Source organism: Microcebus murinus, chromosome 9 (genome assembly GCF_040939455.1).
Source record: "Microcebus murinus isolate Inina chromosome 9, M.murinus_Inina_mat1.0, whole genome shotgun sequence".
NCBI lineage: Eukaryota > Metazoa > Chordata > Mammalia > Primates > Cheirogaleidae > Microcebus > Microcebus murinus.
In genome coordinates this window covers 93,143,172-93,215,260 of record NC_134112.1, presented here as the reverse complement: position 1 = coordinate 93,215,260, position 72,089 = coordinate 93,143,172, and the positions used below count along the sequence as shown (strand labels likewise).

The 72,089-nt window shown below is 37.4% G+C and overlaps 6 protein-coding genes across 6 annotated transcripts; all 6 read right to left on the bottom strand.

Moving 5' to 3' along the window:
- Positions 1-3,514: 3,514 nt before the first annotated feature.
- Positions 3,515-4,649, bottom strand: OR2A7 (olfactory receptor family 2 subfamily A member 7). The gene has a single exon (XM_012768140.2). The coding sequence runs from the start codon at positions 4,634-4,636 to the stop codon at positions 3,704-3,706; it is 933 nt and encodes a 310-aa protein (XP_012623594.2). The 5' UTR covers positions 4,637-4,649; the 3' UTR covers positions 3,515-3,703.
- Positions 4,650-21,261: 16,612 nt separating this feature from the next.
- On the bottom strand, positions 21,262-22,234 carry LOC105873360 (olfactory receptor 2A2-like). Its single transcript, XM_012768209.3, has one exon. It carries the CDS (start codon positions 22,232-22,234, stop codon positions 21,308-21,310), a length of 927 nt encoding a protein of 308 aa, XP_012623663.2. The 3' UTR covers positions 21,262-21,307.
- Positions 22,235-30,480: 8,246 nt separating this feature from the next.
- LOC105873359 (olfactory receptor 2A2-like) lies at positions 30,481-31,407 on the bottom strand. The gene has a single exon (XM_020289683.2). The coding sequence runs from the start codon at positions 31,405-31,407 to the stop codon at positions 30,481-30,483; it is 927 nt and encodes a 308-aa protein (XP_020145272.2).
- Positions 31,408-41,439: 10,032 nt separating this feature from the next.
- LOC105873372 (olfactory receptor 2A2-like) lies at positions 41,440-42,372 on the bottom strand. The gene has a single exon (XM_012768219.3). The coding sequence runs from the start codon at positions 42,370-42,372 to the stop codon at positions 41,440-41,442; it is 933 nt and encodes a 310-aa protein (XP_012623673.3).
- A 9,027-nt stretch (positions 42,373-51,399) lies between these two features.
- LOC105873314 (olfactory receptor 2A14-like) lies at positions 51,400-52,416 on the bottom strand. Its single transcript, XM_076006202.1, has one exon. It carries the CDS (start codon positions 52,369-52,371, stop codon positions 51,439-51,441), a length of 933 nt encoding a protein of 310 aa, XP_075862317.1. The 5' UTR covers positions 52,372-52,416; the 3' UTR covers positions 51,400-51,438.
- Positions 52,417-64,725: 12,309 nt separating this feature from the next.
- LOC105873313 (olfactory receptor 2A14-like) lies at positions 64,726-65,658 on the bottom strand. Its single transcript, XM_012768133.2, has one exon. It carries the CDS (start codon positions 65,656-65,658, stop codon positions 64,726-64,728), a length of 933 nt encoding a protein of 310 aa, XP_012623587.2.
- Between the last annotated feature and the right edge of the window lie 6,431 nt (positions 65,659-72,089).

The following is a 72,089-nucleotide window of genomic DNA, read 5'->3' as shown; positions in this document are numbered from 1 at the left end:
CTGGTACATCTCTCCTTCTCTGGACCTCTTTCTGATACCCTCTCTCCGTCCCCAGTTTTCTTTCTCTATTTCAATTTCCCATTCTCAGAATCTCTCTTTCCTGCCCCATCAACATACATCTTCACAGTATTCCTAGAGATTTGTCAACAGTTCCAACATTTGAGTGGTTTCTTAGAGGGTTTTGATTACACAGGAGGTCTGCATTCAGGCTAACGTCTTATAAGCTACCTTGGAAAATGTGATCTTATAATTTATCATAGGAGTAATATCTGCCAACTCACTTACCTGTGGTATTGAAACATTCTTTCTTGATTCCATAATAGACAATAAGGGCTATCTCATTATACTTCAAAATTAATTTCCTTAGGGATTGTGTTTCAACTATACCCTTAGATTGAAGAAATCGTTTTGATCTAGTAAGTAAGAAAAATGTTATCCTTAGAATCTCATGCCTTAAGTAAAAAAGAAAAATGATATATTTGACCATATATTGTTCTGGGAACGTGGTAGGTACTCAATAAATATTTATTGCCAGAGTGGATATCAACCTGATTAAATAGGAGAAAAAAAAAACATTAATGAGCTCTCCACATTATGTTGTGAGCCCATTTCTCTGGGAAAGAAAAAGTGAAAGGCTCTATGAGGTAGCAATTAGTGAGTCTGGGCTTACAGGTTGGACCCATATTTATTAGTTGTATGACCTTGAGTTATTTCTTAAAATCTTTGAGGCTAAGTTTCCTCTTTTTTAAAACTAAAAGAAATGAGAATATCTATTTTATGAAGTGGTTGTGCGATTGAGATAATAAATCCCTGAAAACCATTCACTTCATTTGCCGTTATCCTCTGAAAGCCAATTTTGTAGTCTTGATTATAATAGTGTAAACCAACAGGGTGATTTCCTGGATAACCTATTCTTTATTCTTTCATCTAGCATCAACATTCATAGGTTTGTTGCTTTCATGCAACTACTTCTCCACTATATATACACAATTAACAATAATTCTATACATACTTACATTATTTGTGAGCAATATGTTCAAAAGCATTGACTTTTGTTCAAACTATTCCCATAGCAGAATAACAATCAGCACATATTCAGAGAGGAGTGAATTTCCTTACCAATGCTTGCAGGATGTGAGTGACTGTTGACCAAAGACTAGGTGCTACAACACGCCTATGAGGAATTTATAGTAACATGAAATAAGGCGACCTTGATAGCACCCACATTTGGACTCAAGGATCTCCAAAGGGGAAGCACCTGAAGGTTGCTGGAAGGTGCAGGAAGCACCTGATTTCTGGAAGTTTCCATGGGAGCTGCAAAACACTCGCCTCTGTTCCTGATTGAATTGTAGCAGAGTCCTCAGAAAAGGAGATGCTTTTCTCTGATGGGCTCCACCCAGTTGGCAGCTCCTAAGGGCTCCCTGGAGGGCTGGGTTGTGACCTCTCACGCATGCCCACCTCCACTGGGAAGGAGAGACAAAGCAATTGTCTTTTTCTATTTCTGTTCTCATCCCAGCAGGACGCGCAATTAGGCAACACAGACAGCCACAGGGCACACCCCTGGGACAACATCTCTCATTACAGCCCCTGAATACTTGGCATTATTTGAATTTCATGAATCCCAGCACTGGCCTTGTTCCCCAGTCTCCAGATGGTTCAGGTGATCCTGTCAGGAAGCAGGACCTGTGTGACAATGAAGAAGCTCCTGGAATTACCCTCTGTGGCTCAGCTTCTCCCCAGTGTAATGTGGGTCCCTTGTGTGGCAGCAGAAGTGGGAAGAAAGGACCTTGGACAGTCAGCTGATTGCAGGTGACACTCCAAGGTGTGGAGATGCTGTGGGGAGCTGGTTAGGGAGGTGTGGCGTGGATTGGAGAGTCTAAAAAGGTGACATGCTGCCCAGTGGGGCTCATTAGAACCTTCTCGAAGGGAGAGTCTTCTAGGGCACAAGCCACCACTGCAGATCACCTGTTGGAAGTGTTCTCTAATGTCTATTTTGAATGGGGGAGAGTCTGAGTTCAGTCTCTCTTGGGAGGGGAGAAAAGGACCCTCTTCCTGAAGTTTCCTGCCTTTTGTGGGATGAGAAGATTTGCTACTTAATATATTGTCATAGTAATTTGCATTTTGCTGCATTCTTTTACTGGGCATAAGGTAGTCAAAATGTTATTTGGAAATCTGTTATCAATCAATCATGTCATTTCCAAAATAATTAGCTCCTCACAGTGTGCTCCCTGTCTTGCTGTAGTCATGGCATGAACTTGGGGGGAAATCTGGAAGTTATCAGATTTTGAGAACATGCTCATCTGTGCTCTGACTCTACACATCTACTGTGAGAAGAAACACATTTAAGGACACCAAAAAATGGCTTCTGATCACGTGAAAATCTTATTACATAGCAGGCCATCCATAAATATGGAAACCTTTCCATTTCTTTTTATATTCTAGGAGAGCTTCAGAAAATGTAGAAATCAAGAAACTGATGTACAATAAAACATTTAATACCAAACTAAAACAATGATCATGGAAACAGTTATTTTAGGATATAATTCTGTATTCAACACCATATCACCATCATTTATAAAAAGTTATTTTAAGGTATAAAAGTAAATTCTTTGAACTAAGACAGTAAGAAATTAAATATAAATGTTTATGAAAAAAACCTAGGAAAACGCATCACCTCAAAATTACTTGTTTTCTACGGTGTATCAAACTGGCATAACTTTTAACTGTGTAGGTAGTGGGATTTGAAATCATTCTAGATTTCTGTGAGAAATTTGCCTTTATCTTTAAAATTCTGAGACATAAAAATTAGATTTATTTTATGCAGTGGCAAACAGAGGAAAATGTATACAGAATCATACATATTTTGTCTCCAGTTTAGAAGATTGTGAAGTTGGATGAGGCTGTCTCATGAGACTTATCTAGGAATGCTTATCTTTGATGAGAGAGAGAGAGTTGGACTTATTATATCCAGATGATGCACCATTGAAAAAATTAGAGACCCTCACTGTCTGTACCCAAACACAGCACAGATTCTCACAGGCCAATCTAGGTAGTATTCTTAGATTTACATCCTCTTTAGAGGCTCACTTTGTAGGGAGAAAAGAAAATCATTTTACTTTAGAAGGTGGTTGCAAGAAGTATTTACAATAAGTCAAAAAAGATCAAGATATCCTGTTCCAGGAAACTGTTAATATGTGTCATGAAATTTTGTGTGATCAATTAAGTTTGGCAAACACAGGCTAGAATCTGAAATAGAATTCTTCTTTACCAAAGGAATTTTTGTAGCACTCGCTATGCTCATATGAATCGAGAGCCCTAAAGTGAAGAATCTAATATGCAGGAATTCTCAAACTCACTTGATCACAGAACTTATTTCTAGAGTCCCCTGAAGGGATTAGCATTTTGAGGAAAAGATTTTGGGAAATATGGGGTTGGATCACAGCTTGATGAGGATGCTATAAAGGGTGTTGTCCTGGTGTGGACTGGCTGCACCACAATTTGCTATTGATAATATTTGAAGACATAAATTTCTATAATTTATCTCATATCTACTGAATCAGTCATTTAATGGTAGGACAGGAGAAAATTCTATTTTAAATAAGTGTCTCAGATAATTTTCATGCTGGGGTTGGTTAGGTAAGGAACCTCTTGAAATTATATCGTATCTTCCTAGGTCACTGTGAACCATGATGCCATAATCTTCTCATAAAGCTCTTTCTATTCCCAGCACCTTCTTCAGAGAATTCTTCACTTCTGAGTTTCTCAGACTATAGATCAGTGGATTGAGCATGGGATTGAATAGGCTGTGAAACAGCAGGAGATATTTCTTCTGTTCTTCGGGGTTCCCATCTTGGGGTCCAACATACATGATAATGGCTGTGCCATAAAAGAGTCCAACCACACAGAGGTGGGAGGAGCAGGTGGAGAAGGCTTTTCTTTGACCTTCCCCTGACTGGATCCTGAGGATGGCACAAAGGATACACACATATGAAACTACAATTGAGGACAAGGGTCCCACCAGCACAGAAATTGCTCCAGCCAAGACCATGTTTTCATTGATATGGGTGTCTGCACAGGCAAGTTTGAGTACAGCTATGATTTCACAGAAAAAGTGCTTGATTTTCTGGGGCCTACAGAAGGGTAAAGGTAGAAGTAACACTAAGTGAATCAAGGCTAGAAAGACTCCAGTGGTCCAAGAAGTCACTGCTAGGATGGTGCAGACTCTCCAGGTCATGATGGCAGAATATCGGAGGGGGTGGCAGATGGCCACATAGCGGTCATAGGACATCATCACCAGGAGAAGACATTCTGTGATAGCAAATGTCAAAAAGAGAAAGGTCTGCATCATGCAGCCGGCAAAGGAGATAGGCTTGGCTGGGTCCAGGAGGTTCACCAGCATCTGGGGCACTGTGCTGCAGGCATAGGCCATGTCAACAATGGCCAGGTGTGAGAGGAAGAAGTACATGGGGCTGTGCAGTCTGGAGTCCAGGGAGATGAGGCCCAGGATGACCCCGTTCCCCAGCAAAGTGAGGACATAGAACAGCGAGAAGAGCCCAAAGAGAAGCATCTGAATCTTTGGGCCAAGGGGAAATCCCAGGAGCAGGAACTCTGTGATGGTTGTTATATTGTCTCCCATATCCCTATGACAGAGCAAATTGAGTTAATGTTCACAGTTTAAGAGAAGTGCTTAAAAACTGATTTATTTAAACTGGTTTGATACACTTTTGTTGGGCAGAGAAGTGTTCAGAGACAGCTGCAATGAATTTTTCTGTTCTTAAATGAATATTTAAAGACTATTTGGTAACCCTAAAATAAAATTTAAGAACATATACATATATATACACATCTGCACACATATATTTTTCCTTTTTGGATGTTAATATTTTTAACAGAAGCTAAAATTTCAAAATAAATATATCATCACATGTTAATCTAATACACAGTTTTTCTTTGACTATCCTGTATTCTTCAAATAAATTCTGCTTTTCTTTGCTTATATTATGCAGTTATTACTGTTATTTTTCAGAAACAAGACATGCTAACTGAAACACATGCCAAAGTCTTAAAAATGCATTAAGTATAACCTTAGATTGGAAGGTTTTATTAAGGGCAGGGTACAGTAAAGTTAGATATATCATTAGCCAAATTCCCCACTACCCATTCATTTCTTACCTGCCTGTCTAAACACACTTTTCACATCCTCACCAATTGTTACCTCCACAATAAATATCTTACAAAATCTCTTCTTATTCAAATGTAAAGACTTATTTTCAGCCTAAGATCTTACTTTTTGTTATTTAGTTTTTTATGATTAATATTGAGATGAGCATTTATGTGAATGACTGAATAGATTTGCACTGCCATTATCTAAACATGAAAACAGGACCTATAACTTTTGTTGGAACTTGGCTTAATATTGATAATCACTCTAGAATACCCAGTTTTAAGCACCGTCTCTGCAGGTGATTGGCAATAGTTAGATGACTTCTATGAGAAATGCTGAAGAAGGTGTCTCCAAATCCTTTTAGGGATTTATCTAAATCATCTTTGATTCCACAAATATTAATAAAACATAAGTACAAACATAACATTGCCCTTTTTGTTTAAATGTTATTCTCATCCTTTTTATGTAGAATCATCTTGTCTTGGAAACAAAAGGGATGAGAAAGAATTCTCAATTTAAATTGCCATAAGATTATAAATTTAATACGACAAAACACATTAAGTCATTCCCTGTGCTTTGACACTCTCCCACCACCATTCCAAGGATGAGTGTCATGCTCATGTAAGTATTTATTGATTTCCTGTCATTTACCTAACATTCTGAGGGTGGGATTATCAGTGATCAAAACTCAGCTCCTGCTCATTGCGCAGACTCTGTGTGGCCTCGTAGGAGGCATGTAATTAGTACATAATCATTTGTATACTTATTTATTTGACTTGCCTCTGTATATGACACTTCAAGCCTATTTATTTTTTTTAAAGTAAAGTGTGGGCCTTTTTTGTTAATATTAAATATTTGCCAAAGAGTCATTTTCACACGCATCTCTCTTTATCTTAAAAAATAGCTGTCAGCCAAAAATTACCATTAACATATTAATTATATTACTATATGAATTAATACCACATTCATAACCATTACTATATTTTACTATGATTATGCTATTTATCTAAAACTTTCAATGAGCAGAATTTGAGCATCAAAAGAGTAAAAATGTACTTTTGCATGGTATTAAATTGTGACAATCAAAGCTAACAAGCAAAGGAAATGATGTTAGATTATCTTTGACCAGAACTCACAAAGGCAATTAGGAAATCTGGGTTCCCAGAGATGACTGTTGTAGGACCTCGATAATCTTCATGCAGCAAAGGCAAACACTTCTACAGGGTGGCTGAATTTACTGACGGCTTTGGAAGCCTTGCTGCTTGCCTGAGAACCATCAAGGAAGGATCTTAGCTCTTCACGTTGTCTTTGAGAAGAAGGCTTTATTAATTCATCACCTCCACAGGGTACCTTCCCAATTGTCATGAGAGCTTGGTGTAGTGCATGAGAAAATAGGTCTCACTTGCACCAGCATGGTTTCTATAGAGACGTGAAGAATCCAAAGTTGTTATTCTTCCAGAGGGCAGAAGAGTGATCCTGTCTCTGAAAAAAAAAAAACAAAAACAAAAAAAACAAAAACATAGAGATAGTGAGATCAAGCTTAAGGTGAAAATAGGAAATACTTTCATAACTAAAAGGATCATATATGTAAAGTCATATCCTAGGGCCACACGAGTATTACAGCTACCCAAATGTGTGAATTTGTTAGAGTTTCCTGAATTTTTATGTTGTTTCACTCTCCAAACCTTCAGGAGGTTTTGAAGATGAAGATCCAAGGGATTGTTTGACAGTGAAATAAAATCTTGACATTAATTTCTGCAGTCATATTTCTTTTAGTGTAATCTGATTTCCCAACCACCCTAAATCTAGTAGGAGAATAAACGTGATTTACAAGGTCTTAATCATTAAGCATTTTATTTTTTGATTATTTATTTTTTTAATTTTAATTATTATGAGTACATAATACTTATTTATCTTTATGGGGTACATGTGATGTTTGATACTGGTGTACAACGTGAATTAATCGAAACAGGATAATCGAGACATTCATCACCTCAGGCATTTGTCATTTCTTTCTGTTAGGAACATTCTAATTCTATTCTTTTAGTTATTTTAAAGTGTACTCAAACTTATTGTTGATTATAGTCAGTTTGTTGTGCTATCAAATATTGCTCATTCTATCTAACTGTATTTTTGCACCTATTAACCATCCCCACCTTATCACTCCCCCCACCCCTGCTACGCTTCCCAGTCTCTAGTAACCATTATTCTACCCTCTGTGTTTCAGTACCTCTGGTATAGGTTGCATGTACTATTTTATTTAATCCTATGAATTGGTTGATATTGTTAACCCAGGATACACATGTGGATTATGAAGTTTGGGAAATGAGTAAATTGTCCATAGTCCAGTAGTCACCAGCACAAAGAATGAATTTTATGCACAGATACCAACTCTCCTGTTTCTGACTACTGAACTCATTTTTTCAATGACCCTGAAGTGCATCCTTACCAACTCTCACCAGTCCTTGTAATTCTCGAGAATTCCTACTCATTTTGCCCTGGATATGACTCTTCATCTCAGGAGAGAATAACTTACCTTTCTGTCTCTGGCTGTAAGAGTCTTCAGATTACAGTTTATATGACTCTAATCTCAACAATTTCTTCAAAATGTTTCTGCTGTCCAGCAGTTCTAAAATTGATGCTCAAGAGCTGCCCCATTGGGTAGGTAATAGAAGAAGGCATTGGAATTAGTTTTCATTTATTCTAATACATTTAAATCTATATAAGGCTTGCACATTAATATTTAAGAAATGCAAATTAGTTCCTTCAAATGTACTTTATTAGTGAAAAGCAGAACCCGTAAATTTAGTGATCTGATGGCTGAGATAGATGAACCACAGATAATAGAATAACTGTGAAACTGTAGCACATTATCTTCTTAAAATTATTTTATAATGATAACCAAATGAGATAACACATTTTTAATAATTTATACTCTTCTTTATACATCCCCTAATTCACTCTCTAGCAGTATTCAATCCTTATAAATCTTTCATTCAATTCAATATACATATATGTTTTCTACTTTTAATATTCTATGTGTCAGAAGAATGCCTACATTAATGCTTATGTTCTTCATTTTAAGAACCTTATACTCCCAGTGGTCATATAAAATTTACATGCATCACCTAGTTGAGAATAAATATAAAGCAATGATTAAAGGCTAAAAAGATGAGTAAAAATTAGAAATGGGATATAAATTTCACAAAGAAGGAAATCAGTGTGAGCAGATTGGAAGAGCATACTAGAATTTGATCAGGAAAGATGAATGAAATTTGGCTGGAAAGTTTTTATTCCTTTTTTTCCTTCTTTCCCTAACATAGATCTGATGATAACACCTTATGAATGCTTTTCTTCTTATGACAACCTATCAAGTTTCTGTGTTCTTCTCATTTCCCTATTTTCTAGCATAGATTTTTTATTTCTTCATATATGGATTGCCAAAATAGCCTGGTATGTTCTGAATTAGGTATCTTTCCTGTGTCAGCTTTATTCTTGTGTACTGTCAATAATATAATTTCCTTTACATGCTACCTTTTAGAATTCAGTTTGTCTTGTTAGAGATCTTTCAATGTCCCTATTTTCTCAAAATGCCCAGACCCTCCTAATTGTAGTTATGCATAGTAAAGCTCATGTAAAACTCAAACATACTTAAAAATGTGAACTATATTTATGTTTCACAAATAAAGACAGTAAAAAGAGATTGTTTTGCTTAAAATTATGGAGGACACAAAATGAAGACAGCTGAAGCATTCTTCATATCATATCACATATTATACCAAAGATTTCATATCATATAAAATATTTTAAAGAATGATACAACTAATAGGAATTTAATATAAAGAATTAGCAGAGGAGGATAATAAAGGGAAATTGGCTGTCAGTATAAACTGGAAAAATAATATGTTCATAACTTTGACTCAGTGAAAAAGTCTCTGAATAAGGGTCATCCATACCTGCCTCTAAGAAAATGCAGAATGTCAATGATACTAGTTTAGATATTTTTGTAAATAAACCAAAGCCTCCAAGAAATCCTACAGGAATGAGCATCTGAGGGAAACAGAAAAGAACCTATAAGAGCTTCTGAAAACTCCTAGGGTTCCTGGTACAATCTAAGCAGACTGCCACCTAGTGCTTCAGGAAATTTCTGAACTAAGAAATAGGTTGGTAGGATGGAATCAACAGATTATAGTTTTCTGGCCTCTGACCTCTACACTAAGAGTGGTAGTGATCTTCCTTTGCCTTTGTAAGCGCTTCGGGTGTGACATAAGATGAAAGTCTGGACTTCAGCTCATCCCCATAACATACTGAATAGTCATATAACCAATGGCCACACTAGATTATAAGTTCACAGACCAAAATGACTGGAAATCTACAAAAAATAATTGAAAACCGTAATAGCTTTACAAGATCTATCTATACGACTATTTTAACAGGCCACCAGGAAACGAATATAAACAAAATAAATAAACTAAAATATCATATTGATTACTTCAGTTTGATGATGGAGTACTTCTGTGCATGTCAAATTTATGCTTTAATGAATCCGATAGGTCTAGTTCCTTCTGGGCATCACAGGCTACCTGGTCATGTAGAACTGTCTTTGGGCACACAGTCTCTACCAGAGCTCAGGATCAAGCCAGAAGCTGTGTCTCAAGAGAGAACAGTTATTTTTACTAAAATGATTTTTCTCCAAAAAATAGATGTTTGTTTGTTTTTATCTTTTAGGGGTTTATAAAAGGAACCATATTACATCCATATTTCCCACATGCATATTTAGTTGCATTCAACCTGTTTAGACCAGATGCAGAATCTTCGCTGGTTCTAGGCTTCATTCTAAATTGGAAGTCTATTAATTTCTTCATTATAAATTGGAAGTCTATGATACATATGTATACACATACACATATCATATATGTATATCACATATCATATATATGCGTGTCTGCATGTGTATAGATATTGCATTTCTATACACAAACAAGCTGAAAAGGAAATTAAGAAAACATTACCATTCACAAAGCAACAAAAAGAATAAAATATTTAAATAAAGAGATGAAAGATTTCTTCACTGAACATTATAAAACATTAGTGAAGGAAACTAAAAAAAAACACAGATAAGTGGAAAAATATCACATGTTCATGGATTAGAAGAATTAATATTTATAAAATGTTTATAATGCCAAAAGTGAGCTAAAGATTAAATGCAATCCCTATCAACAACTGTATTCTTTATAAAAAAATGAAAAATGAATCCTAAAACTCATATGAAACTACAAAAAAACTTAAATAGCCAAAGCAATCTTGAGCAAGAATAAAGCTGGAGGCACCACAATTATTAATTTCAATATATATTTCAAAGCTACAATAATCTAAACAGTGTGGTATTGGCATAAAAACAGATACATAGATCAATGGAACAGAATAAAGAGCCAGAAATAAATCCACATACCTATGGTCAATTGATCTTTGACAAGGGTGCCAAGAACATACAATGGGGAAAGGATAATCTCTTTAATAAACAGTGTTGGAAAAACTGGATGCATGTGGATATCCATATGCATAAATTGGACCCTTGTTTCACATCATACACAAAACTCAACTCAAAATGGATTAAAGACTTAAATGTAAGACCTGAAACTATAGAGCTATTACAAGAAAATGGGAAAAACTTCTTAATACTGGTCTGGAAAAACAACCCTAAAAGCACAGGCAACAAAATCAAAAATAGACATGTAAGATTGCATCAAACTAAAAAGTTTCTTTGCAGCAAAGAAAACAATCAACAGAGTGAAAAGGTAAACTATAGAATAAAAGAAAATATTTCAAATCATATATCTCATAAGGGGATAATATCAAAATATATAAGGAACTCATATAACTCAGTAGCAAAAATACAAATGGGCAAAGGACCTAAATACACACCTCTCAAAGGAGGATATACCAATGGCTAATAGGTGTATGAAAAGGTGCTAAACTTTAAACATCAGGGAACTCTAACTCAAAACCACAATGAAATATCACCTCACACCCAGTTAGAATAGCCATTATCAAAAAGATGAAAGGTAACAAGTGTTGGTGAAGATAATGGAGAAAAGGAAACACTTACACACTCTTCCTGGGAATGTAAATTGGTACAGCCCTTGTGGAAAAGAGTATGGGAGTTTCTCAAAGAATTAGAAATAAAGCTATTTCTTATCTTCTTACTGGTGTATTTTTCCAAGGCATCCAAATATTAGCTATTTCCTTCTGTTCAAATGCAAAGAGCTTGGTTTTAACAATGTTGTGGACTGGAGCTATATTTTGTGGAATGGAGAGATTATCTTGATCCCCACGGACTCAATAATGAAGGTGAGTGAGAGAGGCTGACATTTTCTAAAGTGAAAAAGTGGAGCTAAATGCATACTGGTATTTCTTTAGGTGAAAGCAAACTGCTTTTGATGGTCTTTGCTAATTGGTATAGAGAAAAAAATAAAGCATTTGCCAAGAGAATAATATGCACCATGTAATACAGGCTATGTTGATTTTTTTTCTGGCTGAGATGCCAAATTTATATCAGCAATGGCAATTCAAGTCACCACATGATTAAGTTTATGATAATCCATAATTGTCATTTCCCAATATCTATGTTATTTTAATAGACCAAATTGGCAGGTTAAATTAAAATGTGATTAAAATCACTATGACTTCATTCTTACTGCATTTTTTGGTGGCGTTTATAACTGAGAATAGAGTTTTGCACTAGTGTTTTGTTTATTTTTTCCCCTCTTTCAGATTGAAGTCTTTGAGCTCACTAATTCTTGCCCCTCCTTGGTTCATTCTGTTGTTCAGAGAACCGTAAGAGTCCTTCAGTTCAGCAAATATATTCCTCAGTTCCAAGATTTCTGGGTTTTTTAAATTATTATTTCAATCTCTGTTAAATTTCTTGGATAAATTTCTGAATTTCTTTTCCGTGTTATCCTGGAGATTATTGAGTTTCCTTAAAACTGCTATTTTGAACTCTTGGTCAGAGAGCTCACAAATTACCATCTCATTAGGGTCCACCACCGGATTTTTGGCTTCATCCTTTGGGGGAGGTCATGGTTCCATATTAGCTGTTGTTTCTTGTGAGTGTACGTCTATGTCTTTGCATTGAAACGTTAGGCGTTTATTCCAGTTTTCTCTGTCTGGCTTGTCTTGGCTTTTAAGTATATTTGCTTAGCAAATCTTTACCACTAGGTTACTGCCTCCTTTCTGGGTCTAGGTGGCACCATAAGCCTAGGTTCACCTCAGCTCTACTAAATGGTTGGAGCACTGCCTGTCCCGAATGGGGGAGGTCACAAAGGGATTATCCTGGCATATGGGAAAGCTGGGTTGGGGATTCCCGCCCAGGGGACCTGCAGAACTATACTTCCTGCAGCATGGTGCTGCTGAACAGCCGCTCTCGTTTGGCATCTGGCTTGGCAGAATTACAGAGCAGAGATTCCAGAGCCGGGAATGGTAGTCCCACCTTCCCCCCCATTCTGTCTCTGCCTACCTTCAGGGATATTTCTCCCTTCAGGCAGTTACTATCCTTCCCATGGGTTTAGGCGAAAACAGGTCTCCTGCCAGGGAACCCAGGAAAGTGGAAAAGCTGGTTGACAACCTCAATCTAGCTGTTTCCAGTGTAGAAACCATGAGCTGGGGGGAGATTTTCTGTGTGCTTGGTGCTGGGCAGAGTGGTGGGCAGAGGCATTGCTGATGTGCAAGTCCAGTTCTCCTACCATCTGCTCGGGGGTTTTCCCCTTCTCTGTGGCCCTGGGAACTGTCTCATCTTCATACCTGAGCTCTAGGTTGTTAGTGGTGAAAATCACGATGTTGTGTATTTGTTTTAGGTTTTCTACGTGTTTGTGTTGGGAATGAGCCAGGTTAATTCTGCACTGCCATTTTCAAACTGGAAGCTGCAAACAGAGTTTTGAGCTCATCATTTTGTTTTTATAAGCTCACCATGAAGTCAAAAGATGCCACCTATATATACATTTGCAAGTATCACTTAGTGTTCCCGATATTTGCCTGCAATGGCCACTTCATGCAAGAAATTATGTGTAATAAATTAACAGTTTTTCCTCTGTATACCATGGTCTTAGCATTCAATATTCTATTTCCTCTGTTGATGAGGTCATTATTGCTTTCTAATATAAGGAGGCCAGATGGCTAATTCCTGTTTTCCATCTTGGAGCTTCCATATCAAAATTCACATCAATGTTTTCAATAAAATGTAAACCAACCAACTATTCAAGGAAGAATAGTTTAATGAAAGGGTTTTGATGCTTATAGAACTATTGGAAGGACTAGGTGATTGACAGTTTGGAAAAAACATGATTCTCCTTACGAAAATGAGGAAGTGGAAGAAATCACAGGATGACTGCCAGTGGTCTCAACTGCAACAAAATAAAAAACAAATTTATTGAGATATTATTTACATGCCATGTAATCCAACCATTTACAGTGTATAGTTCAATGATTTTTGTATATTCATGGAGTTTTGCTAACATTACCACAATGAAATTTTAGAACAGTTCCTTCTGTCTCCCTCTATGTATTCCTTATAGGGTAAAATACTTAATATTCTCAGATAATATCTAACATTGGCCAACCACATAAATGTCTATGAAATACTTTTTTATATGTATCCTATATTACTTTTAAATACTGTTCTGACCCAATCCAGTTGCCTTACATCTTCCAGCAAAAGTGAAACTCAGGTTTGCATAGAAACTGTTTAAATTCTACGCACACTCCTAGTTTGATTTATATTCTCTTAGTCAATTCATATGATATTATTTGTTATGGCTCATATCTTAAAAATAATTGTTATATTTCATCTTATATAATCTGTAACTTCAAAATATTGATATAGAAATTATCTCTTTGGCAACCATTATTTATTCTGCTCAGTGAGTTATTAAGATTGTTTCAACACAAGCGTGCTACCTTGTTAAAGATTAAACATCTTTACTCACAGTAAGGTAACTGTCTTTGGGGCTTGTAGTATATACTGGCAGAAAACTTAGCTAAATTGTGCTCCTATGTGGACAACAGAACTTGTAAATGATGATTTTGGATATTTAAATGAGTAGATTTCCAAGTGAAGTGTTGAGATGATGCCTGGGTTCTTCCTGGGGCTTATAGTAAAATGTGAGAGAAATGCGCTAGATTGAAGAAAGAACTTCTAAGGAAAGAGAAATCAGGAATTAATGATTTGGGATCAATCTCAGTTTACCTAGATTGCAAAAGATGCAAAAATCAGGAGATTCACTGTCAGGAAGTATACTTTGGAGACAATGCCAAGGATGTTGCTGGACAATTTTTTGCTAATGCCGCAGACGAATCAAAAGGTTATGGTATTCAATGGCTTAGAGGGTTCTCTAAAGAAATTGGCCATGTGACTCATGGATATCCTTAGCATCCTTGGCAAAAGCCACAAATAGAGATGGTACTGTGTTATCCAGAAAGATCAGTGGAGGAACCATTCTTATAAAGGGTATATGAAATAGACATATCGGGGAGATCCACAAGGTTTTTCAGAAGACACCAGCAGAAACACTGCCAGCTTGGGCTAAAGGGATAGAGAGAGGATGAAGTAAAGAAGACTGTCCGACCCCCCAAAACCCACAGGCAGGAAACAGTCTGATAAAAGTACAAAGCTGCAAACACATGCTACCCTTCACGAAAAAGGAAGTATGACTTAGAGGCTGGAACCACAGAGGGTTATTCTCAGGTCTTGAAACTTAATGGAATTTGAAAATTGCTGCTGGATTTGAAAATTGTGTGCTATGATAGATTTTTTTTTTTGTTTCATTGTCTCCCTTTTTGAATGGGAATGTTTCTAGCTGGTATCTGATGCTTTTCCCACCATTGTTTCTTGGGAACAGATAACTTACGTTCTAGTTTTACAGGTCCATAGAGGTAGCAGAATTTTGCCCTAGGATGGAATCTAACCCATACTCGGTTTAGATGATGATATTTGAGACTTTTGAACAGATGCTGTTTGGATGCCATTTTGTTCTTGAGTTGATGATGTAATTGGTTAAGATTTTAGGGGACCAGGAATGAGGCGAATGAATTTTGCACATGGGATGGATGTCAGTATTTGAAGACTGGAGGATGGACTTTAGTAGACAGATTAATGCTGCCCAAAGAGGTCCACATCCCAAACCCTGAAATTGGAGAATATGTTATTTTATATACAAAAAGGAATCCACAGTTGTGATTAAGTTAAGGATCTTGATGGTGAGATTAACGTGGATTTTCTGGTTAGGCTTGATGTAATCACAAGGTATTTTTGTTGTTGTTGTTGTTGTTAAGCTTTATAAGATGGAGGCAGGAGGTCAGAGAGAGAACATGTTATTCTGCTGGCTTTGAAGATGGAGAAAAGTGTCCATGACCTAAGAGATGAAGGCAGCCTCTGGGAGCTATTTAGGGCAGGGAAATAGCCTCCCCTAATCCTCCAGAATCCAGAAAGAACAAAGCCCTGCAGACACATGTTAGACTTCTGATCTATCGAATTGTAAGATAATATATATGAGTTGTTTTTGAGCCACTAAGTTTCTGGTAATAGGTTTCAGTAGCAATGCAAAAGCAATACAGGGTTGATCATGTAAATGCATTCTTCTGTAAATTATTATAAATTATTCTGTAAATTATTCTTAATTTACTGTAAAAAATTCTGTAAATTATTCTTCTGTAGGCATCCCAGTAAAAGTTTGAGAAGAAATTGGTCACTTACTGTTTTTGGCCCAAACCATAAAGAGCTTAGAAATTGTCACGCCTGTCATCACAACAAGAAAAAAAAAGAATAAACAAAAAACCCCTAAGCCTTGCTAGGGAGAGGCAAAGATATAAAATGTAACCAAAATATTTGTACTTTCATATTTTTTTGAAATAAAATAAAAAAGTAAATAAAAATGCAGGCTTAAAACAAACAAACAAAAAAGCCACAATTGAATTATCTTTTTAAAAAGAGTAGTGCTAGCTTATTTAGTTCATCACTGGTTATTTCTAAAAGCTAAACAGATATGAGATATGAAATTCTGAGTGAGTTTGTATTAAAAACCATCCTCATAATCAAGCCAATTATTATTTGCAGTACTACACTTGCCTTTCTCATTTGGCATTGAAAAAAATCAAGGTTATTGGTGAAAATTGAATACATACCTATCTGCAATCTCAGATTAGCCCATTTTAGTCTCTTAGGACTTCTTACCCCTATTCATCCACATATCATCAGTCATTCCAAACATGCTGTACAGGATTGCTCAAAATGTGTTACGATCTAACCCAATGTTATCAAATCTTCCATCAGTTCCGCCCACCAAGCGGTGAAAAAGTCTTATGAGACACTTTATTTCACGTTTTTGACTGTAAAATGAAAAGACAAATAAATACAGAAAGACCCACAACACCTCTTTATCAGAGAATTAAGGTCACAGCATAAATCACTGCTCCCTAATATTGGAAAGACAAACATGCAGATTCAGAGAATTGCAGATCATGAGAGCAGAAGCCCAAAGAAATAACAGAAAAACTCCCGGAGCTAATAAATTATATAGCAAGGTTGCAGGATACAAGGTTAACATACAAAAGTCAATTGCTTTCTTATACCAGAAACAAACAATCGGAATTTGAAGTTTAAAACATAACACTATTTATATTAACACTAAAATAACTAACTACTTAGGTATACACCTAACAAAATATATACAAGATCTATGTAAGGAGAACTAAAAAACTGATGAAAGAAATCACAGAGAGCTAAACAATGGAGAGATATTCCATGTACATAGGGAGATTCACTATTGTCAAGATGTCAGTTATTCCAAAATTCACCTATAGATTCAACATAACCCCAGTCAAATTTTAGCAACTTATTTGTGGATATTGACAACTGATTCCACAGTTTATATGGAAAAACAGAAGACCCAGAATAGCCACATAGCACTGAAGGAGAACAACAAAGATGGATGACTGACACTACCCAATTTCAAGCCTTTTTTTAAAGCTAACGTAATTAAGGTAGTGTGGTTTTGCCCAAAGAATATGTGAATAGATCAAGAGAACAGAACAGAGAGCCCCCAAAGAATCCTGCACACTTATAATCAACTGATCTTAGACAAAGGAACAGAGAAAATTCAATGGAGAAAGGACAGTATTTTCAGCAAATGTTGGTGAAATAACTGAACACGCAAAACAATAAACCTGAACAGAGATTCTACACCTTTAAAATACAAAATTGTAAGACTCCTAAAGGAAAACAGAAGAAAAGCTCGGTGACCTTGTGATTGGAGATGACTTTTACACCAGCTGGGGGCAGGGACAGCCATTCTCATACATTGCTGATGGCAGCGTAACTTGAATTCAGTTCTTCTGAAAGCTAATCTCTATCAAGAGCCACAAACACGTTCATATATTCTGACCTACTATGCCTACCCTAAGGAAATAATTCAAAAGAAGAAAAATAAACCATTTACAAACATGAAAAAAAACAAAAACAAACTGAAAACCTTTGCTCTGCAAAAAGAAGTTAAAAGAATGAAAAGACATGTCGCCACAGAATCAGAGTTCCAGCCTGGAATCTGGGGCTGTGAGGGCCTGCCTGGTGCTGCAATTTTCTAGAAAGGCTCAGTGTTGCGGTCTGAGGCAAAGTCTGCTCACTTCTCTCCCCCTCCCCAACACAGAGGGTATCTTCGTACCATACTTCCTGGGTTTGGGAGGGTTGAGGGTGGTATCGTGAAAGGCAGTTTCACAATAACTCTCTACAATGTAGATTTTCTTATTTCTGTGCTGCACTCAGTTGCTGTAATCATTCATATGAATTCTTCATCCCTTGTGAAAATATTTTTGTGCATGGAGGGTCGTTCACATTGATGTTTCTGTGAAGGGACAAGTGTTACAAAGTCCTGTTCCACCATCTTGCTGATGTCTCCTCAAGCCAAAACCCTACATTATTAAGTTTGCAGATGCATGGTTCATGGAAAATATTTTCATTTACTTAAATTTTTAACCTCTGTCAATAACATTTTATACTTTTAGTATACACAAGTCTTTGGTTTCTTTTGTTAAATTTATTCCTAGGTATTTTCTTTTCTTAGTCTTATAGATTGGATTGTTTTTCAATTCATTTAGAATTGTTCATTGCTTGTGTATAAAAAGTGAGGTGGGCTGGAGAGAAATTATCCCCTAGGTGTTGGAGTAGCCAATTAAAACAGCAGGCCAAAATGAAAGTCATATTTAAGGCTTTAATCATTTAGTTTGAGAGTATAAGCACGAGGCCAAAAAGAAGTTGGTGCTGGCTTTCACAATTTTCATTTTTCCCCATGAAATGGCACCAAGTGAAGGTCAGATGGATCAGTACACATGTGGGGAATAATCTGATTGTTGAGGGAAATAAGGCCAAGCTGCAAAGGCGAGTGAGCATTTCAATGTGCAATTAAAGGACAGACTTAAGCAACTGATGAGAAGGGGCAAAATAACTCCAGCCTAGACTACACATCTCAGGAAAGTGATCTGTGATTTCAATGCAATACTTCCCTGAAGGAGTACTTCTCATTTGTGCTCTGTGTTTGATCAGGTTATCTGCCCCCTTCCTTCAACTGTAGACTCTTTTATAGTTACTGATACTTTGATCTCTGTGGGGAAGCCTGCAAGTATCTTCCATGTCTTTTAATTTCTTTCTGAAGACAGAAATAAATGGAAGATTAAATCGCCATTAAACAGCAAGGGGTGGGAGGTTATGTTAACACATTTTGTTTTTTAAAAAGTTAGGATTTTTATTGACCAGTATCTAAACATAACGTGTTTCTCTGATTAAATTATATAAAAATGATTTTGCACAAAAATACTTTTCATCTCTGCTGCATACAACACTTCTGGACAAAATGACTACCTAAAGACCCACATCTGAGGGATGTGGTGAGCATTGTGGAGGGGAAGGGCATACCTCTAACCCCTGCTGGGGAGAGGCAAAGATATAAAATGTAACCAAAATGTTTGTACTTTCATATTTTCTTGAAATAAAATAAAATTTTTAAAAAAGAAAAAAAGATGTCTACATAAAAATAGGGGCTAAATTTTTTAATGTAAATATTGATTACTGAATTGGACAGACAATGTGGCACAGCTTCTTCCTCACCCAAAGCTATACACTGTGTTTGGGGGGGGGGGGCAACTCAGTTTCCAGCCCTATGTTATGTGCTGTCCCTCTCCCGCTCACCCTGGCTAATCTTTCAGGTGAGAGATACCAATGGACTCACAAAGAGTCTTGCTACTGTATACCATGGAACCCATGTAGGTGATCCCTACATCTGCAAATAGCCACCTGATCTTTGCCCACTGCAGTTCCATAGGGATGAATGGGGCAGTGTGGGAGTCGGAATTCAATCTCTTGCCTTAGACTATCACAGCAAATGATTAAAAGCTTGACTAATGCTCTTATTCTGGCTTGTTGCTTTATTTGACTACTCATACACCTGACAACTCAGCTGGTTCTTGTGTATGGAACTTTTATCCTTCAACCTTGTTGAATTAAGTAGTTCCAACTAATTTGATTTTTAGCAAATTCCTTAGAATTTTCTATATACAGGAGTATATCACCTCACAGCATATAGGAACTATAAGTATAGTTTTACTATAAGCTTAGTTTTAAGTAACTATTCTGTAAGTATAGTAAAACTATAAGTATAGTTTTACTTATTCCTTTAGAGTCTGGATACCTTTTATTTCTTTTTCTTGCTTAATTGCTCTGGCTAGTACCTCCAGCACAATGCTGAATAGAAGCAGCAAGAGAGGACTTCCTTGATCTTATTTCTCACTTATGAGGGAAACTTTAACAATTACAATTTTAGCTGTGGTTTCTTTATCTTCCCTTTATCCAATAGAAGGAATTCCCTTATATTTCCAGTTTGTTGAGAGAGGGAGTGTGTGTGTGTGTGTGTGTGCGTTTATCATGAAGAGATGTTGGAATTGTCAAATGATTTTATTATGTGCAATGAGATGATAATTTTTAAAATTTCCTTTATTTAATTAACATATATTAACATATTAACATATATTACATTGATTGAGTTTTGAATGTTAAAACAACCTTGAATTATGGAATAATGATATTTTATCCTTCCAATGTTTGCTGGATCTGTTTTGTTGATATTCGTTGAGGATTCTCTATCTATATTCATAAGGAAATTGGTCTGTAGCTTTCATTTTTTGTGATATCTTTGTTTTGTTGGTATCAGAGTGATACTGGACTCACAGAATAAGTTGCAAAATATTTCTTTTTATTCTATTTTTTGAAATACTTGTGTGAAGATATAGTATAAATTCTTATTTTTAAAGTTAAGTATAATTTATTCTTATACCAAGTGGTCCATGGCTTTATTTGGTAAAAGTTTTAGAATTACTAATTCAACTTCTTTACTTATTATAAGTCTATTCAGATTATCTGTTTATTTTTTAGTGAGTTAGTAGATTGTGTCTTTTTTGGAATTGATACTTTTAGCTAAGTTTCTAATTGTTGACATAGAGTTGTCCCAGTATTTCTTTATAATCCTTTTTACATCTGTAAACTTTGTCATGATGTTCCTTTACATGCCTGATTTTACTGATTTGAGTGTTTTGTCGTTGTTGGTAAATCTAGATCAAGTTTGTCAACTTTGTTGATCTTTTCAAGGAAACAACATTTGCTTTCATTGGCTTTATTCTTTTCCTCTTTTTATTTCATTTATATACATTCTAATTTATATTATTTTGTTCTTTCTGCTTCCTTTGAATCTAGTTTGCTTTTCATTCAAAAGCAGAGATTTGCAATAAACTACCAAGAAAATGATGCAAATACCAGGGGAAAAATAGCTTTTCTATCTCTTCCACTCTCTAAATAGAGGTGACTCTCAACAATGAAATTTAATCCAGCAACTGGGTGCATACTCCATAGAGTTTTCAGTGGGAAAGCAATGTCAATTATAATAATATATTATTTTGTTCACTGTAATTTTGCATTATTTTCAAAGCTAGAATTAGAACAATTAGCATTTTTATATAAAACTTCCAAATGGAAAATTGTTCTGAGTTTTGCTTCAGCAAACCACATGTTTTAAAAGCAAATCCCCATCCAACTAATATTCTATCTACCCCTCACCTCTTCTTCTGCAACGCTTTGTGGAAGGCACTCTTCACCTGAGCGTTCCTCAGGCTGTAGATGAGGGGATTCAGCAATGGGTTGAAGAGACTGTGGAATAGGGACAGCATTTTCTCCTGCTCCTCTCGTTGATTGGAGTCTGGGACCATGTAAACCAACATGGCTATGCCAAAGAAGAGCCCAACCACACAGAGGTGGGAGGAGCAGGTGGAGAAGGCCTTAATGCGGCCCTCCTTTGACTGGATCTTTAGGATGGCCCAGAGGATGTGCATGTAGGAGGCAAGCATCAAGCAAAGGGGTCCAACTAAGACAAAAACACTGGCAGCCAAGAGGACCAATTGGTTAATCGAGGTGTCAGCACAGGCCAGCTTGAGGACAGACAGAATTTCACAGAAGAGGTGGTTCACATCCCGGGGCCCACAGAAGGGCAACCTTAGAAGGAGAGTTGCATGTACTATGGACAGGGTAAACCCACATGACCAGGAAGTGACAGCCAGGATTGTGCACACTCTCCAGCTCATGACGACAGTGTACTGGAGAGGGTGGCAGATGGCTACATACCGGTCATAGGACATCACCACCAAAATCAGGCACTCTGTAGCAGCAAGGGCCAAATACAAGAAAGTCTGCATTATGCATGGAATGAAGGAGATGGTTCTGGTCTGGTTCAGTAGGTTTGCCAACATCTTGGGGACATTGTTGGAAGCATAGGACATGTCAAGGACAGCCAGGTGTGAGAGGAAGAAGTACATGGGTGTGTGTAGTCTGTGGTCCAGACAGATGAGTCCCAAGATCATGCCATTGGCCAGGAGGCTGAAGATATATAACAGGGAGAAGATCCAGAAGAGGAGCTCTTCTTTCTCTGCACTGAGCTGGAATCCCACTAGGATGAATTCTGTGACCCATGATTGGTTGCTTCCCATTCCTAAGTGACAGTCCATCAAAGACTGACGTGTGATGGAATTGTCAGAACTGGAGAATCAATGAAGATTTGAGTTATTTATCTGAGGATGAGCTCAAACAAAGGTTGTATGTTTCTATTAGACAGCCTCCCCAACTTCCCAAGATTTGCTCCTTTTTTATTTTTAGCATTTAATCATGAAATAAACTTATAGAAAAGCGTCAAAAATTTTGTGAAGAACTGTATACCTTCATGCAGATTTAGCAAATGCTAACCTTTCTTATTTGTCTTATTCTCTTTTTCTCTATATAGTTATATTTTTTGAACCATTTGAGATTAAAGGGTGAACATAATGCCCACATACCTCAAATTTCTCATAGTTTCACTATAAAAAAATCACTAACATGACCATAGTATAATTATTAAAATCAGGAAATATAATATCGACATGTTTCTTTTCTCTAATATGCAGTATTCTCCTTCCACTCAAACCTGTCAAGGACATAATCCAAGAGTACACATTATATTTAATGTCATCGTCATCTGTCTTTAGTCTCTTTGCTTGTGTAATATTTACTCAGTCTGTTTGTGCCTTTCCAGACACTGATATATTGAAGAGTGTACATCAATTGTTTAGTAGAATGTTCCACAAATTGGAATGTATAATGTTCTTCTTGTTTCATTTGGATTATTCTCTTTCTGCAGGAAAAATGGTGTCTTCCTGTGTGCCTTCTGACTAGATGTGTGTTGTTAATTTGTCCCATTGTTGGTGAAGCTAACATGAATCATGTGGTGAAGATAGTGCTTCCTAGATTTCTCTATTACACAATTATATTTTATCTAATTAGACTCTGGAGCATTCATTAAAATTGTGATATGTCTTGTTCCTCATAGAAGAACTACTTACTACTAGTTTCTTTCAGTAACTATTTTTAGCATCCATTGATTATCTTTCCTGACTCAATTATTAGTAATGATGATTGAAAATGTGTTGTTCTAATTTGATCATTGCTTTTACATTTATTAGTTGTAATTTTAGTATAATGAAATGCTTTATTTGTGTATCAATCTGTCTATCATCTATCTATCCAGTATGGATTCATAGAATTTTTTTTATTCAATGGGTTATATTTAATTATTATCATTTTTTCTGATGCTTAATTTTTCTATATTTGGACCCAAATATATGTATATATTTTTACATATTGTCCAAGACATATTTTATACTTTCTTAAAGAAGTTTATAATTACAACTTGATTATTTGAACATTTAAAATATTTAAAAACAATGTTTGCAAAGGAGAAATTCAAATAAGCATAATGATATAAACTATATATATTCGATCTCTAGACAAATGGCCATATGTAATTGTATTTATAGTGGATTGAATGGAGACCCCAGAAAGATATGTCCTCATCCTAATCCCCAACACCACTGAATATTGCCTTATTTGGAAAACATTGTATTTGTAGATGTGATTAATTTAAGAATCTTGAGAGGAGATAATCTCCAATTTTATGGATGAGCCCTAATTCCAATGACAAGTGTCCTCATGAGATAAAGGCAGAAGGAAATTTTTTAAAAAAACTGGAGAAGGAACATGGAGGCAAAGTGATGTGAAGACAGAGCACAGACAGATCTGACCAGAAACTGAGGATGCTGACACCAGCCATCCTTGGTTGGTGGAGGTAAGAAATGCATTCTCCCTTAGAGTTCCCAGAGGGAGCATAATCTTACTAGATTTCAGACTTACAGCAGACTCTGGAACTGTGAAAGAATAAATTCCTATTGTTTTAAGCAACCACATTTGTGGTAATTTGTTAAACCAGCTGTAAAAAACAAGTACAGTATCTGATACCTGCTTTGAATTGACGTTTATACGAAGACAATTTCAGAGCAATAGCTTTTTGGAGAAACTACTTCATATGAAGGTAAAATAACCTAAAGAGTAGGCTTGAAAATACATGTGACAACATTATGAGCTATTGGAAACTATAAGCCTAAGAAGGAACAGTTACATGGGCAAATTTCTATAAATATATTGCATTTGAGAAAGGTTCTACATATATATATATACGCTCTAAATTATTTTTGCTACAATTAAGGAATAGTCCTATAGTATGTCAAGTAGGGGATAACATCATATTTTATATAGACACACTTGGATATAATACTCAATTTCTGCAACAAATTTAATTTCTGAATGTAAAGGATAACAATATTGTTGAAGATAATTCAATCTATTGCTACTCAGTAAGAACATTTGATCCTTGACATTTTAGTGTGGTTAATTTTTATGGATTAATAACTCTCATTTTCATTATCCCTTCCATTTTGCTGTAAAATAATAGGCAACATAGAAAATAATATTGACATAGATTAAAATCTTTAAGTTGCTATCAGACTGGAATAGAGAAGAAAATATCTTGGTAGCGATACCGAAAACATCACCTTTCCAATAAAATAGATAAACAATAGTAGCTCAGAAAACAAAAGGTTTGCATAATTAGTATGAGTAATTTTCTACTCAGGCAGGCCTGCAGCCCAGAATATTTCTTCAGCGAAAGTGCTTTATTACATTTCTCCAACTCTTAATAGAGGTCTTGGCTGCTGACTTGTTCTATCCTATTTTTGTCACAGGAAACATGTTCATATAAAATATAGTGATTTCAAATATGATAGTTTTCATGATAAAGTGATAACCTGTGATAGTTCTGAAAAGAAATGTTATATGAGAAACTTACCTCTTGCACTGTTTCAACAAGAAAAATATTTACTGTAATTGTTGCTGGAAGTTTTTCTTCCATTGAGAGAGCTTTTCCCGGCAACCAATATCTTTATTTAGGCTAGGTAATATATAAGTCCTTTCATTAATCTGGCTATTTCAAAGCCTTATTCAGAGACAATGGAGATAAAGCCTCTCATTCTCCGATCCCTTCTCATGGAGACAGTGGCTCTAGCACTGACCATTATAATCAGGACACACAGGGAGGTGGCAGTGAGAGGGAGTCCCTGGACCCTTGTCCATAGGACAGCAGGAGAACATTCCCTTTAGGGAAGGGGGACATTGGTGTCTATTCCAGCTACCTGCAATATACTCTTTGATTCAGGAGGAAAGATTACCCAGGGATGTCCTACCTCTGGCATAGCTATGGTAATTTCTGCTGTGGTCCTATTTTGCTTGCTGGTACTGAAAACCACCTCCCAGCACAAATGAAAATTATCTATATAAGAGATGGTAGCACTGGACTTTCTCTTAGGAAAATACCTTGACCTAGAATAAACTCTACTAGTTGAGCAACATACCTCTAAATGGGTATAGAACCCTGTTCCTTCTGCCAGCGTTCATAGGAGTAAATCCCAGATATAGACAGATTCAGGGACTTGCTGAAATTTCTTCAATGACCCCCAAGAGTATAGCTTTTATTTAGAATCAGATGAACAAAAAAATTCTTGAGTCTCTCTTGAGAATTCAAATTCCCAGAAGAATCATAAGGTATCACACCTTTTATCTTCTCCCTTAAGGGATAGAGAGGAAGAGACCTTTGAATTTGTTCTCTGGAGGGGAGCAGAGATTGTGTCTGATTGGACTCAAAGGAAAGATTCTAGTGAAGAGCTTGGGAGGCCAGATATTGGCATCACACTGTTTCTGCATAAACTTTCAAATATCTCAAGAGTCATAAACTTGAGACAGGTGTCACAAATTGCAATATCTGAGCTTTTAAAATTATTGTGGTTTTATGACTTTATGTTTCTCTACAATCCCCATTAATGTTTATGACAGTCTATGACTCCTAGGTGGTTCAGGGGTAGTTCCCAGGGAACCTAGTATAGCAACCCTGAGAAGGAATAGACCTCCCAGTGCCAAGGTGTATCTCTGTCTGCAGTAGGAAGTGATGGACACAAATGAGGAAGTATTAATACAGCCACCCATTATTGAGCACTTATTATGCTTCACAAAATGTGCCAAATGGACTAGATATTTTAATCTAATCACCACCATCATTTTACAGATATAAAGACTGAAGTATAAATATGCTATCTGCTGGTGGTCCCGAAATCTGGGAATTGCTGAGAAGCTTTCAAAGAGTCTGTGGGATAAAAAGTACTTTCATGATAATATTTAGATGATTTTTATCTTATTTTACTCTTATTCTCTCATGAGTACACAATTAATTTTCCTAGAGGCGACCTGTACAACTGTTTTCTATTAAGCCAAATATATTTTAAACATTTCAAAAATGGGAAACATAGTTACATTTATACTATTTTTAGGAGAGATAGTTATTTTTCATAAGACATTTCTTTTACCCTATCATGGGAGCCGTTTTAAAATTAATTGGAAGTAAATATTTAAGAAATTCTCAGTTTTAACTTGTATTGTGATAAATATCATTAAATATACCCACTTGAGCAAAATATCTTCAGACCCTCAGTAATTTTTAGGAGTTTAGAAGTATCCAAAGACTGAAAAGTTAGGGAATCATTGCACTAAATGATAGATCACCAATCTAGCAAGGGCCAGAGCTGGAAACAAATGATCTTTATTTAATACCAAAGATGTATTCATTTTCTATCTCTGCTGCAACAAATTAAGGCAAACTTTACGTGGCTTCAAATAACACGTATCTGGTATCTCACAGTTTCCATTGGTCAGAAGTCCCGGGGTGGGTCAGCTGGAGTCTCTACACAGGCCCCACACGTTAAAGCAATGTTTGGCTGGGGCCACCATGCCCATCTGACACTTGGGATCCTCTTTCCAGTTCAGTGGTTGGACTTGATTCCTGTGATTGAAGGACTGAAGTCTCTGTCCATTTCTGTTGTTGCTGGCTGTCCTCTGGGGCTACCCTCAGCCGCTTGCTGCCACTTTCTGATCCTCAAACACAGCCCCTCCTTGTTCAAAGCAGCAATGGTTTGCTTAGTCCTTTACACACTTCACATATCTCTAACTTCTTCCTCTGCTGCTAGATGAAGAAAACTCCCTGCATTCAGATGGCTCACCCGATTATTACCAAGACAGCTTCCATATTTGAAGATGTACTGATTTGCAAAGTCCCTTCATAGCAGTACCCAGATTAGTGTTTGGATAATAAACATCTTAGTGGTCCATCTAGAGAATTCTGCCTACTCCACAAACATTTTTTTTTAACCACTGTGTAGTGTTTTCATTTTTTTTAGATCCTGTATTTTTTTCCTCAAAAAGTTGATATCCTTTCAACGCTATCATTATGATCAGCCTCATCCCGTAAGTGCACCCCAAGGCCATTCAGACTCTAGCACTAGCCTCGCTCCAGGGAAGTCGTGGTGCTTCCAGAATGCTTTCAGCTTGTTCTGCCTTAAAAGCTTAGAATTGACTTGCTGCTTGCTCACACAGCTGCTAGGGCAGATGATTAGAAAATGACCTTGAGGAAAAACAGGTCAAGAGTCCAGAACAGGCCAACCCAGGCTGCTGATGACAAGATCCACCAGAGGACCTACTGTTTTCTGTTAGCCATCAAGCAAGTCATGATGACTTGATCCCCCTTAACTCTCCCCTTTGAAAGCAGCCCAGTAAGCCGAGAAAGATGAGATGGTCTTTGAGACGTTAGTCCACCCTGTCCTCAGGCTGCTGTCACTTGAATAAACCACTGTTCCTTCTCCACCACTCACCTCTCCTGTTCGGCTGTCAGGTGGCAGGCAGCTGAACCTGCGATCAGTAAAAACATGGCTCCAGATTTCATACCTGAAATAATAGTGGCCCTGAATCTAACTTCAGAAGGGAACAATTTCCATGTGTGTGTCTTAATCTCAATATGATTAGAATATTTTAAAGATTTCTTTTTAAATTTCACATTTACGTGAATTCAACTGTGTTATTCCTTTCTTATAGCATTCACTCACCTCACCCTTGCCCTATGGTCTCTTACAACAAAATGATCATACTTTTCTGAGCATCTACATTTGGAAGAACATTGATGTAACATATATAGATAGCTAGAGTGTCAGCTAAAATATGCCTAATATTTGTAAGAGTCAATGTAAGGTAGGAATAGACCTACGGAATTTGCTGATCAGTCTTCTAAAGTGAAAACATACATTTTTATGTTTTTACACTAATCTGATGACCTGCTTCCTTCTCTTACTTGTAACCTGTGATAACCTTGTTCAGAACAATTGAACATAGAAATGAGCTGGTCAGTCATTTTCCATCGGTATCACCTTTTGAGGAAGCTTTAACTTGATCTCATGATATGTTTGATCCATGCCCAGCCATGCTGTCATGGTTATTACATTCCGAGCTCAGGCACCTCCATATTTAGGCCTCATTATTTGGGGCCCTTTGTTAGAGATATTCCTCAGGTCCCTCTCACCTTTGGGGAGGGAGGGAAAACTTGACACTTTTTCTCCACTCTGACTGAGTATTCAGTATGTTTCCCCACCTAACCCGTTCCTTTCTCCCTGTCCTCTCCCCTTCTATGCTCTCAGTTCCATAAAACAGCAGCAGCTTTTGTTTGTGGCTCCTTCAGCAGGATGGTGATCCCTACATCTGCAATGATCCACCTGATCTTTGCCCAGTGCCATACCATAGGGAGTTGGAACTTACTCTGGTTCAATCTCTTGCCTATGCTATCACGGTAAATGATTAAAGGCTTGACTGGTGCTCTTACTTTGGCTTGTTGGTGTATTTGACTACTTATACACCTGGCCACTCAGCTAATTTTTGTGCAACCTTGCTGAATTAATTAGTTCCAATTGATTTGATTTTTAGCAAATTCCTTAAAAATTTCTCTATATAAGATTATTTCACTTGGTAATATAGTTTTGCTTATGCCTTTCCAATATATACGGCTTTCATTTCTTTTTCTTGCTTAATTGCTCTGGCCAGTACCTCCAGTAAGTACAGTGCTGAATAGAAGCAGCAAGAGAGGACTTCCTTGATCTTGTTTCTCATTTGTGAGGAAAGCATCCAGTCATTAACAATTACAATTTGAGCTGTGGTTTTCTTATCATCCTTTTATCTGATTAAAGATGTTGTCTTATATTTCCAGTTTGTTGAGTGTGTGTGTGTGTGTGTGTGTGTGTGTGTGTGTGTGTGTGTGTTTGTCATGAAAGCATGTTGGAATTGTCAAATTATTTTATTATGTGTAATGAGATGATCATGTTTTTTATTTCCTTTATTTAATTAACATGGTATATTACATTGATTGAGTTTTGAATGTTAAAACAACCTTGCATACTGGAATAAATCTCACTTGGTATTGTATTTAATCATGTTAATATTTGCTAGATCTGGTTTTCTGACATTTGTTGAGGATTTTATGTATGTTCATAAGGAAATCCACCTGTTCTCATTTCTTGTGATGTCTTTGTTTTGTTTGGTTTCAGAGTGATACTGGCCTCATAGAATCAGTTGGGAAATATTTCATTTCCTTCCATTTTTTGAAAGATTTTTGTGAAAAGATTCTTCATTTCAAATTAAGCATAATTTACTATTATAGGAATGTGGTCCACGGCTTTATTTTCCAAAAATTTTAAAATTACCAATTCAATTTCTTTACTTATTATAGTCTATTCAGATTATCTGTTTATTTTTGAGTGAGTTGGTAGATTGTGTCTTTCTTGGAATTTTTCCTCTTAGCTAAGTTTCTAATTGTTGGCATAGAGTTGTTCACAGTATTCTTTTATAATATCCTTTTTACATCTGTAAGGTTGATTATGATAGTCCTTTACATACATGACTGGTTTTACTAATTTTACTGCCTTTTTGTTGTTGTTGTTGTTGTTGATAATCTAGACAAAGTTTGTCAACTTTGTTGATCTTTTCAAGGAAACAACATTTGCTTTCTTTGACTTTATTTATTGCATTCCTGTTTTTTATTTCATTTATACACATTCTACTCTATATTATTTCATTCTTTCTGCTTCCTTTGAGTCTAGTTTGCTTCTCCTTCAAAAGGAGAGATTTGCAATAAAATGCCAGGAAATGATGCAAATACCAGGGGAAAATAGCTTTTCCGTCTCTTCACTCTCTAAATAGGTGTGACTCTCAACACTGACATTTAATCCAGAAACTGGGTCCATACTCCATAGAATTTTCAGTGGAAAGGTAGTGTAAATTATGATAATATATCATTTTCTCTCTGTAATTTTGCCTTATTTTCAGAGCAAGAATTATAATTACCATTTTTATATCAAACTTCTAGTTGCAAAATTTTTCAGATTTTTTGCTTCAGTGAAACACAAGTTTTAAAAGCAAATCTCTATCCAACTAATATTCTATCTGCCCCTCACCTCTTCTTCTGCAACGCTCTGTGGAAGGCGCTCTTCACCTGAGCGTTCCTCAGGCTGTAGATGAGGGGATTCAGCAATGGGTTGAAGAGACTGTGGAATAGGGACAGCATTTTCTCCTGCTCCTCTCGTTGACTGGAGTCTGAGACCATGTAAACCAACATGGCTATGCCAAAGAAGAGCCCAACCACACAGAGGTGGGAGGAGCAGGTGGAGAAGGCCTTTATGCGGCCCTCCTTTGACTGCATCTTTAGGATGGCCCAGAGGATGTGCATGTAGGAGACAAGCATCAAGCAAAGGGGTCCAACTAAGACAAAAACACAGGTAGCGAGGATGACCACTTGGTTGATCCAGGTGTCAGCACAGGCCAGCTTGAGGACAGACAGAATTTCACAGAAAAGGTGATTCACATCCCGGGGCCCACAGAAGGGCAACCTTAGAAGGAGAATTACCTGTATCAGGGACAGGGTAAACCCACATGACCAGGAAGTGACAGCCAGGATTGTGCACACTCTCCAGCTCATGATGACAGTGTACTGGAGAGGGTGGCAGATGGCCACATACCGGTCATAGGACATCACCACCAAAATCAGGCACTCTGTGTTTGCAAAAGCCATATACAAGAAAGTCTGCATTATGCATGGAATGAAGGAGATGGTTCTGGTCTGGTTCAGTAGATTTGCCAACATCTTGGGGACATTGTTGGAAGCATAGGACATGTCAAGGACAGCCAGGTGTGAGAGGAAGAAGTACATGGGTGTGTGCAGTCTGTGGTCCAGACAGATGAGTCCCAAGATCATGCCATTGGCCAGGAGGCTGAAGATATATAACAGGGAGAAGATCCAGAAGAGGAGCTCTTCCTTCTCTGCACTGAGCTGGAATCCCACTAGGATGAATTCTGTGACCCATGATTGGTTGCCTCCCATTCCTAAGTGACAGTCGGTCAAGGACTGAAGTGATATGAAGCTCAGGACTGCAGATCAATGAAGATTTGAGTCATTTATCTGAAAATTAGCTCAAAAAGAAGGTGGTATGTTCCTTTTAGACAGTCTCCCCAACTTCCCAACATTTTCTCCCTTATTGTTTTTAGCAATTAATCATGAAATAAAATTTATACTTACAGAAAAGTGTCAAGAATGTTGTGAAGAACTCCTGTATACCTTCATGCAGATTTAGCAAATGCTAACATTCCTTTCTTATTTTTCTCATTTGAACCATTTGAAATTAAAACATGGACATAATTTCTGTTTACCCCTGAATCCTTCATGTTTTCACTATAAAAATTATTCACTGATCTGAGCACAGTATAATTATTGAAATGAAGAAATTTAATATTGCCATGTTTCTTTTCTATGATATACAGTGTTCTCCCTTCACTAGCACTTGTCCAGGACGCACTCTAAGATTACATATTATATTTACTGTCATCTTTCTTTTGTCTCCTTGCATGTGTAATGCTCAGTCTGTTTATGCATTTCCAGTCATTGATAATTTGAAGAGTATACAGAAATTGTTTAATAGAATATTCTACAAGTTGGGAGTGTACAATGTTCATGTTTTATTGAATCATATTATTCACTGTCTGCATGAAAAATAGTGTCTTCCTGTGTGCATTATGAGTAGGTGTGTGATGTTAATTTGTCCCATTATTGGTGAAGTTAACATGGATCATGTGGTGAAGATGGTATTTCTCAGATTTCTCTATTATATAATTATTATTTTTTCCCTAATTAGACTCTGAAATTATGATATATTTTGAAATTATGATATATATGAAATTATGATATGTATATCTAAAATTATGATATAGTTTGTTCCTCATAGATGAACTACTCACTACTCGTTTCTTTCGGTCGCTATATTTAGCACCCATTGATTATCTTTCCTGACTCATTGCTTTTACATTTATTAGTTGCAATTTTATTATAAAGAAATGCTCTATCTATCATCTATCCATCTATCCATTTATCTATCAGTATGGCCTCATAGGATTTTTTTATTCAGTGGGTTATATTTCATTGTTATCATTTTTATGCTTAATTTTTTTTATATATGGACCCTCCACACTTGCTCCTCTGTTCCTTTAACACATTCCCCTCGTATCTGAGCACTTCCCTACTTCTGATATGATCCAGTATTTCAGGCTTGGCTTGTACATTCTTCAATTCGGCCACAATACAGCTATTTTCCCCAAAGAATCTAATACTATTTTTTATTTCATAATATTATGGGGGTACAAATATTGTTAAGGTTACATATATTGCCCTTGCCACCCCTCCCCCCCTGCCGAATCAGAGCTTCTAGCGTGTGCATCCTCCAGGTGGTGCGCATTGCACTCATTATGTAAGTATACACCCATCCCCCCCCCCACCCGCTGGACACCGATAAATATTTCCTTCTTTCTTTTTTTTTTTTTTTTTGACATTTTGGTTACATTTTATACCTTTGCCTTTCCCTAGGAAGGGTTAGAGGTATGCCCTTCCCCTTCACAATGCTCACCACATCCTTAGATGTGGTTATCCTCCCCCCAGTCCCTGGTGAGCCCTTTGAGCACCATAGTGTTAATCAGTAAGTACCAATTTGATGGCGAGTACATGTGGAGCCCATTTTCCTGAACTTGTGCCGCCTCACTTTGGATAATGGGCTTAAGCTTAATCTAGGATAATATAAGTGGTGCTAGCTCACTGTCATTTCTTAGAATTGAGTAATATTCCATTGTGAACATATACCAAATTTTAATTATCCACTCATGAATTGATGGGCACTTGCGTTGTTTCCATGTCCTTGCGATAGTGAATTGTGCTGCCATAAACATTCGGGTGCAGATGTCTTTATAATAGAATGTCTTATGCTCTTTTGTGTAGATGCCTATCAATGCTATTGCTGGGTCAAATGGTATTTCTATTTTTAGCTGTTTGAGGTATCTCCAAATTCTTTTCCACAAAGGTTGCACTAATTGGAGTCCCAAGAATCTAACACTTTTATTGAAGAAATATATTTATAAATCAATATCTGGATGTTATTGGATTTTCAATAATTTATATTTTCATTATGGTAATTTATATTCTATGATGTTTATCATGAATATATCATAAATTTCTGATTTTCTCATTTAATAGTAAGAGCATATAACTTGAGAAAGTACACAAATTGTCACAGGGGATAATACATTCTCAGGATTACTTCTGAAAACTGACTATAACTTAACTGACTTGCTTTATGGATCAAGTCTATTTCACTAAATTAACATCAGCATTGAAGAAAATGGTCTTGATATTATTCATTATCTTATTTTTAGTTTGCTTGTGATTTTATGTTTGTAATCCTGATACCTTATTAAGCATCAGGCTTATATTACTTTCTTGCTTTTATTCTTATTTAGAAAATTATAGACTGCTGAACATTTTAGATTAGCGTGGTTCATTGTGTGAACAGGGTGGCTCCTACCTTGTGTGAGACTTGGACATCAAGTTTTAAAATCTTCTTAGGAAAACATTATGGAACTGTAGGGAAAAGAATGAAGAGATAATACCTTGAATCATCCAGCCAAAGGTGATCCTTGTTAATAATTGTACAATCATTTATACCTTTTTACTATTCATTTATTTCCTATATATCATGAATTTAAAGGTTATATGAGCAATATTGTTTAACCAGTTCTATCATATATCATGAACCATTTTCCATGTCAAAATACTTCTTTGCAACATACTTTCAAGAGCTGCTTAAATATAAATATTATAATTTTATTTAATATATTAATATTACCTCATCATTAGTTTATATGCAATATGAGGTTTTAGTAATTCAATTATATATATTACTACTTTGGTTAATTTGTTTTGGTTATTTCAAGAAATTTTAATAGTGAATTCTTAGATTTATTTAGAAGTGCTCAGTCAAATCAATCAAACAAATTATCTGCATATACATATGTATACATAGGTATCCATCTATTTCTAGTCACCTAAAAATCAAGCAAGCAGACATCCTAGATATATTAAGGCATATCACTGTAAAGAACCACCTAGTGGAAGAGGGTGTCTGAGTTAGCAATGGTGACTCTATAGTCTCAAGTTCACCTTCTTTCTGTCGTTATCCACTCGTTTCACATTGGCTTCTCCTTTTAATGCTTTGGTGAAAGACTGTCTAAAATCAACTTCCTTTGGTTCATTCTTATCCGAACTTTAATATTAGATACTGAGAAAGAAGAAAATACATTTAATAGAAATTAATACTCCAAAAATCTTTAGTACAACCTGACTTGTAATATGTGTAGTTATTTGGTTACTAGGACAAAATTGTCTCCTATTCTACCTGCAGTCCTGAACTGCCTACCTTCTACGTTGAATCAAGTGGCACAATTTTACAAGGCATTTGTTTGTGTTTTTTACTCTCCAGGTCCCATGTGGTCCCATGTGAAAGAACCATCTTAACATTACTCTTCAGATTTCCTACCTAGACATCTTCCCACCTACATTATTAAGAACAAGATATACAGATTTCCCATGTTGTCTCTTATCTAGTATTTTATTCTCAATTCCAGTTTCTAGCTTGAGAGGAAGTCCTGTTTCATGGGTGACTGACACCTGGAATGATTTGACTCTTCACTATACATTAAACAGAAGGAACAGGTGCCGTGGCTTTCACCTGAATTCCAATGACTTCAGAGGCTGAGGAGGGAGGATCACTTGAGTCTAGGAGTGTGAGCCTGGGTGACAGAGCGAGATCCTGTCTCCACTAAAAAAGGGGGAGGGGCTATCTTCACCTATACAGGAATTGCAGATTATATTAAACAATATTTTTGAACAATCAATATCATAACTCTTAAAAAGTTGCATAAATATAATTCCATTTTTATTAAATGTGGCTTATAGCAAGGTTTCTATAGAGCAGATGATGCCTTCCTATATAGTTATAAGTTAAATCTTTAAAGAATGGTGAATATACTTTTGGTTTATACTTATTATTTACTTAGTTTTTTAATGCATAAAAATGTAAGATGATTCAGTAATAAAAAAATTGAGAATTTTGAATGTCTCTTTGGGGGATATGAGGCATACATAAATGTAAATTTGTAGGCAGGCCTATATTGAGTTGGAAAGTCATGTGGGTCTTTCAAAAATACTAGTGTCATACACACTGTGCTTATCCACTAGCCTAGTTGTGTCAGCCTGAAGGGGTGGTACAGTGGAGTCATAGACCTCTTCTTTGGGAGTGTTTTCTTATATAGCTACAAAAACTATAAAGAGAAATGAGACAGCCTGTTTGATATTGTGTATGTCCCATTACAAGTCTACTTTCTAGATGGCCTGAAAAGGGTGTCTTTCCTATTCTAGGGAATTAGAGGAGATTCACAAGGGTAGACTCTTCAGGTACTTTTCAAATGTATAGGCTTGGTCAAGAATAACAGTTAAAAGAGTTATATCCTCACCATGAAGATATGGCTAATCCACAATATAAAATTAAAGATGAAGAGGCATTGATTCCAAATGCCATTTGTTTGGTGAATGGAGATAGCCCTTTACCGGATAATGAGTGTTGATATGTCTTGTAATTCTTTATTTTTATGATAACTAGTATAGCTATAGATAAAATAGACACTGAGAAAAATTGTTATTAATTTTATGAATGGCATTTTTAGTTATATATTTACTCATTAATATATAAGTATATTACATATATAGTATACTATATGTAACTATATATAATATAATATGTATATTATATATAATATATTTTTATCTATTGTCCAAGACATGGTTTGTACTTTCTTTAAAATGTTTATAATTACAATTTGATTATCTCAAAATTTAAAATAATTAATAACAGTGTTTGTAAAGGATAAATTCAAATAAGCATAGTGATATGGACTATAATATTTCATCTGTAGACAAAATGGCCATATGTAAATGTATCTATAGTGGATTTAATGGTGACCCCAGAAAGATTTGTCCTCATCCCAATCCCCAACACCTGTGAATATTGCCTTATTTGGAATATTCACAGGGTCTTTGTAGATGTGATTAATTTAAGAATCTTCAGTAAGATGAGATAATCCTCAATTTTATAGGTGAGCCCTAATTCCAATGACAAGTGTCCTCATGAGATAAAGCAGAAGGAAATTTGAAACAAACTGGAGAAGGAACATGGAGGGAAGGTGATGTGAAAATGGGGCAGAGAGAGATGTGGCCAGAAACCGAGGATGCTGACACCAGCCAGAAATAGGAAGATGCAGGCAATACACTTTCCCTTAGAGTTCCTAGAGAGAGCATGATCCTACTAGATTTCAGACTTACAGCAGTCTCCAGAACTGTGAAAGAGTACATTCCTATTGTTCTAAGCAACCACATTTATGGTAATTTGTTAAACCAGCTGTAAAAAAAAAAATACAGTATCTGATACCTGCTTTGAATTGATGTTTATATGAAGACAAATTTCAGAGCAATAGCTTTTTGGAGAAACTACTTCTTCTGGGGGTAAAATAACCTAAGTAGGCTTGAAGATATATGTAACAACATTATGAACTCTTGCACACTATAAGCCAAAAAACAATCATACACATGGACAATGTTTCTTTGGGAGAAATGACTAAGTAAAATGAAAAGACAAAATTATAATTTTCTAAATTTCTATAAATATATTACATTTGAAAAGGGTTCTCAATATACATGCATTAAATTATTTTTGCCACTATTAAAGAAAATTCCTACAGCACACCACATGAGGGATAATAACATAATATTATGAAATTTTACTTAGACACAGTTGGATATAATACTCAATGTCTGAAACAAATTTAATTTCTCAATATAAAGAATCATGATATTGATGAAGATAATTCAATCTATTGCTACCCAGTAGGAACATTTGTTTCCTGACATTTTAGTCTGCTTATTAATCTGGATTAATAAATCTCATCTTCATTACCCTTTCCATTTTGCTGTAAAATAATAGACAACATAAAAAATAAAATGAAGATAGATTAAAACCTTTAAGCAGCTATCAGACTGGAATAGAGAAGAAAATATCTTGGTGGCAAATATCTAAAATGTCACCTTCCCAATAAAATAGATAAACAACAGTAGCTCAGAAAACAGGTTTCCATGATTAGTATGAACAATTTTCTACCCAGGTAGACCTGCAGCCCAGAACATTTCTTCAGCTAAGGTGCTTTATTCTGTTTCTCCAACTCTTAATAGCAGTGTTGACTGCTGACTTGTTCTATCCTATTTTGTAATAGGCAACATATTCATATAAAATACAGTGATTTCAAATCCCATAATTTTCATGATCAAGTGATAACCTGGGATAGTGCTGAAAAGAAATATTATATGTCAAACTTATCTAATCACACTGTTTCAACAAGAAAAAGAGTTACTGCACCTGTTGCTGGAATTTTCTCTTCCATTGAGAAAGGTTATTCTGGCCATCAGTATATTTATGCTAGGTAATATATAGAGTCCTCTCATTAATTTGGCTATTCAGAGCCTTATTCAGAGACAATGCCTGGAGATAAAGCCTCTCATTCTTCGATCCCTTCTCCTGGAGACAGTGGCTCTAGCTCTGACTATCAAAATCAGGACACACAGGGAGGTGGCAATGAGAGGGAGTCCCGGGACCCCTGTCCATAGCACAGCAGAAGGTTTCCACGGGGGTGGGAGGGTGGAGGGGATATTGGTGTCTATTCCAACTACCTGCAATATATTCTTTGAATAAGAAGGAAAAATTACTCAGGGATGTCCTTCCTCTGTCATAGCCATCATACTTTCTGCCGTCATCCTGTCCTATTTCAATTACCAGTACTGAAAACCACTTCCCAGCACAAATGAAAATGTAAGCGATGGTAGCTCTGGACTTTCTCTCAGGAAAATACTTTGACTTATAATAAACCCTACAGATGAGAAACATACCTCTTAAATGGGTATAGAACCCTATTCTCTCTGCCTGCCTTCATAGAATTAAATCCCAGACATAGACAGATTCAAGGGAATTTCTGAAATTTCTTCAATCACCCCCACGAGTATAGCTTTTATTTTAGAATCAAGTGAATTAAAACATTCTTGAGTTTCTCTTGAGAATTCAAATCCCCAGAAGAATCATAAGGTATCACACCTATTTATCTTCTGCCTTAAGGGACAGAGGGGGAAAGATCTCTGAAGCTTCTCCCTAGAGGGGAGCAAAGCCTGTGTCTGATTGTTCTGGAAGGAAAGATTGTCAGGAACAGAGGGGTAGATATTGTTTCTGCATAAACTTTCAAATATCTCAAGAGTCATAAAGTTGAGATAGGTGTCACAAATGACAATATCTGAGCTCTTTAAATTATTATGATTTTTTTAGGTCAATAGTGAAGGATTCCAAGTCTCCTAGGAATGAAAGTGGGTGGTGTTGCCTCAGTGCAATTGCCCCACCTGGGAAGGAGAAGGGTCTGCCTCAAGCCCTCATCTTGGTCCTGCCTGACCCTAATTCTCTCCATAGCAACTGTCATACACAGGAGGAGGGAACACCCTATGAATCTGCCAATCATAACTCAGCACGCCAGCTATAAAAGAATGCAGAAGACTCTCTATCCCATGGACCAAACAGTATTAGGTACCATAGAGTCCAGAAATTGACCTAGAACAACCCACATGTGTAGTAATGTCAACTCCCAATCAAAGTGGTTCCACAGTGATGTCTGAGTCACTAGGGAAGTCCCAGTCTGTCCACTATGAACCAAGACTGAGACCATAATCAGCCCTTTTCTCCTTCCTTTTGCTCTCCATTTGCTGCAGCAATGGATCTGGTCATCATCTGTGGCATATGTACCATGCTCTGTAAACTTATAACTTGCTCTGGCCCTAGAATCCTATCTTTCTCTCCTCAATAAACCTATTTTTGTGCTTGCCCTACTTTGGTGCCTCTGGTCATTCTTTGACCATGAGTGCACTAATAGCTAACATTTCAGACTAAAACCTGAGAGTTCCAGGCCTTTATCCTTCTCTACAATCCCCATTAAGGTTTATGAGAGACTGTGACTCTTAGATGGTTGAGGAACGGTTCCCATGGAACCTGGCATGGCAACCCTGAGAAGGAATGGAGATCTCAATGCTGAGCTGTATCTCTCTGTATGCAGTAGGAAGTGATGGATATAATGAGGAAGTATTAAAAGAGCCACAAGCAACAATTCTTGGGCCCTTATTGTCTTTCAGAAAATGTGCCAAGTGCTTTAAATGGGCTACATATTTTAATCTAATCAGCATCCTCGTTTTATAAATATTAAGACTGAAGTTTAAATATACTATCTGCTATTCTTTAAGAGTGGTCCAGGGACCCTGGGAATTGATGAGAAGAGCATTTATATAACATATATACCAATAGTGTCATCATAAATTGCTTTTCTTTCAAAAGAAGAGCTGATGCAAAGAGGGGAAAAAATAGCTTTTTCATCTCTTCCACTCTCTAAGTAGGTGTGAATCTCAACATTGAAATTTAATCTAGAAACTGGGTTCATACTCCACAGAGTTTTCAGTGAGGAGAGTAGTGTAAATCATAATAATATATTATTTTGTTCACTATAATTTTGCACTATTTTCAGAGCTAGCATTAAAACAACTGCCATTTTTATTATGTTATTAATATGAAATGTCACATTTCCATGAATACTAAGTTTGACAGTTGATATCTCTGACATTTCACTTTGACACTTCTTGTTTCATTTTTAAAGTCTTTCAAATGCATGGTTTGGCTTGTAGTTATCTTTCATATTTTTATTTAAACAATTTTTGTGCAACTATGGATAAGTACAAAATTCATGTTATTTTTGAATATGAGTTCCATTGTGAAACCAATACAGTGCAGATAGCTCAAAATATCAGTGAAGTGTTTAGAAAGGATGAGGCTAATGAGCACATAGTATGTCAATAGTTTGAGAAGTTCCGTTCTGATGATTTTTATCTTGAAAATGAACTGTGTGTGAGCTGAGACCAACATGGATAATAATCAGCTGAAAGCTGTAGTGGAAGTGAATCCATCAACCCACGAGTGAATTAGCAACAATCTTTGACATTACTGTTCCAACAATATTGGACCATTGGAAACAAATGGGCAAGGTAAAGAAGCTGAATAGACGGGATCGGCACGAATTAGATGAGTGTCAGATGATAAATCGTCTCAAAGTTCACCTTTCTTTGCTGTCACGACATAAAGGTGAAGACTTCCTACACCATATTATTACGTGTGATGAAAAATGTATTCTTTTTGACAACTGCAAGTGTTCAGCACAGTGGTTGGATAAAGATGAAGTGCCAAAACACAGCCCAAAACCTAATATTCATCCAAAAAAGCTAATGGTATCTGTTTGGTGGTCCAACGCTGGTATTATCCACTCCAGCTTCATGAAATCTGGTTGATGGATTACAGTGGATGTCTACGTCAACCAATTGGATGAAATGATGAGGATGCTTGTGATTAAGCAGCCGAGATTGGTCAGTAGACAAAGGCCAATCCTCTTGCAAGACAGCACTCAACCACATGTCACACAAACACTGCTACTCAAACTATAGAGGCTGGACTTGGAAACTCTCCGTCATCCACTGTATTCACCAGATCTTGCACCAACTGACTACCACTTCATCCAGGTTCTAGACCACTTCTTGCAAGAAAATATATTCCATTCTCAACAACCTGTGGGAAAAACCTTTCACGATTTCATCGCCACTCAGGCTCCAGGTTCCTTTGCTGCTGGAATAAAGAAGCTACCGTCAAGATGGCAAGCCGTGCCCATAGTGTAGGCACATACTTTGTTTAATTATACTACTTCTTGTTTGAGGTGTCATAAACTGCACTTTTGACTCAAAAGTGGACATTAGTGACCTAATATATCAAACTCCTAATTTGAAAACTTTTTTGAGTTTTTGCTTCAGCGAAACACAAGTTTTAAAAGCAAAGCCATACTCAACCACCGTTCTACACACCTCTCACACGGACCTCTTCTTCTGCAGTGCTCTGTGGAAGGCACTCTTCACCTGAGCGTTCCTCAGGCTGTAGATGAGGGGATTCAGCATTGGGTTGAAGAGACTGTAGAATAGGGACAGCATTTTCTCCTGCTCCTCTCGCTGATTAGAGTCTGGGACCATGTAAACCAACATGGCTATGCCAAAGAAGAGCCCAACCACACAGAGGTGGGAGGAGCAGGTGGAGAAGGCCTTTATGCGGCCCTCCTTTGACTGCATCTTTAGGATGGCCCAGAGGATGTGCATGTAGGAGACAAGCATCAAGCAAAGGGGTACAACTAAAACAAAAACACAGGTAGCGAGGATGACCACTTGGTTGATCCAGGTGTCAGCACAGGCCAGCTTGAGGACAGACAGAATTTCACAGAAGACATGGTTCACATACCAAGGCCCACAGAAGGTCAATCTTAGAAGGAGAATTACCTGTATCAGGGACAGGGTAAACCCACATGACCAGGAAGTGACAGCCAGGATTGTGCACACTCTCCAGCTCATGATGACAGTGTACTGGAGAGGGTGGCAGATGGCCACATACCGGTCATAGGACATCACCACCAAAATCAGGCACTCTGTGTTTGCAAAAGCCATATACAAGAAAGTCTGCGTTATGCATGGAATAAAGGAGATGGTTCTGGTCTGGTTCAGTAGATTTGCCAACATCTTGGGGACATTGTTGGAAGCATAGGACATGTCAAGGACAGCCAGGTGTGAGAGGAAGAAGTACATGGGTGTGTGCAGTCTGTGGTCCAGACAGATGAGTCCCAAGATCATGCCATTGGCCAGGAGGCTGAAGATATATAACAGGGAGAAGATCCAGAAGAGGAGCTCTTCCGTCTCTGCACTGAGCTGGAATCCCACTAGGATGAATTCTGTGATCCATGATTGGTTGCCTCCCATTCCTAAGTGACAGTCGGTCAATGACTGAAGTGTGTTGGAAGGTCAGAACTGGAGAATCAATGAAGATTTGAGTTATTTATCTGAGCTCAGAGAAAGGTTGTATGTTGCTATTAGACAGCCTCCCCAAATGCCCAACATTTGGCCCCTTTCTGTTTTTAGCATTTGATCATGAAATAAACTGAAACTTACATAAAAGTGTCAAGAATTTTGTGAAGAATTCCTGGATAACTTTATGCAGATTTAGCAAATATTAACATTCCTTTCTTATATATCTTATTCTCTTTCTCTATATATACTTATTTTTTGAACCATTTGAGATTAAAGTGTAGACATAATAGCTGTTTACCCCTAAAGTACTCATTTTCTCACTACAAAAAATGTTATTTACTAACCTGAACACAGTATAATTTTTCAAATCAGGAAATTTAACATTGACATGTTTCTCTTCTTTAACATACAATATTCTCCATCCACTCACACCTGTCAGGACTTCATCCAAGATTCCACATTGTATTTTAATGTCATCTGTTTTAGTCTCTTTGCATCTGTGATGTTTACTCAGTCTGTGGCTTTCCAGTTATTGATAATTTGAAGAGTATACAGAAATTGTTTAATAGAATATTCCACAAGTTGGGAATGTACAATGTTCATGTTTTGAATCAGATTATTCACTTTCTGCATGAAAAATAGTGTCTTCCTGTGTGCATTATGAGTAGGTGTGTGATGTTAATTTGTCCCATTACTGGTGAAGGTAACATGAATCACATGCTGAAGATGATGCTTCTCAGATGTCTCTATTATGTAATTATTATTTTTTCTCTAATTAGACTCTGAAGCATTCATTAAAATTATGATATATTTTGTTCCTCATAGAGAACTACTCACTACTTGTTTCTTTCAGTCGCTATTTTTAGCATCCACTGATTATCTTACCTGATTCAATTATTATTAATGATGATTGACAATGTGTTGTTCTAACTCCATCATTACTTTTACATTTATTAGTTGCAATTTTACTATAAAGAAATGCTCTGTTTATCTATCCATCATCTATCTATCCATTTATCCATCTTTATGATCTCATAGGATTTTTTTCTTCAGTGGATTATACATCATTGTTATCATTTTTTCTGATGCTTAACTTTTCTGTATTTGGACCCTCCAGCTTGCTCCTCTGTTCTTTTAACATGTTCCCTTCATGTCTGAGCCCTTCCTTACCTCTGATACGACCACATGTTTCAGACTCACCTTGTACCTTCACTTCAGTCACAAAATAGCCATTTTCAACAAAAGATCTAATTACTTTTAATGAAGAAATATATCTATAAACCAATATCTGTATTTTATTGGATTTTCAATAATTTATATTTTCATCATGGTAATTTATATTCTATGATGTTTATCATGAAGATATCATGAATTTCTGATATTCTCATTTAAAAGTAAGAGCATATAACTTGAGAAAGTACACAAATTGTTACAGAGGATAATACATTCTCAGGATTACTTCTGAAAACTGACTATAACTTAACCGACTTCTTTTATGGAGTCAAGTCTATTTCACTAAATTAACATCAGCATTGAAGAAAATGGTGTCGATATTATTTATTAGTTTAATTTAAGTGAAAATATATGTTTGTAAATCCTAACACTTTATTAGTCATCAGGCTTTATTACTTTCTTGCATTTATTCTTATTTAGAAAATTATAGACCCTTGAATATTTTAGATTTAGTATAGTCCATTGTGTGAACAGAGGGGTATCTATATCTACGTTGTGTGAGACTTTGACATCAAGTTTTAAAATCTTCTAAGGAAAACATTATGAGACTCCAGGTAAAAGACTGAAGAGGTACTTTGAAACATACAGCCAAAGGTGATCCTCATTAACAATTGTACAAGCAGTCACACCTTTTTACTATTCATTTATTTCCTATTTATCATGAATTGAAGTTACATGAAACAATGTTGTTTAACTAGTTCTATCATATATCATGAACCATTTTCCATGTCAAAATATTTCTTTGTAACATATTTTCAACAACTGTCTATTATTTGCTTAGATATATTATAATTTATTTAATATATTAATATTATCTAATCATTAGTTATATGCAATATAAGGCTTCAGCAATTAAATGATGTATATACTACTTCTTTCTTTAATTTGTTTTGCTTATTTCCTGAAATTCTAATAGTGAATTCTTAGATTTAGAAGTGTTCAGTCTGATCAATCAAACAACTTATCTATGGGCTCAGGATCACTGAAGCCAGGAGTTTGAGCTTGGGTGACAGAGCAAAACCATGTCTCCACACTGGAAAAAAAAAAAAAAAAAAAAAAGGAAGGGCTATTTTCATCTATAAGTTATGTTGAACAATAAAACCATAGCAATTAAAAAAAATTGCATAAATATAATTTCATTTTATGACACATGGCTTAGAGTCAGGTTTCCATAGAGCAGATGATGAGTTATATTCCTATATAGTTACAAGTTATATCTTTTAAGATGCTGGATAAAATTTTAATTTATACTTATTATTTACTTCATTTTTCAATGCATAAGAGTGTAAGATGATTCAGTAATAAAAAAATTGAGAATTTTGAATGACCCTGTGGGGGACATGAGGCATACATAAATGTAAATCTGTAGGCAGGCCTATATTGAGTTGGAAAGTCATATGGGTCTTTCAAAAATACTAGTGTCATACACACTGTGCTTATCCACTAGCCTAGTTGTGTCAGCCTGAAGGAGTGGTACAGTGGAGTCATAGGCCTCTTCTTTGGGAGGATTTTCTTGCATATCTATAACAACTTGCTATAAAGAGAAAGAAGACAGCCGGTTTGATCTTGTGTGTGCCCCATTACAAGTCTACCTTATACATGGCCTGAAAAGGGCGGCTTTCCTATTCTAGGGAATTAGAGAATCCTCCTGTCTCAGTCTCCCAGGGAGCTGGGACTACAGGCACATGCTATTGTGCCTGCCTAATTTTTTCTATTTTTAGTTGTTTGGCTAATTTCTTCCTTTTTTTTTTTTTTTGAGACAGAGTCTCACTTTGTTGGCCAGGCTAGAGTGAGTGCCATGGCGTCAGCCTAGCTCACAGCAACCTCAAACTCCTGGGCTCAAGCGATCCTGCTGCCTCAGCCTCCTGAGTAGCTGGGACTACAGGCATGCGCCACCAGGCCTGGCTAATTTTTTTCTATATATATTAGTTGGTCAATTAATTTCTTTCTATTTATAGTAGAGACAGGGGTCTCGCTCTTGCTCAGGCTGGTTTCGAATTCCTGAACTCTAGCAATCCGCCCAGCTCGGACTCCCAGAGTGCTAGGATTACAGATGTGAGCCACCGCGCCCCGGCCAAGGGTACCTTTTAAATATGGTATAGGCTTGGTCAAGAATAACAGTTAAAAGAGTTATATCCTCACTATGAAGATATGGCTAATCCTCAAGGTAAAATGAAAGATAAAGAGGCATTGATACCAAATGCCATTTATTTTAATAGAGATGGCCTTTCACCAGATAATCAGTGCTGATATGTCTCATACTTCTTTATGTCACTTATAATAACTAGTACAGCTAAAGATAAAGCAGAAACTGAAAAAAATGGTTTTTAATTTGATGAATGGTATTTTTAGCTTATTATATAGTCATTCATGTATTAAAATATTAAATATACAGTATACTATATATAGCTATATATAACATATGTATATTAAATGTATATAGCATACATTTTTATCTATTGTCCAATCATAGTTTATACTTTCTTTAAAAAATGTATAATTGCAATTCGATTATTTGAAAATTTAAAATAATTACAGTGAATGGTGACCGTAGAAAAATATGTCTTTAGCCCAATTCCTAGGACCTGTGAATATTGTCTTATTTGGAAAGAATTTCTTTTGGATGCGATTAAGAATCTTGAGATGAGATAATCCTCAATTTTATGGGTGAGCCCTAATTCCAATGACAAGTGTCCTCATGAGATAAAGCAGAAGGACATTTGAAATGAACTGGAGAAGCACAGGGAGGCGAGGTGATGTGAAAATGGGGCAGAGAGAGATGTGGCCAGAAACCGAGGATGCTGACACCAGCCAGAAATAGGAAGATGTAAGAAACGTATTCTCTCTTAGAGTTCCCAGTGGGAGCATGATCCTACTATATTTCAGACATCTAGCAGACTCCAGAACTGTGAAAGAATAAATTCCTATTGTTTTAAGCAACCACATTTGTGGTTATTTGTTAAACCAGCTGTAAAACACAAATACAGTATCTTACACTTGTTTTGAACTGATATATATATATATAAGAAGACAATTTCAGAGTAATAGCTTTTTGGAGAAGCTATTTCATGTGGAGGTAAAATAACCTGAAAAATAGGCCTGAAGTTACATGTGACACATTATAAACTTTTGCAAACTATAAGCCTAAGAAGGATCAGTTATATGGACGATGATTCTTCGAGAAAATTCGCTCAGTAAAACAGAAAGACAAAATCATAATTTTTAAAATTTCTATTCGCATTTGAAGATGGTTCTATATGTCTGGGCATTAAATTATTTTTGCTATAATTCAAAAATATTCCTAGAGCATGCCAAGTGGGGGATAAAAACATCATATTGTGAAATTTTACTTAAACACGGTTGGATATAATGTTCTATGTCTGAAACAAATTTAATTTCTGAATGTAAAGCATAACAATATTGTTGCAAATCATTTAGTCTATTGCTACCCAGTAGGAACATTTGTTTCTTGACATTATAGTCTGTTTATTTTTTCTGGATTAATAAACTCATCTTCATTATCCTTTCTATCTTGCTATAAAATAATAGACAACATAAAAAGTAAAATGAAGATAGACTAAAATCTTTAAGCTGCTGTCACACTGAAATAGTGAAGAAAATATCTCAGTGGCAATACCTAAAATTTCACCTTCCCAATAGAATAAGTAAACAGCAGTAGCTCAGAAAACAAAAGGTTCCCATCATTAGTACAAGCAATTATCTACCCAGGAAGGCCTGAATCCCAGAATGTTTCTTCCGCTAAGGTGCTTTATTCCGTTTCTCCAACTCTTAATAGAAGTGTTAGCTTCTGACTTGTTCTATTCTATTTTGTCATAGGCAATATATTCATACAAAATACAGTGATTTCAAATGTGATAGTCATCATGATAAAGTGATAACCTGGGATAGTTCCAAAAAAAAATATTATATGAGAAACTTACCTCTTACAACTGTTTCAACAAGAAAAAGATTTACTGCAACTGTTGATAGAATTTTCTCGTCCATTGAGAGAAGTTTCCCTGGCCATCGACATCTTTATTTTGGCCAGGTAATATATAAAGTCCTCTCTTTAATTTGGTGGTTTCAGAGCCTTATTCAGAGACAATGCCATTTTCATAGAGACAGTGGCTCTATCTCTGACCACTACCACCAGGACACGGGGGGAGGTGGCTGAGAGAGAATCCCAGGACCCCTGTCCGTAGCACAGCAGGAGAAAGTTCCCTTCAGGGGAGGGGGACATTGGTGTCTATTCCAACTACCCGCAATATACCCTTTGATTCAGGAGGAAAAATTATGCAAGGATGTCCTTCCTCTGGCATAGCCATGGTAAGTTCCGCTCTCATCCTGTCCTATTTCAGTTACCAGTACTGAAAACCACCTCCCAGCACAAATGAAAAATGTATACATAGAAGATGGAAGCACTGGACTTTCTCTCAGGAAAATTCTTTGACCTAGAATGAACCCTACTAGTTGAGCAACATACCTCTAAATGGGCATAGAACCCTATTCCTTCTGCCAAGCTTCATAGGATTAAATCCCAGACATAGACAGATTCCGGGACTTGTTGAAATTTCTTCAACGAACCCCACGAGTATAGCTTTTATTTTAGAATCAGGGGAATACAAACATTCTTGAGTTTCTCTTGAGAATTCTAATTCCCAGAAGAATCATAAGGTATCACACCTATTTATTTTCTCCCTTAAGGGACAGAGGGGGAGAGATCTCTGAAATGTTTTCTCTGGGGAGAAGTGGGAGAGCAGATACTGGCATCACACTATTTCTGCATAAACTCTGAAATATCTGCAGGGGTCCTCAAACACCGGGCCCGCTGGGTGTTTTTGCCGCCGCTGCCTGTCCTGCCTAGCAGCCGACTCATCCCGGGCCCACAGTGCGCATGTGTGGAATGTGCCCCGCACTCTCCAATGGCCCTCCAACGATCTGAGGGACAGTGAACTGGACCCCTGTTTGAAAAGTTTGAGGACCCCTGTCTCAAGGGTCATAAACTTGAGACAGGTGTCACAAATTGCAATATCTGAGCTCTTAAAATTAGTATGGTTTTATGGCTTCATCCTTCTCTACAATCCCCATTAATGTTTGCAAGAGGCTGTGACTCTTAGGTGGTTGACTGACGGTTCTCGTGGAACCTGGTACGGCAACCCTGAGAAGGAATAGGCCTCCCAGTGCCAAGGTGCATCTGTGCTGCAGTAGGAAGTGACGGATACAATGAGGAAGTATTAAAAGAGCCATAAGCAACGATTCTCGAGCCCTTATTGCCTTTTAGAAAATGTTCCAAATGCTCAAAATGAACTACATATTTTACTTTAATCATCATCTTCATTTTACAAATATGAAGACTGGAATTTAAATATATAAGAGTGGTCCAGGGACTCTGGGAATTGATGAGAAGCTTTCAAAGAGTCTACAGGATAAAAACTATTTGCACAATAGTATTTAGACAATTTTTATCTTTTTTTAATCCTTATTCTCTCATGAGTACACAATTAATTTTTCCAGAGGCTACCTGATATAGGATATTACAGCAAATAGAATGCAGAATAAGATACAAAATACAACTGTCCTCTATTAAGCCAAACATGTAAAAAAAAAGTTGCAAAATTGTGAAACATACTTTCTTTTATACTATTTTTATAAAAGATACTTATTTTTCATAAAAACATTTCTATTTAATGTATCACAGAAGCCTTTTAAAATTAATTGGAAGTAAATATTTAATAAATTGTCAGTCTTAACTCCATAAGGATCCTGAGCTCCTTCTTCTTGGTGCTGGTACTTCCCTTCTTTCTTTTATGTGCCTGTTTCCTTTCTCTCTCTGTCTCTCTCCCCCTCTATTCTCAGGCCCAGCCAAAAAAGAAATCCCGAAAGGAAAGAGGTGAAATTCTGCCTCATTCCCCTACAGGACAATAGTATTCTTCTCTCTGAGTGGCATCTCTCTCCAGTTGGGCGGGGGGGGGGGGGGGGGGGGGGGGGTAATAGCGTCAGGTCTTCTTGACTTGCTTCTTCCTGGGACCACTGCATTGTAAGCCGGGACAAGGACCGCAGCAGCAGTGTTTCAGCAGCACTGTGCCCAAGGTGGAGCCTCTACTTCCCGAGTGAGGGCTGGCAGGAGAAGGAACCCCCCACCTCTGTCCACTCACCCAGAAGTTAGCATTAGCAATAGGTAGCCAGGGGGCAGTATGAGAGATGAAGTTTCTCAGTGAGAATGAGGAATTCTGATGCCCTGACGCTCCTCTAAGAGATAGCCCTCTGCCTGGGAGCTAACAGAGGAGAGAACCCTGTGTTGGTTTTGGGCTGCAGCTACCCGGAGTGGAATTTTCTCCTCCATGAGTTAAGAGATGGGAGGGAGGAAGCTGATCTTTTGCCCCAAATATTACAGGTTCTTGCTGTTCCTAAAGAGTTTCAGTAGATTTTCTTGCATAAATGTTTCTCCCTGTGCTGCATGCCTTTAGGGCCATTTCCAGAGACTTTAAATGGTTGTTTAAAAAAAATTTTTTTCACCAGTTTCATGGAAGCACATGTCTACAGAGCTCCTCCTCACACTGTGATGCCAGAGGGAAATCCCCTACTAGTGCTTTTTTAAAAAAATATAACTTATTGTGAAATAAGACCATCCATGTCAAAGAAAACATCAATTTTTGTTATTTGCTTCTATTCATCAATTCTCTTGACCAATTCTATATTTTTCTTTCACACAATACTGCATGTCATCCCTAAGGCAATGAAGAATTTTGAAATATCATGTCTAAGGGCCTGAACATTCTTCTGAAGCTATTTATGATGTAAATGTTGTACCCTGTCATTACACACTGCTGTGACCTGTCCCAAAGACTTACTTTTAGATCCAGAACAAGAGCTCACAAACTACTGTCCCTGGGCCCAAGTCAAGCAGCCATCTGTTTTTGTAAATAAAGTTTTATTGGAACACAGCCACACCCATTTGTTTACACATCATCCATAGCCGCTTTTGTTAGAGTTAGGTTGTTATGACAGAGAAGAGACCTCTCAAAGTCTTAGGTATTTACCTACGAGCCATTACAGGAAAGAGTCTCTAACTGTTGATCTAGAGGATACGTACTGTAAGCTTCTTAACTCAGTTTGACTTGACTGGCATGGGTACGAACTCTGTTAGTATTGACCATTTACCAACTATTAGAAATCGATTTCCAATAATCCCAGTAATGAATAATCCATTAAAAATTTTAGACATTTTAGTGGATATGAAATTAGTATCTAGCTGTGGCTGTAATTTTCAATCCATTGCTAATGGTGGCAAGCAGCATTTTATGTGTTTACTAACCATTGTAGTTTTTGTAGAAGTATCTGTTCATTTATTTTGCTAATTTTTCGCAATTTGGTTGATTATCTTTTTGATTATTTCTTTGAAGGAGTTCTTTGTATGTGCTGTCAACAGTTCCATTTCTGGGTACATGGAGTTTGAAGATGATCACTTGGTCTGTGGCAAGTATTTCATGTTTCTTTATCATGCCTGTGATAAGCAGAGTAATTATTTTTTAGGAGGTTCAATATTTATCAGACTTTAAAATTTTATGTCCAGTGCTTCTTGTGTCTTTTCTATGAGTCTATCCCTATCCATGTTCATAAAGGCATTGAACTATTTTTTTCCAAAAGTTTCATATCTTCAGTTTATATGCATGAGTCTGTAAGATTTTATTTTAATGTAGCATTTATTCTACCAGAGGACAAAAGTGCCAACTTCTGTATGTCACAGGGAGCAGAGCCCCTCCCTGTGCTGCCCTTCAGTATCTGTCACATGGGTCCCTCCTTCCTCAGCGCTCTCCTCAGGGCACCCTTGACCTCCGCGTTCCTCAGGCTGTAGATCAGGGGGTTCAGCATGGGGTTGAAAAGGCTGTAAAACAGGGAAAGGACCTTCTGCTGCTCCTCAGGATGGCGGGACTTGGGCGCCATGTACATGACGATGGCGCTGCCAAAGAAGAGCCCGACCACACAGAGGTGGGAGGAGCAGGTGGAGAAGGCCTTTCTGCGGCCCTCCCCTGCCTGGATGCTCAGGATGGCCAGCAAGATGCGCGAGTAGGAGACCAGCACCAGGCAGAGGGGCCCCACCAGGATGAACACACAGGCTGCGAAGATGATGACTTGGTTGAGCCGGGTGTCAGCACAGGCCAGCTTGAGGACAGACAGGATTTCACAGAAGAAGTGGTTGACTTCATGAGGCCCACAGAAGGGCAGCCTCAGGATGAGAACTAAATGGACCAGAGCCAGGAGGAAGCTGAACACCCAGGAAGTGACGGCCAGGACAATGCACACTCTCCAGCTCATGACCACAGTGTAATGTAGGGGGTGGCAGATGGCCACATACCGGTCATAGGACATCACCACCAAAATCAGGCACTCTGCGTGAGCAAAAGCCAAATACAAGAAAGTCTGCATTATGCATGGAACAAAGGAGATGGTTCTCTTCTGGTTCACAAGATTCCCCAGCATCTTGGGGACATTGTTAGAAGCATAGGACATGTCAACTATGGCCAGGTGTGAGAGGAAGAAGTACATGGGAGTGTGAAGTCTAGAGTCCAGGCAGATAAGGCCCAGGATGACCCCATTCCCCAGCAGGGTAAATGTATAGAAAAGAGAGAAAAGTCCAAATAGGAAAAACTCCAGTGCTGAGCTGACCTGGAATCCCAGCAGGGTGACTTCTGTGATCCATGTCTGGTTGCCTCCCATGCTCCTGTGGCAGAGAAAAACAAGATCCAGTCCACAGCAGAAAAGTCAGAGCTGTGGAACAGTCAAAGAAGGAAAATATTTATTGAATGTTGCAGAGGAAGCATTTAGAAATATATCACTTTGGATAGATTTTCTAGAATTTTTTTTTTGGATATGTTCCCAAAGCTAACTAAATGTGTTCATTAAAATGAAAAAAAATCCTATTATATCATTGGAATAATAAGAAAAAATACATTATATATAATAAAATATAATAGTATAATAGGATCTATTTTATTAATAATGCCTGATATAAAAAGAATACACATACACACATCTACCACGTGTTGTTTTGAAGAATTAAAATCTGCTGGCTTTCCTTCCATAGTGGGAGCCTTGATTACTCATGTAGTTCAAAGGGAGATGACCCTGACGTGTCACAATACGAGGTGGTTTCATATCCTAGCTTGCTGGCCTTCTTGGTCCAAGATATGATGAAGCCACTAGGGCCCTGTTTTTTTCTGGGCTTGCTCACTACACACTGGCCCCACTGACCTTCTCACATGCTCCCCCCCCCAACTTATTTCACATTTGAAACCTTTTCTAAATAGGTTCTCAATTTTTTTTAAGAGATAGGGTCTTGCTCTGTCACCCAGGCTGAAATGCAGTGGCACAATCATAGCTCACTGCAGCCTTGAACTCCTGGGCTCAAGCAATCCTCCTGCCTCAGCCTCCCAAGTAGCTGGGACTACAGGCATGTGTCACCACACCTGGCTAATTTTTTTTTCATTTTTTATAGAGACAGGGTCTCGCTATGTTGCCCAGGCTGGTCTCAGACCCCTAGGCTCAAGCAATACTCCAGTCTCAGCCTTTCAAATTGCTGGGATTGCAGGTGTCAGCCACCATCCTTGGCTATCAATTTTGTAGTTTCTTTAAAAATTTCCTAAGATAAGACCCTCCTTGCAGCAGCTGGCCAAGACGCCCTACAAGCTCCTTTAGATGCCACTTTTCCATCTCTAGTATTTGTAGTTTCATTCTGAGAGTTTTGCTGACCTCATCAGCATTTCTTACTGAAAATTAAGCATGAGTGAAAGAATTCTTTGACTACATGAAATAAATATGTGTCTATATTTTGACTATATTCAATAACTAAGCATGTGGCATTTCTGAGGTCTTTTAAAGTAAGATGCTTAAATGAGGAAACCAATTTACATTTACAGTGGTTACATTTAAATGTGATAGCTGTATCGTAATTGTATTTTGTTTGTTTTCTATTTTCCTCATGACATATCTCAGAGCCGGTCTTATTTTCTCGAGCGACAGAAATCTTTTGTCCTCAATATCTTCCCAGTTTCAGCAACTCAGCTTGCCATCAAATCCCCTAACTGGCTTCCTCCTCATCACCTGTTACCATGGCAACAGCTTACACTGGTGGAAGGGACCCTGAGCAGGGCACTGGGGTGCATCAGCTGCAGCACCAGCTGGTTAATCCCATCTAGGGAGCTATTCCTAGAATGCCCAGCAGAGGGAGACCAAGGGCCATGAGCGGGATGGATGTCGCCATTACTCAGAGACATCAGGTGACCTGGTGCCGCTCCTGTACACTTCCTTCTGACTCTTCCCAGAGACAGCCTGACGATATCACCATGTATTGACTTTCTTCCTGTTGGGATTATTTGTTCCTATTTCTCTTATTTTTAGTAGTATAAAGATAAATATTATTACCAATTTAAGGTTTGCCATGTTCATGATCATATATTTAGTAAATATTCTAAGAGTGAAACTGCAGATGCTAAAGATATAAACCTTTCAAAGGTTTTTGCGCCTATAGATTGCTTCCCTCTGGAAAATCTGACCAATTTCACTTCCCACTGGCAGTGTGTCAGAATCATGCCTGCTGGCCACGCGGTCAGTTCTAAGCATTACCAGATATATAATCTTTCTTGATTCCATGGAAGAGCAAGTGTACATCGTTTAAATTTATGTTTCGTCCATCCCTTAACAAATGATCCTGGAGACAAGATGTGCTGCAGCCGCTGTCCTGTGGGTGGAGGCACAGCAGGGGCTGAGGCGGACACATCCTGAAGGGGACAGGTCATGAGGAAGCAATGTTGGGTGGGTCCTTCTCTCCCACTCCTCACGTTTCCACACAGGGAGGAAACATCTGTGTCCCCCTTGGATGCAATCACTGTGGAATATTCCTGCCTCTCTCTGTCCCCTCATTTATGTGATTTGTAAAACAGAAATAGAAACTGAGGATGCCTCTTCTCTGTTGTCTTCTTTGTGACCACATGCATTTCTACCCCTTTGGGCATGAAGCCTACAGGAGCTTCCATTGCATTTGGGGATGGGGGTAGGCTAATGGTTGTGATTTTAATTTGGAGAGAAACTTTGTTGAAGATATCAACTATGCTTACCCATAAGCCTCACTAGCAAATTACTAGTTTTGATTGCCACCTGATTCCTATGTGTATTTCACAATTTGCTTTTTCTGGACTTAGAGCAGAGAGAGGGCATGGTTCATTATCACCCCTGAAACACAGGAATGTAAGATCATTGTTGACTGGAAAGTACTGTGAAGGAAATAAGGAGGGTGAAATGATAGAAATTACTTGGCTCGAGGGGGCTCCTTTAAATGGGATGGTCAGGAAAGTTCCCTCTGGAGAGGAGGTGTGAGTAGGACCTAAATCAACCCTGAGTAGAGCCAAAGGGGGATGCTCCCTGCACAGGCACCAGGAAGGGAACAGAGAAGGCAGGAAGCCCTTGGTGAGTTCTGGGAAGAAAAAGAAATCCTACCTGCCTCATGCATAGTTAGAAGAGGCTGTGCATACCTCTGTGTAAACTTGTGTATGTTTTTTAACATTTGGAATTGGCAAAGAAGTTTATCACTTGGGGATGGATTAAATATGTTTGGCTAGTTTTATAGAATGGAATACCATTAGAAAGGATAATACAGTTCTTTATACAGTGAAATGTAAAATTACCTACATGTAATCACTGCATGTGACTATAATATGATCTGTATTATATTTTAAAATATAAACATATTTATACACACACAGTAGTCCCCCATTGTCTGTGGGGGAGATATTCCAAGACCCTCAGTGTATGCCTGAAACTGTGGAGAGTACTGAATCCTATTATACTATGCTTTTTCCTATACATACTTATGGTAAAGTTTAATTTCTAAATTAGGCACAGTAAGAGATTAACAACAATAGCTAATAATAAAACAGAACAGTCACAACAACATATTGTACTATAAGTTATGTAAATGTGATCTCTTTCTCTCTCATTCTCTCTCTTAGAATATCTTAATAGTTTTGGACCCATAGTTGACCACCTATAACTGAAATGGGGGAGGTGAAATTGTTGATTAAGGGGGATTACTTTATGTATTTTGGTGCCCATTACATATATGTAAGAAAACACTGCAAGTTAAATATGTAATTGTTTATCTCTGATTATCTCTAAAGAGTGAGATTATGCATGGACTTACCTTTTACATAAGTTGCATACCTGAAATGAAGATTTCTTTAAGTGTCCATTCCAGCCACACATTGAAGAACAATCTTCTGTGAACAGAATAAGGGGAAAAAACTTTATGGCTACATTTTTCTGTTCTTACAGAGCATAAAACATTTAGCAGTGGCTGAAGAAAACATGAGCTCTGAATGAGAATGAAAGCAGTATGAGTAACAGTGTTGGTCAGAACATCATTTCAATTTTGCTTCTGAACGGTGAACATCACAAACTTGGGGCACTTCTTCTAAGCCTCATTATTTTCATTTATAAAATGGTGTCAACAAATATCAAAACGGCCAATGTGAAGAAGAAATACCATTGCACTAGTACATTTTAGGAGTTTAATGAATGTTAGCTGTCACTAATAATATTTAAGAGGTCACAAAATTGAGAAAAGATTTTTTTTTGAGAAAATAATTTAAATCATTGGGATTTAAAATCCAACACAATCATCATGGTACTGCAAACACTTTCACACTTTTCCTGATTTTCTTTTTGCCTGCTTCTGAGTTTAAATACACAACATACATTTTACTTTCATTTAGAAATTTTTCTACATTTTTATTTTGAAAATTAAAATTGAAAAGAAATTTAAAGAAAGGCAAGAATCCTTTAAAGTAACCTCATTCCAGTATTAAAGAAAAAAAAATACAGGCTTCAAAACTAAAAGGGCAACTCTGCCTTGCTGAATATCCCAATGAGAGAGAGAGGCTAAATCTTTTGGAAATGAAGGGGATGGTACAATATTTAAGATATTTAGCACTGGCCCAAAAGAATAGTTTCTACTGATCATTTTCTCACAGTGGGACCCCTGGGACCATCAAAAGTGGGGTTCTTTGCACTTATTCAGAAATTACTTATCATGTCCAGTAATTTGCTTTATCACTCAGTTTGATCCTACTGAGTAGCATAGTTTTAGAAACAAGCAAACATGGATTTTAGAGCCTACACCTGTATTCAGATCCTGGCTTTGCTACAAACCAGCTTTGTGACTTCTCTGTACCTCTCCCTGCCTCAGTTCCCCCATCTGCAAAGAGGGGCATGTAATAAATCCTCTCATAGCATAGATGTGAGGATTAAATGAATTAACTCACGTAAGAACTTCGTGTGTGTTTTAGGATATATTATTAGAGATTTGAGGAGCATCGTTGGAGGGTAATTGTGGCTACAATAATAAGGAAATATGTTCCGTGGTGCACAGTTCCTCTGCTAAGATAAGAACCACGAAGAGCATCTTTACACCCAGCAGGCCCTGGGTTTTCTGTGAGAGGATGGTACTTGTCTCCCGGACAGCCGAGAAGCGGGTCCTGTCTGGCCAGACAGTGCTTCTGAGGATGCGTGGGGTGGGCAGAGAGAAGAGAGAAAGGAGATGGGTCTGCAAACCACGTCACAGTTCTGACTTCAGGTGTTTTGTTTTTAATTTGTAAGAAGAGGCGCCTGGGACACACAGCCGCTGACGTTCTTTGCAGCCCTTCACCCAGATCAGAGCCTACAGGGCTGGTTCCCTGACTGCTCTTCTCTGGCACAGTCGTGCCAAAGCCGAGAGCTGCCCCAGAATGGTGAGGAGGATGTGGATGGAGGGGACAAGAGGGTAGAGGAGCCGTGGCCACACTGTGGGAGAGGCAGTGGTCCCCAGAGCTCTGCTCAGGACCCTGACTGGGAACACAGGCTTAGGGCCGGGAGGAGACCCCACATTGAGGGCATCTCGTCACTCATGCCACAGCCAGTGGTTTCATTCACTGCCCCTCCCCCATCTCCCAATTGCAACCCCCTTCTCAGGACAGAGGAACCCCTTTTACTTACATTGGTATAATCTGTGGTCTTTCCTTCAAATGTAGCCCTGGGCTTAGAAGAAATCTCAAGGAGAGGAAGGGAGACTATGTGGACTAGGATAGATTTTCCTCTCTCAATGGACCTCGTTGTGAGGTGAAGCCCAGATGCAGAGCTCTCCTGAACTTATGATAGACTTGCTTGTGCAAGTCAGCGCTTTTTCTAACATAATTGACTATAACTCATTACCCACAGGCGAAAATAATGGTTTAGGAAACAGAGCCCTGTGGTAATGCATCTCATCACATTCCCCCTAGAGAGAATTAAAGACTACTACTTTCCTAATAGTGGTGATCCAATGAATGCATTTCCCATTTGGTTCATTTTGTCCTTTCAGCATTCCCAAGGGATGTGTTGTGTGTGTTTACCTGGGATTGGATGGGGACTGGATTTCTGGTTAAAGAGGCAAGACCTAGGCACAGAAAGTTAAAAAAATCAAGATCATGCCATAAATTGATCATGTCATAAATTAATTTCTCTTGATACTCGTTTTATCAATATTAAAATTATTCCACTCTCTAGTTCTCCTGTTTCCCTGTAGAGGAGAGGTTGTAATTTCTTGATCTCTCATGGTTGGAGGTCCCATGGAACCTCTTAAGTCAGCATCTCAGAGAAATATATTTCTCCCAGTGGAGAAAATGTTATTGCAAAATAACCACTTCAGATTTCTCGCTTACAAATATTTTTAACTTGACAGTTCAGATATAACCCGTTTTCTTTAACTTTCTTCAGTGTGCCCCTTCATCTCAAACATCTCCAGATTTCTTTTATTTGTATAAATTTATGGGGTACAGGTATAATTTTTACATAGATAATTGCATAATGGTGAAATCGGGGCTTTTATTGTATCCATCCCTGAAATAATGTACATTATATCCCTCAAGTAATTTCTCATAATCCACCCCTCTCCCACCATTACAAGTCTCCATTGTCTATCACTCCACTTTCCATGTCCGTGTGTACACATTATTTAGCTCCACCTTATCAATGAGAATGTGTGGTATTTGTCTCCCTGAGTTCAAGGTTTTTGACTCACGATAATGACCCCAGTTACATCCATGTTGCTGCAAAAGACATGATTTAATGTTTTAATGGATGACTCGTATTCCACTGTGGATGTGTAGCACATTTTCTTTATTCAATCATCTGTTGATGGACAAAAGTTGATTCTGTATCTTTGCTACTGGGAACAGTGCTGTGATAATCTTTTGATATAATAGTTTCTTTTCCTTTCTGGTTGCTGGGTAGTTCTATTTTTAGTTCTTTGAGAAATCTCCATGCTGCTTTCCATAGATGTACCAGTTTACACTCCCACCAACAGTGTCTAAGTGTTCCCTTTTCTCCACATCCTCATCGACATCTGTCATTGTTTATCTTTAATAATAGCCATTCTGACTGGTGTAAGATGATATCTCATTGTGGTTTTAATTTGCATTTCTCTGATGATTAGTGATGATGAGCATTTTTTTCCCAAGCTTTTTGGCCATTTGTATGTCTTCTTTTGAAATATATCTATTCATGTCTTTTGCCCACTTTTTAATGGCATTACTTTTTGTTGCTGTTGAATTGTCACATTTTATTTCCTAATTCTGGGCTAGGGTCTACAGATAACAAGGACATGTTTCTCTCTCTCTGTCTATCTCTCTTTTTTGCACAAAGTGATAATGTCTGATGATTGTAAAATCCTTCCAGTTCTTTCTTCCTAATTGTCTATTTTTAATTGAGTTCTCTACAGAGACTTAGTTCTTAAATTGTAGTAGAAGGATCATTTGAAATAAAAGTAATATATTTAATCAATTGGAAAGCACAAAAAATTTTAAGAGGAAGAAAAGTGGGGTTATTTTTCTTTGAAAATAATCTGCTTAGCTAATAGAACTTCCCTCTACTTCCCTCTTTACCCTCCAACCCAAGACTCTCTACTTCATTCAAGTACAAATACCTAGTAACTCCCAATCTTGAAATTCTTATTTCTTGTTTCAAGCCAATTTTAACCTTATTTTACCCACTTGACTTCATACCTAGTACCAACCCTTCAAAGCACTCATGGAGCCTTTTCATCATCCAAACCAGATTGGTCTCCCTTCTGTGCTAGACAAAAGTACTTACTATTAGAATGCTTTATGGTTTTGCTTAAATAACCTTCTCCTTTTAGCATTTTTATTGTTCATTTTTCAGATGAGGCTATTTCAGAAAAACAAATATGACTCACCAACACCTGGATGGAGCTAAGGATAATATTTTGGTGCATATCCGTTCAGCTTAGCATAATTAACACAGTTCTATTTTTTTCTGTTGAGGACAATATGATAATATTAACACAGCATGCTGTGGATATAAAGAGATGTCATTATGTTTCTATTATTAGCTTTTAATACTTGAAGTCAATAGAGCAAGAATATTTCCTGTGGAAAGTCTGTATAGATGTGAGTATTAATATTTATGTTGATTAATATTTTATATTTTATCAAGAATAACTATTACAAAGCATACTTGGCTGCATCAATAGTGATGAACTTTTATAAATGAAGATCTATTTGAAAGAGAAGTGTTTACTGACTACCATTAAATACAATACGTAGGGCTGGGCCTAAATTTTCTTTTAACATTTTGCTATCTCTGAGGCAGAAATACCTTCTCCATATGGCTTAAATATTTGCTTTCTTTCTTTCTTTCTATATCTCTCTTTTTCTTTTTTTATAAATTCATTTATGAGGTAGGGCAAGATGCCTGACAGGAGACATTGGTTGCTAGATCATCTCAGAAAGAACGAACAGTTTTAGATGACAAAAACATAGCTCAGGTGTAATTGTGAGGGAGAAGTGCCAAAAGCTACTGGAGATTCCACGGGAAGAGCCTCCCCTTCCACCTCTAGGCTCCAGAGCTGCTGGAGAGTGTTTCTACCCTCACGAACCTAAAAGCTACTGCCACCAGTGAACTGGGAGCTTCTTGAGAACAAAGCACCAGGCCACAAGCTCTACCAGGATCCCAACCCATCATGGCAGACCCAAGCCCAAATAACCTTTGTCTTTTTTTAACCATTTTTAAAGTCTGTTGTATCTGATATGAGACTGGTTACACCTGCTCACTTTCGGTTTCCATTTGCATGACATATTTTTTGCTATCCAATTACCATGAATCTGTGTGAGTCCTTGTGGTTTAGATGTGTTTCTTGGAGACAGAAAATACCTGGGTTGTGTTTTATCATCCATTCAGCTAGTCTATGTCTTTTAAGTGCAGCATTCAGACTGTTCATATTGAGTGTTAGTATTGATATGTGAGATACTGCTTTGTTCAACATATTAGATAATACCTAAATATATGTGCATTTAATAAAGGAGATCCCAGTTACATAGAGCAAGTTTTTCTAGATGTAAGCAACGAAATAAACAGTAGCATCTTAATTGCCAGGAATTTCAACACTCTACTGAGTGTTGAAACTAGACAGAACATCAAAGCAGAAAATGAATAAAGAAACGGTGGACTTAAACAGGAGTCTAGAACAAATGGACCTAACAGATACTTACAGAACATTCTACCCCCAAACTACTGAATATACATTTTTTCTTATCAGCACATGGGACATTTTCTAAGATTGATCATATCTTAGGTCACAAAACAAGTCATAGAAAATTCAAAAATTTCAAAATAATACCATGTATCTTAGACCACAGTGGAGTAAAACTATTAATAGAAATCAATTCCAAGAGAAACAATCAAGTCTACACAAAGTCGTGGAAATTAAACAACCTGCTGATCAATAATCTTTGGGTCAATGATGAAACAAAGATGGAACTCAAAAGATTCCTTGAACTGAATGACAAAGGGAACACAAACATTCAAAGTCTATGGGATACAGTAAAAGAAGTCCTATGGGGAAAGTTCATAGCTTTAAATGCCTACATCAAAAAGACATAAAGATCGCAAATTAATAATCTAATGTCACATTTCAAGGAACTAGAAAAAGAAGAACAAACAAAACGCAAAGCCTGCAAGAGAAAAGTAATAACAAAGCTCAGAGCAGAACTAAATGAAATGGAAACAAACAAAATACAAAGGATTGATGAAACAGAAAGTTGGTTCTTTGAAGAGATAAATAAAATCCATAGACTACTAGCCAGATTAAACAGAAATATAAGAGAAAGTACTCAAATAACCATATAAAGAATAAGGTAAGGATGTACATCGTTACCACTCTTTTCCATTATTTTCATCTTTTTATTGGAGATCCTGACCAATACAGTTTAAAAAAGAGGAAGAAGAAATACATGCGCAGGCACACACACAAACATTTGCTAAAGAAGAAACAAACTAATTACACACAAATGACATGATTGTATAAGTAGTTGATCTAACAGAATTTTCTGACATATCATTAAAATTATAAGAACATTTAACAAGCTGGCTTATTACATAATCAACATGAAAATGCATTATATTTTTAAACAGCAATAAAAACAATTAAAATAAAATTTTATAAAATTCATATAGAGATGGACTCACACACAAACCGAAAAGAATGGAAATCATGGAAGCAGATTTGTGCCTTTGTTAGGACTTGTCATACGAGAGGCTGCATGGCATGGCCAATCACCAAGGAAAGGAAGAATGTTGCAATTGCTATGACAATTGAGTTTCCTTGAAGATACTCAAACCCTGAAAAACTTTCAATTCCTGGTTTGTTCAAGACCTGTATCAAAGGCAGACATATAAAGTTTTTAAGAGCTATGTAAGGGAAGGAGTTTAAAAATAGCATAAAGATTGCTATTGTAAAATAATATACCAAATTGAAAAAGCCTTTGGATTGCATTTTAAAAATTGTTAAATTTTACTAGATTGTATTAACATCTTCTATTGACAAGCACAAGTTATAAAAATGGATTTATTTTTATTTTATTTGCTTTTAGAAATGAAGGATTCATCATTTCATGATCTTGAAATTTACAATTGGAAACTCTTCTTCAGTTTTCAAAGTGCTTTTTTGTATTTATTTTTTAATACATGTTTTGAGCAAGACAGATGGTAGCCAGAAATGTCCAAATCTTCTTGTGAGAGACGGCAAAGAGATATTATGAATCAAATGTAGCACAGCAATTTATCAGTAGAATATTACACTACCAGGGAACTGGTAGAAACAGAGAGGAAATTTCTGTACAGTTACATAAGCTAGATTCAATTTTGAATCACAAAATTGGCTGAAGAGAATTTTTCAGAAAGAGAGAAGAAAACCACAACACGTAATCTTATGTAACACAAAATTTCGGGGGGAAAAAAGAAGCTGGACAGATTTAAAATGTTCAGAGATTATTGAAAGTAAGATAACTTGGTCTCCAAATATCAGAGTAAATCTCTGCTTTAGAATATTCCTGTCCTATAAGTCTAGGTGAATTCCTTCTTTGTGTCATAAAGATTTATATATTATAAGAATTCCAACTTGTCTCGAGTTTACTGACATGTTTTTCCTTCTGATGTCCTCATCCATGCAAAATTATTGTCATCTGCCTGATAAGGGTCAAGAATTTACATTTCCTGGTAATCCAGGCTGAGATGAGAATGGCTCTGAATATCTCATTAAAAGTAGAACTGATTTGACATAAATGTATAAAGAGCTTCTAATAAAATGACTATAAAATTAAAAATGAAACAACTAAAAATCTAAGATCCTCATAAATCCACTGTTTGAAAAACTAATCTGTACACAATGTCTCTGTGCTTGCTTTTGTTGCATTGCTAATATTACGAAGAACGTGATGAAGACAGGTGATGAAGAAATTTGATAAAGCACACATGCGTATTTATAGTCCCTCAGCCATTACGTCATGGTATCCTTTAGAAGTTCTTAGGAGGAAAAGACTTACCCTAGAATGGCTCCAAAGTGACCGGTGGGTCTTGTCCTCAAAGCACATCTAATCACATCATATGGTTCCTGAGGCCTCACCCAGTGAGGACCTCTAACTTTGAATCAGCTGGAGCTAGACTAGCTTCTAGATCTAGAATGAGTGTTAGGTGAGCTACTGTGGCTGGGCCCCTTTGATCGGTCACTTTTATTTGTAAATAAAGTTTTATTAGAATGCAGCCATAGTCATTCATTTACACTATGTCTGTTTTTTGCCAGGGTTGAGATGTGATGACAGAGAAGATAGTTTTCACAGTCTTGTGTATTTCTTGTGGCTCTTTCCAGGAAAACGTGACTATCTATTGACCTAGCAAATGTATAATACACCTAACCTGTGGTATTAATTCCATGGGTACAAACTTTGCTAGTATTGCCTGTTTCCCAATTTTTGGAGTTAGATTTTCAATAACTCCAATGATGAATAACCCATTAAAATCTACACATTTTAGTGGGAATAAAATAGTGTCTGATGGTGGCTTTATTTAATTTACACTTTCTTGGTGACTAATGGTGATGAACAGGCTTTGATATATTTATTAACCCAATGCATTTCTTTTGAGAAATTTCTGTTCAAGTGCTTTGCCCGTTTTATAAAATGTAGTTGTTTATCATTTTTACTAATTTGAAAGTGTTCTCTGTATGTACTGTTGACAGTTTCTTTAGTGGGGTGGGGAAGCTGCGGCCTTGGGGCCACACATGGCCTGTTGGATCTTTGAGTGCAGCTTTTTTACTAAATCCGAATTTTACACAACAAATCCTTTTAATGAAGGGATTTGTCTGTGAGGCTTGGATTCAGTCGAGGGGCTGTACTTGGGGATCTGGAGGGCAACCTGTGGCCTTGATGCCATGGGTTCTCCACCCCTGCTGGGTGCGGAGTGAGGCCTAATATTAATCAATTTTTCCAGTTTTATGTCTACTGGTTTTTGTGTCCTTTTCCAAATCTATTCCTGTTCAAGTCATGAAGGCGTTCATCTATTTTCCTATCAAAAGTTTAAAGTTTCAGTTTATATGTTTAGGGCAATAATATTTCATTTTAACGTGAAATTTATTGTAGTACAGGACAAAAGTGCCAACTTCCATATGTCACAGGGAGCAGAGCCCCTCCCTGTGCTGCCCTTCAGTATCTGTCACATGGGCCCCTCCTTCCTCAGCGCTCTCCTCAGGGCACCCTTGACCTCTGCGTTCCTCAGGCTGTAGATCAGGGGGTTCAGCATGGGGTTGAAAAAGCTGTAAAACAGGAAAAGGACCTTCTGCTGCTCCTCAGGATGGCGGGACTTGGGGGCCACGTACATGACGATGGCGCTGCCAAAGAAGAGCCCGACCACGCAGAGGTGGGAGGAGCAGGTGGAGAAGGCCTTTCTGCGGCCCTCCCCGGCCTGGATGCTCAGGATGGCCAGCAGGATGCGTGAGTAGGAGACCAGCACCAGGCAGAGGGGCCCCACCAGGACAAACACACAGGCTGTGAAGATGACCACTTGGTTGAGCCGGGTGTCAGCACAGGCCAGCTTGAGGACAGACAGGATTTCACAGAAGAAGTGGTTGATTTCATGAGGCCCACAGAAGGGCAGCCTTAGGATGAGAACTAAATGGACCAGAGCCAGGAGGAAGCTGAACACCCAGGAAGTGACGGCCAGGACAATGCACACTCTCCAGCTCATGACCACAGTGTAATGTAGGGGGTGGCAGATGGCCACATACCGGTCATAGGACATCACCACCAAAATCAGGCACTCCGTAGCAGCAAACACCAAATACAAGAAAGTCTGCATTATGCATGGAACAAAGGAGATGGTTCTCTTCTGGTTCACAAGATTCCCCAGCATCTTGGGGACACTGTTGGACGCATAGGACATGTCAACTATGGCCAGGTGTGAGAGGAAGAAGTACATGGGGGTGTGAAGTCTAGAGTCCAGGCAGATAAGGCCCAGGATGACCCCGTTCCCCAGCAGGGTAAATGTATAGAAAAGAGAGAAAAGTCCAAATAGGAAAAACTCCAGTGCTGAGCTGACCTGGAATCCCAGCAGGGTGACTTCTGTGATCCATGTCTGGTTGCCTCCCATGCTCCTGTGGCAGAGAAAGACAAATCCTCATCTAGGACAGAAAGGTCAGAGCTGTGGATCAATCAAAAACACAAAATAGTCACTGAATATTACAGAAGAAATATTTAGAAATGTATCACTTTAGATGGATTTTCTAGAATTTATTTTCAGACATGCTACAAAAAATAACTTGGTATGCTCATTAAAATGAGAAAATATACCCTATATTAATGTAAAAATACATACATGTAAAATTTTTATATGTAATAAAATTTATTATATTTCAAAATAGGACCTATTACAATGTGCCTATGTTAGAGGATACACATACACACATGCATGTTTTTTTCTCAGAATATTTAAGTATCCTGGATTACCTTTCAGGGTGGAAGTCTTGATTATTAATTCCCTGTCATCTGCCCTTATCTGCAGGGGATACGTTCCCATAGCCCCAGTGGATGCCTGAAACTGCAAGTGGTACAGAACTCTGTATAGACTGTGTTTTTTCATATACATGATGTGCATTTCCTATATGTGATAAAGGTTAATTTATAAATTAGGCACAGTAAGTGATTAATATTAACATTACAATAGAGCAGTTTCGACAAATACTGTAATAACAGTCACCACACTGTTGGTGATGGCTGTAACTTTTACAGATTGAGATGTGACAGCAAAACTAGCATGAATTTCTTTCTTCTTTACAAATCTTAGCAAGCTCACCATAAGATTTTTTTCCTTTCCTGGTTAAATGGGGGAACTTGTACCTCTTGATTTAAAGGAAGCTCTTCACAGCTTCCCTTTGGTGTATCTGGATCGTCATCATTACTGCTCTTGGACTTTGGGGTCATAATTAAGTGAAATAAATGTTCCTTGAACACAAGCACTGTGATACTGCGACAGTCTATCTGATCACTGAGGCATCTACTAAGTGACTAATGGCAGGTAGTGTAGACAGCATGGAGATCCTGTACAAATGGGTGATTCACGTCCCAGGCAGGGTGCAATGGATTGGTGAGATATCATTATGCTACTCAGAATGGTGTGCAATTTAAAACTTACAAATTATTTATTTCTGGAATTTTCCATTTAATAAGTTGGACCTCAGTGGACTGCAGGTAACTGAAATCACAAAAGCAAAAACATGGATTAGAGGGGACTCCTGTAGTTAGAAGAGAGATGGCCATGACAAAAGACCTCAGTAAGAGGTATTTTCATTTCCTAGGCTTTTTGCCTTCTCAGTCCAAGAAATGCAGTGAGTAGGGCCCTCTGTTCTTTTAATACTTGCTTACTAATCCACTGACCTTCTCACATGCTTTCTACCACTAACTTCATATTTAAAATCCCTGTAAGTCAACTTCTCAATTTTGTAGTATCTTTAAAATTGTGTAAGGTGTTCCTTTTCTGCAGCTGCCCAATACTCCTTAGAAGCACCTTTGGGTACCCATTTTATGTGTCTGGTGTTTGTAATTTTATTTCAAGAATTTAATTTACTTCTTCATCAGCACTTGATACTAAAATGTAGTCATAAGTGAAAGATTTCTTGGACTACATGCAATGAGCGCATGTCTAGGTCTTAAATATAATTAAACACGTGACATTTTCTGAGGCCTTTTAAACTAAGACACTTTAACAGGGAAACCAATTTACCTTAAGAGTGGTTACATTTAAATGTGATCGCTGTATTGTAATTGTATTTTGTTTGGCTCTTTCTTTTCCCTATTCTAGTGTAATATTATGACAAATCTCAGAGCTGGTCTTATTTTCTTGTGTGACAGAATCTTTTATTCCTTAAGATTCCTTCCCAGCTTGGGCAACTTGGATTGCCATCAAATACCCTAATTGGCTTCTTCCTTGTCACTTGTTACCATGGCAGCAGCCTATTGCTTTTCAGATAGATCCAGAACAGGGCGCAGGGGCTGCTTCAAGTGGAGCACCAGTTCCTCAGCTCTCTCCTGTGAGCTGTTCCTGAGAGCGCCTGGGTCTGTCCAGTCACTAGAGTGAAACCGAGGGCCATGAGAGGGATGGACGACGCCATTTCTTAGGGAAACCATGTGGTCTGTTCCTGTCCCTTTAGGCTTTCTTCATATTTTTTCCTTTAGCACACTAAGATCTGTCTTTATTTTTAAATCATGCTAAAGTTTCAATTCTAACAAAATATTTTAAAAAAGTTATTTTGGTGTTTACTTTCTAGTAATAACTTAGACCCTCAAATATATACATATGTATATTAAATATACCTGGGCTGTCCAGAAAGTATCCAGCCATTGTTAATATAATTTTTCATATTCCATGGCTTTTTACTTTCTGAATAGTTCCGGTATACATGTGCATATTAAAATTGGAAAACTATAATGGGATTATGTAGACATTTTAAGCTACCATTTTCACTTAATCTAATAAATGTTTTTATGTATTAAAACAATATATAATATTATGCAAAATAAATATTGTATATATTAATAAATATAAAATATGTAATATATAAAAGCAGTGTGATATTCCTTTATATCACAAGTTAATTTTTTATTTTCAGAAGTTTTTGGTTTCTATTTCTTTATGTTCAGTAGCATAGAGATAAGTATTCTTACAAACTTAATTTTTGTACATATTCATGATTATTTCTTTAGGATATATTCTAAAAGTAAAATTGCAGATTCTAAATATATAGACATTTAAAAGCTTCTGATATCTATTGACAGTTTTTTTTCCAGAAAATTTATACAATATAAATTTTATAGATTTATACCAAGATAAACACCACTGACAGTGTGCCTCAGAGTCATGCCTCTTGCCCACATGGTCATCAGTAATTGAGCTTCATTAGTTTTAACCTTTGCTAATTCCATGCATGAACAAGTCTATGTGGTTTAAATTTATGTTTCGTCCATCCCTTAACAAATGATCCTGGAGACAAGATGTGCTGCGGCCACTGTCCTGTGCGCTGGAGGCACAGCAGGGGCTGAGGCGGACACATCCTGAAGGGGACAGGTCAAGAGGAAGCAGTGTTGGGTGGGTCCTTCTCTCCCACTCCTCACGTTTCCACACAGGGAGGAAACGTCTGTGTCCCCCTTGGGTGCAATCACTGTGGAATATTCCTGCCTCTCTCTGTCCCCTCATTTATGTGATTTGTGAAACAAGAAAGAGAAACTGAGGCTGCCCCTTCTCTGATGTCTTTTTTGGCCACATGCATTTCTACCCCTTTGGGCATAAAACCTACAGGAGCTTCTGTCCCATTTGGGGATGGGGGTGGGCTAAGGGTTGTGATTGTAATTTGGAGAGAAATTTTGTTGAAGGTATAACCTATGCTTACCCATAAACCTCACTAGAAAATTACCTAGTTTTCATTTCCACTTGTGTGTATTTCACCTATGAAATACACCTATGTGTATTTCACAATTTGCTTTTTCTGGACTTAGCGCAGAGAGAGGGCATGGTCCATTATCACCCCTGAAACACAGGTGAGTAAGATCATTGTGGACTGGAAAGTACTGTGAAGGAAATAAGGAGGGTGAAATGATAGAAATTACTTGGCTCGAGGGGGCTCGTTTAGATGGGATGGTCAGGAAAGGTCTCTCTGGAGAGGAGGTGTGAGGGGGACCTAAACTGTGAAGGGGTCAACCCTGACTAGAGCCAAAGGGGGGGTGCTCCCTGCACAGGCACCAGGAAGGGGAGAGAGAAGGCAGGAAGCACTTGGTGAGTTCTGGGAAGAGAAAGAAAATCCTATGTGCCTCATGCATAGTAAGAAGAGGCTGTATATATCTCTGTGTAAACTTGTGTATGCTTTTAAACATTTGGAATTGATAAAGAAGGTTATCATTTGGGGATGGATTAAACATGTTTGGCTACTTTTATAGCATGGAATACCATTAGAAAGGATAGTATAGTTCTTTATACAGTGAAATCTAAAATTACCCACAGGCAGTCAATGCATGTGAGTATAATATGATCTGTATTATATTTTAAAATATAAACATATTTATATACATGCAGTAGTCTCCAATTATTCCAAGACCCCCAGTGCATGCCTGAAACTGTGGAGAGTACTGAATCCTATTATACTATGCTTTTTCCTATACATACTATGGTAAAGTTTAACTTCTAAATTAGGCACAGTAAGAGATTAACAACAATAACTAATAATAAAATAGAACAGTCACAACAACATGTTGTAGTAAAAGTTATATAAATGTGATCTCTCTCTCTCTCTCATTCTCTCTCTTAGAATATCTTAATATTTTTGGACCACAGTTGACCACCTATAACTGAAATGGGGGAGGTGAAATTATTGATCAAGGGGGATTACTTTATGTATTTCGGTGCCCATTACATATATGTAAGAAAACGCTGCAAGTTAAATATATAATTTGTTTATCTCTGATTATCTCTAATTATGCATGAATTTACCTTTTGCATAAGTTGCATACCTGAAATGAAGATTTCTTTAAGTGTCCACTCCAGCCACACATTGAAGAACAATCTTCTGTGAACAGAATAAGGGGAAAAACTTAATGGCTACATTTTTCTGTTCTTACAAAGCATAAAACATTTAGCAGTGGCTGAAGAAAACATGAGCTCTGAATGAGAATGAAAGCAGTATGAGTAACAGTGTTGGTCAGAACATCATTTCAATCTTGCTTCTGAATAGTGAACATCACAAACTTGGGGCACTTTTTCTAAGCCTCATTATTTTCATTTATAAAATGCTGTCAACAAATATCAAAAGTGCTGATGTGAAAAAGAAATACCATTGCAGTAGTACATTTTAGGAGTTTAATAAATGTTAGTTGTCACTAACAATATTTAAGGGGTCACAAAATTGAGAAAAGAATTTAAATCATTGGGATTTGAAATCCAATACAATCATCATGAAATTGCAAACACTGTTATACTTTTCTTACTTTTCTTTTTGCCTGCCTTTGAGTTTAAATATAAAACATACATTTTACTTTCATTTAGAAATTTTTCTACATTTTTATTTTGAAAATTAAAATTGAAAAGAAATTTAAAGAAAGGGAAGAATCCTTTAAAGTAACCTCATTCCAGTATTAAAGAAAAAAAAAATCAAAACTAAAAGGGCAAGTCTGCCTTGCTGAATATCCCAATGAGAGAGAGAGGCTAAATCTTTTGGAAAGGAAGGGGTAGTGGAATATTTACGATATTTAGCACTGGCCCAAATGAAGTGTTTCTACTGATCATTGTCTCGGAGTGGGATCCCTGGGCTATCAAAGGTGGGGTTCTAGGGCAACACAGACTGGCCAAATCTTTGCACTTCTTTCCAAATCTTTACACAAATCTTTGCTAAGAAATTACTTATCATCTGCAATAATTTACTTTGGCACTCAGTTTAATCCTACTGAGTAGCATAGTTTTAGAAACAAACAAGCAAACATGGATTCTAGAGTCTACACCTGTGTTCAGATCCTGGCTTTGCTACAAACCAGCTTTGTGACTTCTCTGTACCTCTCCCTGCCTCAGTTCCCCCATCCGCAAAGAGGGGCATGTAATAAATCCTCTCATAGCATGGATGTGAGGATTAAATGAATTAACTCACGTAAGAACTTCGTGTGTGTTTTAGGATATATTATTAGAGATTTGAGGAGCATCGTTGGAGGGTAATTGTGGCTACAATAATAAGGAAATATGTTCCGTGGTGCACAGTTCCTCTGCTAAGATAAGAACCACGAAGAGCATCTTTACGCCCAGCAGGCCCTGGGTTTTCTGTGAGAGGATGGTACTTGTCTCCCGGACAGCCGAGAAGCGGGTCCTGTCTGGCCAGACAGTGCTTCTGAGGATGTGTGGGGTGGGCAGAGAGAAGAGAGAAAGGAGATTGGTCTGCAAACCACGTCACAGTTCTGACTTCAGGTGTTTAGTTTTTAATTTGTAAGAAGAGGCGCCTGGGACACACAGCCGCTGACGTTCTTTGCAGCCCTTCACCCAGATCAGAGCCTACAGGGCTGGTTCCCTGACTGCTCTTCTCTGGCACGGTCGTGCCAAAGCCGAGAGCTGCCCCAGAATGGTGAGGAGGATGTGGATGGAGGGGACAAGAGGGTAGAGGAGCCGTGGCCACACTGTGGGAGAGGCAGTGGTCCCCAGAGCTCTGCTCAGGACCCTGACTGGGAACACAGGCTTAGGGCCGGGAGGAGACCCCACAGCCAGGGCATCTCGTCACTCATGCCACAGCCAGTGGTTTCATTCACTGCCCCTCCCCCATCTCCCAATTGCAACCCTCTTCTCAGGGCAGAGGAACCCCTTTTACTTACATTGGTGTAATCTGTGGTCTTTCCTTCAAATGTAGCCCTGGGCTTAGAAGAAACCTCAAGGAGAGGAAGGGAGACTATGTGGACTAGGATAGATATTCCTCTGTTGATGTACCTTGTTGTGAGGTGAAGCCCAGATGCAGAGCTCTCCTGGACTTATGATGCACTTGCTTGTGCAAGTCAGCACTTTTT

Excerpts from the sequence above, each read along its gene's own strand:
- LOC105873372 (XM_012768219.3), bottom strand. The coding sequence starts at position 42,372 with ATGGGAGGCAACCAATCATGGATCACAGAATTCATCCTAGTGGGATTC.
- LOC105873360 (XM_012768209.3), bottom strand. The coding sequence starts at position 22,234 with ATGGGAAGCAACCAATCATGGGTCACAGAATTCATCCTAGTGGGATTC.
- OR2A7 (XM_012768140.2), bottom strand. The coding sequence starts at position 4,636 with ATGGGAGACAATATAACAACCATCACAGAGTTCCTGCTCCTGGGATTT.
- LOC105873313 (XM_012768133.2), bottom strand. The coding sequence starts at position 65,658 with ATGGGAGGCAACCAGACATGGATCACAGAAGTCACCCTGCTGGGATTC.
- LOC105873314 (XM_076006202.1), bottom strand. The coding sequence starts at position 52,371 with ATGGGAGGCAACCAGACATGGATCACAGAAGTCACCCTGCTGGGATTC.
- LOC105873359 (XM_020289683.2), bottom strand. The coding sequence starts at position 31,407 with ATGGGAGGCAACCAATCATGGGTCACAGAATTCATCCTAGTGGGATTC.